We start from the raw sequence: 60,486 nt of genomic DNA on the forward strand, positions 1-60,486 counted from the left end.
TCTAATGATGTGACTTTGTTCTCCAGTTTAGAATGTCATCTCCTTTATTTTAATGCTTAATTCAAAAAAGTTAAATTTTGTTTCCATGGAATGCAACAGTCATTTCACGGCACTATTACAGAGGAAAAGAGAGACGATACCAACTACTGCCTCTTGGTTTTTAGACTCTTCATTCACTTGAAACATTAACCAAGAAGCAGCTGCAGCATTTGTCCTCCTACAATTGTTCTCCTCCAACAGTACGCCTCTTTTACGGCGACTGTCTGGTAAAAGACTGAAGCAGCACCTCCCTCCAGCTCCACAGTCAGCAGGTGTGCTTGGATGCTCAGTGACTCTCATTGCGCTCATGGAGCCAAAGCAGAAGTTAACTTTGAAAAATCTGACATTTTTCCTGATATTCCAGCAGAAAAACAATGTTTCGATTGCTGATGACAGAGGGAGAATATTACGTTCAACTCTCAACAAGCGGCGCACCACTTGATTGAGATGGATTATTCATCAGCAGCGATGAAGAAAACAAGTCGCTCCTGTAATCACTCACATTTCCATCAGCTGAGCCCAGCTTGTTTTTCTCTTGGCTGTGATTGGATCAAACCAACCACTTTCATTTCACAAGATGCAGGAACTGAAACATCAATCAGCAGTAATAAAGAGGTTTGTATGCCTAATTATCTGTCATTCACACCTAAATATCTGCTGTTAATTTCACACCAGTTTTACTTATCGGATATCAGATTGTTAGAAATGACAGATTCGGTTAGTTTTATACTGGTGATTAGGGATGCACCGATACCACTTTATGAAGTTACTAACCTTCAGCTACTTGCCGATACCGAGTATCAGTAGAATGCTCAATGGGACCATTTGCATCAATGACCTTTGTCACCAGTTCAACTAATTTTTTCCTCACAAGAAGAGTCATTTTGCAGATGCTTCCACCCAGTTCTACATCCATCACAAACTGTGCAAAATCACCATGCCAAACAATAACATGAGGCACCGTCTGTGGTAACAGTGTGATCTGTGCATGTTTTAACAACATTTCTCAGGAGACATGGCTGCAGCCATGCAATGCAGTATAGAAGCAGGGTGGAAATGGAGCGAAATGAAAGAGAATATGTAACTGATGCAGGAGCATCACTGCACTGTAGAGCATCTGACTGCTGAGAGTCCAGGGAGATTAGAGATTCCCCCAGATGAAAAAGCCCCGTCCTTGAGCAGGAGGTGCCAGATTTCCACAGCGGAGACCCATCTATAATTTAATCATCAATATAGGCTGACACATTTGGACACAGGTCAGTGGCGTGAAGTGAGGAGAGAATAGGTGGAAACTTCCACCTTCACATTTGAACATGCTGCTGTTTCTGGAGTGAAGATACATTTTTAATGAGGTTAACAAGGCTCCAGGTTCAGCGGTGAAGGGTCCAGATTTGAACTCATCAAGCGCACAGTGTGAGGCTGCGTTCATACCATAACTTTCATGTGGTGTTTTGTGGGTCACTTTGCACGGCACTGAAAATGAAACTTTTTGACATCGTGCAACACTGTCTCTGTGGAAACGGGAGAAAACGCAACTTTTCTGAAATGCTGCACTTCCTGTCCATATAAATATCGCTGTAATCTTCATTGTTAATATTTATAGTGTTGTTCTGTCTGGCTCCATTCCAAAACAAACCACAGCTCTCTCTAGTGGCCCAACATGACATATACACCATTTTTAGTGTTTCTGTCTTTCTGTGTTAAATGTTGCAGCATAAATGTGAAACTTTTCAGAAACAAAAATGAAAAAAACGATGAGTTTGACGTTGGAATGTGGTGTGAACGAGGCCTGAGTCGCAGTGACCTTCTGTCGTGACCCCTGTTGAAAGGAAGCAGCCAAATGATCTGAAGGAGAATCATGACGCACCTGCATGAACTCTGACCTGCTGCCACCATTAAAGACCAGAGTTATTATAATAGTGCGTGATAGGTGGAGCAGGGCTAACTGCTCAGCCAATCGCTTGCTGTCTAATGATTTATCTTTTTCTTGCCTTCGGTTCTCACCGCTCACACACTGACGGACTCCGTCCACCAGGGTCTGCACATCATGCTGGACTGCAGTGCAAGCAGTGTTTCTCATGCAACCCCCACTGTGGTCCAGCGCTGCGGCGGTCCGCAGGCCTCAGGACGTCAGTAGTACCTTCAGCGGTGGACTGTTTGTGTCCAGCAGGTTTCTTTATAAAAATAAACACTTTGAACGGTATTGGTTAAACTGAACCCGAGAGGAACCTGAAGGGTTCCAGCACCGGTTCACTCACTACTGGTGAATGTTACGTATTCTTTATGTCAAACATACCAAACACTGACCTGCTCAAGGCGTTTGCTGATGATCTTTGTTTTATGTTGGGTTTTTATATTTGATGTTTTTTAGCAGATTTTCTTCATCATCTCAGAAAAATTCACACTGAAGCAAATTAGTGTTGTCAGTCAAAGTTTAGTGGTAAAATGCTGAACACAAGTGAAAAGCATCACAAGGACAAACACAAAACAAAACCAAAAGGAGCTGCGAACCCGTCCCCCCCAACCCTCCATGCACAGTCACACACACGTCGACACACTCTGAGTTGAGGTTCATTCAGTCTTTTAGTGCCATCAGGAGCGTGGTGGAAAGCCCTGAAGTTGCCCTGCTAATGACTTCATTCATCCTCTCACGCAGGCCCAAACAGACCTGCTCACACACATAAAGCTGCAGCAGCAGCGGCGTCTCCTGAGGAGCATATCCAGCGCCGCCCGGCTCGCTCTCCAAACGCAGACAGCAGAAAACCACCGTGTCCGTCTCCTCGTCGATAAACGCTGCATGCTGAGTGGAAAATACCAGCAGCATGAGGCCAGTCTTTTTCACTCTTTATTAACGACGCTTCTTCTGTCTCTGGAGTCCAGCTATTCCAGAGGTGATTATATTCCAGTGTTAGAAGTTTTCACTGTGAAATGTAGCGCAGCCCTCTGCAGGTGTGTGTGGCCACACAGTGAGTGTGTGAAGCCACTAATCACCTTGACGCCAGGCGGGACATCACGAGAGGGGGCAGTGAGGAGACCAGGACCAGGACCAGGACAGAGACCAGGACCGGGACTGGGGCCGGAACCAGGACAGTGTTCAGTGCCTGCAGACATGCACCAGGCACATGTAGAATACTCCGTACATGCAAAACAAATCCACATATGGTTGATAAATTTCTCTCACGCACACTGATGAGACATGCACGCATGCAGAGACACAGACACCCGCATTTTTTGGATTTCTTCCTGGATTTTTGTGGATATTTTCTGGATTATTTTCTGTATCAGGATTTTTGCAGATTAATATAAGGATTTCAGGACATTATTAACTCGTTTTTTTTTGGATTATTTTACGGTGTTCATGGTTTCTTCAATCGACCACAGAGTTGAGCTGAGCGATTGAGCACTGCACAGTTTATCCAAACACTCCCATGATGAAACTCAAAATCACTGAGTCAAATTCAAAGTGCTATAACAGGATTTACATTTGGCACAGGTTAGCAGGTGTTGTTGGCTCATGTCTCTATAAACATAGATTCACATTGTTCATCCCAGACTGGAAAGATTCTCAGCATGTTTAAACAATAATACTGAAACTGAAATGAAATGATTTACTGTGTTCTGTCTGTCTTGTTACAGAAGGATTGGTCAGAGGAAGGGGGGGGGAGACTCTTTTCCCTCCTGACACTGATTAGGGTCAAATCACACGTTGATTATTTATTATCATGCTTGGATAATTCATTTTCCGATACTCCCCTGTCTGTTACCAACGAATTGCGAATAGATTAAATCAGATGAGAGGTGGTTAGGCATGGCAGTGGCTGGACCGTGAGGTCTGTATCGGACAGAATTAATAACTCACCGCTCCTCATCCATAATTAAAATGACAGAGTCCGTCTGCAGATTGGAGGAGAGCGCGCGCAACCTCTCTTCTTCTTGTGTGTGAGAGAGAGAGAGAGAGAGAGAGAGAGAGAGAGAGAGAGAGAGAGAGAGAGAGAGAGAGAGAGATCTCACATGTGCGCGGCCACTACGAGGGGAAGGTGGGACGCAGACTGGCGCGCGTAAAAGTCGCCTTTCCAGTTTTACGCACAGCTGAGCGGAGTAAAAGATCGACGTGTTTTCCTCTCCAGATTCTCCCTGACAGCCCTTTTTCACGTGCGCACTCCGCAGACTGACCGCTGCGCGCCTTCAGAGGAGCGAGAAGCTGCGGAGCTTCCTGAAACTTGACCATCGTTCGCGCTTCCATTTGGCACCCGGCTCCCGAGCTCCATCCTAAAATTCATTAGGTTTATTTGTTCAATGGTTGCGCGCCTCTGAGAGCGAAATGGAGCCGATCTTCAACACCACCGAGGCGGCAAACGGGACGAGCATCGTCAACGACACCAGTAACGGGACCGATTACTCGAACCAGTTCGTGCAGCCGGTGTGGAGGATCGTCCTCTGGGCCATAGCGTACAGCTGCATCGTTATCGTGTCGGTGGTGGGCAATGTGACGGTGATCTGGATTATCATGGCGCACAAACGCATGAGGACGGTCACAAACTATTTCCTGCTGAACCTGGCGTTTGCAGAGGTCTCCATGTCGGTCTTCAACACCGTCGTCAACTTCACCTACGCGGTGCACAACGAGTGGTACTTCGGTCTGGGCTACTGCCGCTTCCACAACTTCTTCCCCATCGCGGCTGTCTTCGCCAGCATCTACTCCATGACCGCCATCGCCGTGGACAGGTAAAGCTCCGCACGCGCTCTGGAGTCCCTGCGGCCGCTGGCACGGGTCCAACATGAGGCTCCAGAGCCACATGTGGCTCCTCAGGTGTTACACCTCTGGTTCTCCAGAGGCTTCTCTGCAGAGGCTCGAGCTTTCGCATGATGTGATATGGTTTTGTGGTTTGTGATTTTCAAAATTGCAAAAAGCAATAAAATAAGGTGAAACAGCTGAAACAGTGCCGAGGAAAAGACAGCAAAGGAAAAGAAAGGATAGGAAAAGGATAAAAGGAACAGGAAGGAATAAAGGAAAAAGAGAATAGGAAGATTAAAAGAAAAAAAGGGAAAGAAATTAAATATTAAAGAGAGAATAATAAATAAAAAGATAAAAGAAAACAATCTTCTACCTGTGACACTTCATTAATGCAGCCTCATTTTTTATATATAGCAGTTTGTTTCCAAATAAAATTTCAGATAATCTGCATGTTGAGCAGCTCCAGACAAATCTGATTTGGAGGAAAATGTTGAAAACGTCCCTTTTGGTCATAAATGCTGCAGAAGGCTGCATCATGGTGACAGACACCTAATGAAGAACTGAAAACATGCTCATCCCACCAGATCCTTCAGATTAAGCTCAGGGCTGATCTGTAGCGCAGTAAAGCTCAAACTGAAGTGATTCCTCATCCAACCTGAAGCTGCTGCAGTGACTCCCTGGCAGGAAGCCGATGGGCATCGCTTTGCTTCCATCATTAAAGATGATTGAGTGCGAGTGCCTCTTTGAGCAGAACGCCTTTCCCCTCATTTCAAGGGAACGTCTGCTCTAATTTGTCATTGTTCAGTGAGTGAAAGTGCGGCGGCAGCTGCGTGGATCGCTTCTCTTGAGTCCCATGAGCAGAACAAAGGTCGGCGGCATCTTGGTTGACGGTTCTTTCCCTTCATGGTGGAAATAAAACGGATGGAAGCAAGCAGAGCGGTGCTGGAGTGTCCTGTGCTCCAGTTGAACTTTAGAATGGATTTGTCTTTTAGTCAAACAGAGGAGACCTTCAGGACAGTTTGTCTCCTGTTGATTGGCTGCTCGGCATGCTGACTGGAAATGAATTGATAAAAGCACATCTCTGGTTATTTCAGCTGGCCGTGTGCATGCATTGGTTTATTTAAGCTGTGTGAACGTATGTCAATAATCTGTGTGAAGCCCTTTCCTACCTGGATAAAGATTATCACTCTTCCATCAGTGTAATCCTCACATCCGACACAGCAGCTCGTGCTCTCCTTCAGCAGGGAAAACATCGACTTGACCTTTGCCAACGTTACGTTCAAGACTCAGTGTGAGAACGATCAACAGCAAAATGGAAGATTGAGACACAGGCAACACACACACACACACACACACACACACACACACACACACACACACACACACACACACACGCACACACACGCACACACACTTCTCTGGTATTCCAGGAAACTTGTGGTGCAGTCACCTCAACCTCTGCCCTCATAAATCATTTTCTCTCTTGATAAGTGAAGAAGTCAGTCTGATGGTTTCGTTCACGTGAAGCCGTTTCAGAAACGGTGTGTGTTCAGGATGCAGGTAAGAAAACCGCTGCCTCTCCGTGCCTCCGACCATCTGTGGCTGCTTCCCTCCTCCAGTCCAGCTCAGAGTTTTGACATGAAGTGGGTATTGTGGTGAATACGTCCGCTCTGCGGGACCTGATCAGGGCCGTAACGCTGCGCTCTGCCTGTCCAGGCTGTTCTTTCATCCTCGTCGTGCTGCTCTCACTGCCTGGCGCAGCGAGCGAGGCTTTTCTGGCTCCTCGGTGAGTTTGACGTTTGCTGAGGGAGTCAGCCAACATGCTCCTCAACGGAAACAATGAGTCTTCTAGTGTTCAGGTGTTTATCTGCCGTGTGCCGCCAGTTCAGTCGTCTTCCGTCTGACGCTCGGAAGGTTCCACCGGATGGTCGATAAAACTGTTGCTCTCTCAGTAGAAGTGAGGCGTCCAGATTTGATTCCTGTCTCTGCATGTCGGCAGTCTGAGGAGCACATTTCAGCTTCTCCCACTGTGAAAAAGACTTTTTGTTTGTGTGTGTGTGTGTGTGTGTGTGTGTGTGTGTGTGTGTGTGTGTGTGTGTGTGTGTGTGTGCGTGCGTGCGCGCGTGCGTGCGCGCGTGCGTGTGTCAACTGTAAAGCAGCCTGAAACCACTGTGGTGAAAATACACTCTAGTCTGCTCTCTACAGTAGATTTATTGGTTCAGAGTGGAAACACTTGCGGATGAATTAAGCTTTGTGCATAAATAAATACCTGAGAGAGTCAGTGTGACATGTCCCAATATTCAAGGTGGGTGTCTCAGCTGCCGTTGCTGCTTTTTGACGAATACGAGTGCCGAGTGCAGGATCAGACCGGTATCGGTATCGGTGCATCCCTATTTCAGCATCATGTTACGAGACAGCGGGTGAACCTGACAGCTGTATCTGCTTAGTTCAACTGCAGGCAGGATTAATAGTCTGTTAACTCTCAGGCATTCACACTGACTGTTTATTTGAATTCTAAGCAGATGTCACACATCTTTACACATTAATTGTAAATGCTGCTGAACATGTGTTTCATGTGGGTAATTGTTTAATTATATTAAATCCATTTATGTGATTAGATGATTGAGAAGTAGATTTCATTTCCTGTCAGATGGATGTGAATTGATGAGCAGTAAATTAGTCATGTCTAATGTAGAAGAACTTAGAGAATAGTCCTATCTAAATGAGTCCATTCGTTCACTGCTGTAAATATTGTTGCCTCGTAAAGAGTCACAAAGACATAAAGCAGCTCCATGCTCAACGAGCGGCTGACAGGATATTTGTTTCCGCTGTTTATTTGTCTTTTTCATTCTACCTCCAAGCACAGTGCTGCTTGATTTATCTGTTTATTCCAACACTTGCAGGCAGCAGCTCTCAGGTAAAAGGCTAAGCTGCAGGTGTTTGGAGGGAACAGAGAGGAAGGCTGACGATTAAACAAACAGGCCGACCTGTGTCGGCGTTGTGAAAAGAGCCGAGTCGTCCTCTAAGTGTCCCACAAACCATCACGTCCACAGGAAACAACTTACAGTAACCGACACGCTAATGTTTAATGGCTGCTCATAAAAGTGGCCTGATTTATGCTTCAGCGTGTTAGAGGAGGAACTACATCAACAGTGTGCCAGTATTTACCATAATCGACAGCAACAAAAATGAACAAGTGTAGATGAGCAGCTGAAGGGACGAATCGTGATTATTTTTTAAACACAAAAGCTGCTGAGTGTTTGAAAAACTTAATGCTAATTGATGCTAAGTGGTGTAGCGACAAAATATGTGGCAAATGTGCAGTGATGACAGCAGCTGCAGAACTCATTCACTCTCACACACTCACTCTGTCACTCACCCATTCACTCACTCATTTGCTTGCTGTCTCTCTCACTCAGGTCCCGTTTTCAAGTGAAAACACAAACTTTGACGTTATGGCGTTTTGGTAGACAACAGCGCGCGGAGTCACTGAAAATGCAGCTTTTTGAAAATGGCTCCCAAGGTAGAACTGTTTGAAAATGTTCCAAATCTATCACAGTGTAAACTGGGAAAAATTCAGTTTTTTTGAACAAGGTTCAGGCTCCGTCTCCATTTAGATGGTGAACACACTTTTACTGCTCATGTACACCTGGCGCTCCGCTCAATATTCATCCGGATAGTTTTTATGTATACATTTTGTTCACATAATATTTATTCGTGTTCTTTTTTTTGGTATTTGTAATTGTATAAAACTTTAATATATCTATCTATCTAAATTAACTTTTTTTTTCAAAGTGTTAAACTTTTCTGAAATGAAAGTCAAAAGCGATGTTGAGCCTTGACACGCCGCCGTGTACTCGCGCCCTCATGCACTCACTCGCGGTCAGAAACAGGAGTGTGGAGCGTTTTCTGTAATGACGGGCTTCCATCTCGCCTCACGCTGCCGCGTCGGACTTTCTCTTCACTGGTTGATGAACATGCGAGTTCTGAGAAATGAAACCTGTAAATTGCTTGTGTGTGAATGTGATCGACTATAAACAGACAGTATTGACTCCGCCGTCTGAAAACGGCGCCTCTTACGCTCAGAAACAGCGGCGAGTGGTGCAGAGAGTGGGCTGATGGATACGGTTTGATATCGGTGGGCTCAGCACAATGTGGAAGGCGTGACTGAAACTCATTATAGCCTGGCACATCCAAGCCATTTCTCTTCCCCATTTAGATCCGGTCCTCTGTGCGGCCGCTGCCGCCGCCGCCGCCGCCGCCACCGCCGCCGCCGCCGCTCTCCTGTTTGAATTGCTGATGATCTCGTTCCCTTATGTTCTCTCTCAGCAACGCTTGAAGTAATCAATTGATGCTTTACTCTGAGACGGCAGGTTGGAATTCTAAGCAGCGGTCATTGTGAATGCGTCTGGCAGCGCCCATTTTGCAGAACCTCCTGATCACAGTGATTGAACAGGAAGAGTGAGGCGTGTATGTAAATCTGCACCTGTCAGAGCGGTTCAAAGTGAGCTGAGTGAACTGACGGCTAAGTTTTGGCAGCCTGGAACCGGCACGCTTTGTGTCGGCTGTTTAACGTGTTGGCAGTACAGACGGCGCTACTGTTTTGTTTGCAGCTCGTTGAGCTGCCAAAAACTCTGCTAATCCCGCTTTAATAGAATGGAAACGATTGCCAGAGCGACAGAGAGCAATCAGAGCGACAGAAAACTCAACCTCGTCACTCTGAAAGCAATTTCACCTGATTCTGGTTGACAGTTCTGACTGTATGTAATGGTCATAGAGTGGACCGAGTGGTTTTCCAGTCCATATGTCAGGAGTCCCAGCCAGCAGCTCTGCCTGACCACCTCGTCCACAAGCGTCCCTGCGTAACACGCTTCAGTCCCAGCAGCACCTGAGCAGCAGGTTTTAACTCTGGTCTGCACGAGCGATCGAGGAGAGCGAGCAGATGAGACGGTCATGTCAAAGTCATCAAGGCTGCTGAGGCAGGAAAACGCTTGATATGAGATAAAAGAGAGAGAGGATAGAGAGACGGAGAGAGGATAGAGAGAGATGCACTTGGAAATGCTCCATAGTACTGAAAAATATTAAGTGATTAAAAACCAAAGAAAGCATTTTCATTTCAGAAAAGCATCACATTCACATGCTGACGTTTGGAAAATGACTGTCGTGCGTGGTCATTGGCTGGTGGTGCACAACCACACACGCACGCACGCTCGCACGCATGCGCGCGCACACACACACAGTTACATTCCTTTATTAAAATGGGAATGAGATTGATCATCTAATGCACTCTCCAGTTTTTGTTTGTCGTTCAGCAGTTCTTCTGCATCATGTTTTTAGGGTCATTTTGGGCTCGGTAAGGTTTCTGCCTTGTGACTGGCTCGGTAAATATCTGTATTAACGAGCTGTTCAACAGCTGTGATGATCAATCATGCTCATCAATACCATCAGCAGTTCTTTCATAAATTCCGTTCTTTCATTCAAGCTACCCAAGATGCACTTTTTCATTCATTCAGTAAGTTATTTCAGACCCTCTTACACCTAGCAATCCATCAGCTAAAGTTGGAAAAGCCCAGTCAGTGTTCTCATGTGAAGAATCTCATTGATAAATACTAAGGAACCATTGATTTTGTGTTATATAAATGTTAAAGAAAGCTATTAGTAAATGGTCACGGTTCTCCTTTGCTGAATAATTTAACAGCTGATATAAATAATGATGGGCCATGAATAAGAACTGCAGTCACACCTGAAATGGATTTGACTCAGATTCTCAGCACAGTTTTCCTAAAAAAGCCAAAGTTCAAATGCTCCACTGAAGAGTTTGACGGATTGCATTAAAACACGAAACACCGAGACTGATGGGAGAGGCCAGGGGCGGAGCAGGGGTCCCAGCCCAGGGGGGGGGGGGGTGAAGCATTTCTCCATGGGCCCTTGTGGCCAAAACATCCCCATTAAATCATAATCGCTTAAAAAAAAAATGCCACAGATCAGCCACAACCACAGCAAGCAGGTGCACGCGGGCAGAAGGATTCAAATAAGGTTTCAGCACCATGGACAGCACCATGGATTTTGCCAGTCATTATGTCATACCTAATTATAAGCCTATTAATGCAGCCTCCTCCAGCGATCCCCCTCAAAATCTCCCCGGCGCCCCGGGAAGTTTGGTTTGTTCCCTTGCCGGGCTTCCTGGTCGCACACACGGCCGCTGCGCCGACCACGGTGGACTACCGTCTAATCCCCCCCTTCCTCCCACATCTCTCACACCCGTCCGGTGGAGGATATGCAAAAACAGGTATGAAAAACAATAAACTGAAATAAAACAAATGAAATAAAATAAGACACCCCCAAAAAAGTTCTCCCAAGCGTGCAGTCGCTCGACGTTTCGACCAGGTACAGTCTTCCTCAGGCACAAAGCACGCAACATTAAAATAAATGAGTGATCAATTGCTTCCCGGCACAAATCGGCTTCTCACAAACGAGCTTCTTTCTCATCAGAGAACGGAGCAGAAAGTACAGGCTACACGTCCGGCAAAAGTGAACAACAGACAACATGGGCGTACCCGTGCGTGACAGGCAGACAGACAAGAGGAGGAGGGACTTTTTTTTCTTTCATTTTTATCTTTTAAACAACTTCATCCTCTTGAACGCAAGTGTTATAGAGTCCAGTTTTCCTCCCTTACCATTTTCTTCAGCACAATTCCCCCCATCTTCAGGGTGGGCCCCCCCATGCAGCAGTGGGCCCGGGGCAGCGCCCCCCCCCCCCCCCCCCCCCCCCCCCCCCACCTGCTCCGCTATTGTGAGAGGCGGAAGGTTTCTGAAATTTAAATTCCTTCTTCATGGCTGACAGCTGACCTGGAGAGGGAAGTCTTCTAAAATGAAAATGTTCCTCATTGTGTGTAGGCGTGTGTGGCTTCATTATGGACAATGTTTTTAAAATGTTACCAAACATTACCAAACAAAAATAGAAAAACTGTGTGTTTTCACTTGAAATCTCCTGTAAACAGGACCTAAAACCAGAATGATACAAGAACAAAAGAAAGTGAAAAATCATGAAAACAGCGAAGCAAAAAAATCTAAAATCCAGAAGTTACTAAATATGTTGAAGTTGTGGAGAACAGAAGCTTGCGACTCAGTGATCAGTATCCTGCTGCTCTGCTGCTGACGGAGGAGAACACATGGACATACATAAAAGAGTGGCTGGCTGAGGCGGGAAGGTTTCCGGTGCGACGCCGTTCGAAACACACAGCTGACGCTGTCCTCTCAGCGCTTCGCCGCCTCCCTCTCTGCTTCGCTCTGCTTCTCTTCCCCCTCAACAAAAGGATTTAATGCTAAAACTAAAAATATTCCGAGGTGTGAGGAAGAGGGAAATGTGCATGAATTCACCTCGGGTCTCACTGGACATGATTTGCAAACCAAAGCATGAAGAACTTTGTGAGTTGTGAGTTTTTCCTGGTTGCGCTGAAGCCCCTGCAGCTTTATTCAGACTTTAAGTGGATTCAGTGAAGCCAAAACATACTGGGCCAATTATGTTTCTTCCAGCCTCTCCTGAAAGTTCAGAGGTTTGCTTTCAAGTGTCTGTCACATGAAAAGCTTTTGAATTTCCAGACACATATTTCTCTAAATCAGGGGTGTCAAACTTTTCAGTTCAGGAGCCACATTCAGTCCGAGTCAGAGTGGAAAAAAGTGCCAAATAACCTTTGAATTGAAACTTTCTTTGTTCTTTGGTGTCGTGGTGCAGCGTATACGTGATGAAAATGTCAATGTTTCCAACAAGACCAATTACCAGCAAACACGACTACATTCTGGACTTAACGAACCAAAAGGTATTATTGATAAGTTTAATGAAATGAAGACAGGCTCACATTATGTTCAGTTTGCTCTGTATGATTTTTTCACAATTTTGAAATCTCCTCGATTGTAATTACCAAGATGTTCCAAAACTTACTTCCAATTTCATTTCACTGACAGCAAATCTATGAATAAAAATGAAAAAAATAAAGATTTTTACATAGTATGTTGTAATGAAAACACAGGGGAACAATGTTACGGCTCTGAGCAGAAGTTTTTAGGTTTTACAGAAGAAACTGAAATGTCAATTAAAACTTTCCGCGCGAGCGATGTGGCTAACTGGATGAAGTGATTCCAACACAAATGTGATGAAAAAGGGATAATTTTTCAAGTCAAACTGGTTCAAAACTGGTTCACAGCATGTCTTCAGTGAAACGATACACTCCAGACACACTGTTATCACTAATCAGATATTAAGGAATAAAGAACAGCTGCTGGATGATGGAGGCTGAGTCCTCCAGCTGGTTCATCCACCTCGAACTGCAGCACAGTCACCCCAGACAGGCCGGTCATCACCACCTCAGAAATGATGATTAGAAAAATAAAGATGCCGACAGAGTCAACAATCAGGAAGTTCTTGCGTCTGGCAGTGACCTCGGTTCAAGCTTTCTCCACTTTCTTCTGATTCGCTCTCATCATCCAGTTATATATGGCAGCGATATGAAGCTATTTGCCACAGAACTCAGCCGCCGATAAGCCACAACTGTTCTTCTGGTGTAATGGATAACATTAAATCTGGAGCGTGCCCCAGAATCTGTTTGCACGTCAGGCTGAAGTGAAAACGCTTTGTTTTTGCATTTCGTTTTCAGAAAAGTTTCGCATTTGTGGGGCCGTGTTCTGAAAACCAGGTAATGTTCCTGCTGAGCCACTAGTGGGGGCTGCTGTTTCATAATCAAACCACAGACACACGTAAGCCACAAGTGTTTCTTTACTTTGTAACGTTGTCGTGTCAATGCAGAATTCTCGCTATCAAATGTTTGTAGGTTTAACAGTTGTTATTCTTCTTTTTATCAGGCGCTCGTTGATAGTTCTCACACTGTGCGAAAACCGTTTTAGACTCTTTATGTTGTCAACGAGGTTTTTCCTAAGAAGCAGCTATTAAACTATTTTCTTTGGTTCCCATTGAACTCATGACAGCAGGCTCTCACAGAAGTTCACACCTCCTCCTTTTATTTTTAGTGGTTTTCACGCTCCGACCAGCTGGATTCAAATGAGCGGGTTCTGCACAGATCTGAAAATAACTCATTCATTTCAGTCGGAGACCTCGAACACACCAGCAACTTATGACGACACAGCACACGTTCAAACACCAACACATGGCTTTCCTTTAACCCTGCAGTGGGGATAATGGTTTCGCTCAAAGTTAACAAAGGACAGATGCCAGTACGGGAATTTTACCTGCTTTTACGCTGATTGTTGAATGCTGATATGCCAGCTTGTTACCATGGTTATACATCTGAGGGCTCAGACCCAAAGCACCTCATGTGGGAAAACTCAAAAGCATTATTAGAGCTAATTTCAGAAATGTGATATACAATATATGCTCTGAAAACAGGGTTCTATAGGATGAAAATGTCATGTCGGGAACAGAGGCTGATGGCAGCTGCTAATCTCTGGCTCTGGTTTTGGAAGGACAGCTCTGCTCTATCAGTCCTCATCCATCAGTGTCACACGTTGAGGTAATTTTGCCCAGGAGTCATGTCACCTCTGAGTGACTGCACAACACTCCTGTCAACACTCGTCATTTCCTGTCACTGAAAAAAACAATCCAGTCCGATTAGAGAAAATTGGCGCCAGCCTGGATGCGTCTAATTGAGGGCTCTTAGCTGACTGGTGGCTGCTGTCATTATGAATGTGGTGACATTATCGCTCATTAGCTCTTCTTGTTGAAGAAAACACTATAATGTTATTCTCGCAGACACATCCATCCTGGCAAGGTGCTGGAAGTAAATATAGCAGACCTGAACATGAAGAGAAGCCACTGTTTGCTCGTCACCTACGCTTATTTTAAAGGAGCTCTATCTTTTCCAAGCCTGACAAAGTGATCTGCAATCAATAATCAGCTGTTTTATCACCTCCCTCTGGCACTACAGACCACTTTTATATTACCATCTACTGTGTTTTCCACACGGAAGTCCAAACTACTGGAATTCTACTCCGGAACCTGGCCCGGGGGGCGGGTAGAGGTCAGACTGAATATTCATATAGATTGCTGAAATTTACATACGTGAAGAGAAACACCGACCGAACTTAAGTTTTTTTGAGGTAATCACACAGTAACAATGTTCAAAACTCGAAGTCCATTTCCATGATGGGGTCCTTTAAGCTCTGAGGTCAAGACAGAGAGCAACAACCATTGCAACAATATTAATGATATTTAGATATGTACGATATATCAGTATCGATCGATTTCGGTCATTTTATGAACATATTGGTATCGGTCCAATAAGTAAAATTGGTCTGATACTAACAGTAATATTTATTTCTGTCTAGTTGTCGTTAGTGTGGAGTAGAATTGGCTTAAAGTGGCCAGTGTGCAAAAGTTCTAGTTCACTTTTTGATTTAGCAGTTTCACAGATGGGAGTTCACGACTTGTACTGGTTTGAACTTTGCAAAAAAAACCCCAAAAAACTAGCATATGAGTGTTTTTATAGTTTCTTCCTCACAGCATTGTTTCAGTGTTTGAACATTTACTTTAACATTACATTGTAAGTTGGCATGGTTCCACTGGCTGTCTGATATTAATAAGTTTGATCAGTCAGACTGTCGTCAGGACATGTTTTGAAATTTCCATTTAAACCTATTTCACTGATTTGACTTGAAACTGTTTGAAGTTATCAAACCTTGACAAGGTATTTTGATTTGTGATTTAACTGAACTTTTATGGAGGAACTAGATACAAGTTTAAAAGTTAACCTACAACTAACACTGGGTCTCATCTTATGACTGTGTTATGGATGTGCAATACTCAGAGCAGCATGTTGGATCCTCTGCAGTAAATATCTTGATTTAAAAGAGAGGGTCAAACAAGCTTGGAGTAGTTTGAAGCGCCGTGGCGATGCAGGTGATAATCAGGGCTGTGTTTCAGGTGGATATTGGTTTGGATCGCGGCTCAGGAGTATGTGTCTGGGCCGCTCAAACACTCATATATATGCATGCGGACAATAACGGAAACACTGGCGGCAATCCTTCAAATTACCTTCTGCGGGACGCACATATAACCGGATCTGAAACACGTGCGGCTGTGCGCACGGATCTCAGACCTCAGGCTCCGTCACCTTCGTCAACGTTGTCTCTCTGCAAATGTTGACTGAAATTTCACGTAAGCGTCTGCACAGCAACAGCAGCAGCAGCAGCAGCACCCTGGGAGGCCAGTCTATACCAGAGGCTCCTGATTCATGATCAAATTATCGCGCCGACTCCCGAATGCAATCGCCAACATAAAAAAGAAAGAGAGAGGGGAGGGGGAATAAAAAAAATCACTGGCAACCTTGAAAAAAGGCCAATTTCGTCCGTAGCTTTCCGCGGCGTCTTTCTTAATGACTTCCGTCTGAGGTAAGCAATGCGCGGCGGCCTCATGGTGTTTGTATCGAACCGTTGCCTTGCTGAAGCATTTCAGGTGCTATTTGTGGATAATTGGACGTGTATGTCACCCAAGAAAGCTGGTCACCTCCTGAGAAGGTTTCCTATTGGGAATCAGACGATTGTGCCCACAGACGGGTATTTGAAGGGCAGAGTCTCGAAGGGGAGCTTTCCAAGATGTGATGTGAAAACACTGGGGAGCAGAACTCGACCTGCAAAATCTATAAAAACCAAATGTCCCCCAGCTGCACCGGGTTCCTGGAGTTTACAGTGAAGGTGGAGCTCAGGCTTTAGAGCACACACACCATATTCTACTTACAGGCAACGAAACAGAAACACAGCAGAAAAGGCAACAGGTTCTAGAAAACATGGTGGAATTAGAAGACAAAATGTCTGAAGCCAGAAAAAAAAAAGTGAAGAAGAAAGAAGAGTGAAGAATCAAGAAAACAGTTCAAATCCTGGCATTTTATAATGTGTACAGAAAGAAACGACATATGTAATATATGTAGCTCCTTCACATTTCTGCTCATTGTTGACGGGTTATTTGATTAATTTCAACGTTTTAGAACTTTTAGAATATTTTAGAGCTTTCTGTAGAAAAACCCGCCTGGTTCATCATTTGCTTTTCGTAGAATAAACTCAACTCAACTCTCATCACAGAAGAGTTAGATTTAGTGATGTCAGGCAGTCAAATGTAATTAATTCTATCCTGTAATCTAATTAGATCCTGTAATCTAATTAATTCCAGGATTTGTAATTAATTAATCTAATTAATCACATTTTCATCTCATATCTGTTGTAGTTCCCCGAATGAAGAATTTGAATTGTTGGACGTTACAGAATCGTAGAGCATGATTCATGAAATGAAGGCACTGAGAAGAGAAGATCTGAAATCCACAATTTTATTGCTCTTGAATGAAACCTAAGTCAGTGCATCTCGTCCAAATTAAATTCCAAACCCAGTCAGGCAACTCAAATCACACTTTCAGTGTGTTTCATTAATGAAATTCAAAAGCAGAAAAAGGTCAAGCACATCCCAGCAAACCAATTAGGCCTGGTGCATTATTCAGAAGTGCAGTACAAATATAGATAAAAAATTCAGAAATAAAATAAGGCTGAATCTCAAATAGGCACTTAAGCAAACTCTATATTACAAAATGAATACTGCAAGTGTAACATGCTTCTAAATAAGGCAACATCAAGAAACAGAAGCCTTGAGGTGTTTCATTTAGACCGATCACTTTGGCCACTTTTCCTGTTGACACGGCAGGTCAAGCCAGGAGAACACGACTTTGTTTAAGCAACAGTATCTGAGACTCAACAACTCAAAACCTAAAAGCCCACGACAGGATCTGGGGCTACAATACCAACTGCTCAAATCAAAAACCCACCACTAGCTCACACTACAGAATCTGAAAGCTCTGTCTCCTTGAGCCAGTTGCTCAGACAAGCCAGCCTGTTTAAGGCTGCCCTCTTCTGTTGCATGATGTTACCTGCCACAGAAAAGAGTCTCTCGCTTGGCACAGAGGTCACAGAAGTAGCCACATATTGTCAAGCAAGAGAGGACAGCTGTCCAGAGGCTCCTGGTGAACTGGCCACCACTCCAGTGGAGACTCAGCCATCCAGCTCCGAGGAAAACCAAGTTCTTTTTTAACAAATGCTACAAATGATCGTGTTCTTGTTGCCTGTCTTGTCTGTTTTTTTGTTTTGTTTTGTTTTTAATAAACTTTCCGTTCAAAGGCCCTAGCAAAGAATAGCTGGCCTCACTCACTGTTTTTATGAACAACGCATGTGTGAAGCAATGAGCCACTTCCGTGTACGGGTCCCTCAATGGGCCAATTTTAAGGCACTCGCATCTGGGTAAAATTCACATTGAATTGCCACTCAAATGTGCTCTAATTAATCTTACATTCATTTTTATGGCACGTTGATTTGTGGTGTAATTAATTAATGTAATTAACGCGTTCAAGTGACAGGCCTGCTCAGATTACATGAAGCCGTTATAAAGTGTTTGTTCGAGCCGAGGTTTCAGATCAGCGTGCAGAGTTTCTCCCACTTCTCACTTCTCCTCAGGGACGTTTTCAGCTTTGTCTTCTTTCACACCTGTTTGCTGTGGACAGAATTGAAAATGATCCACACTAGTTTGATCCAGCTGACTCTCGGTGTAGAATATTGGGCGTGTGTGTGTTCCAGACACAGAATCAGTTCATGCTAAGAGTGTAGATGTGAATAGATGTTTTTCAAGCGTATAGCAGAGAGAAACTGCTGTTTGTGATGATTTCAGGCAATTTCTCACCACTTCTCTTACTTGCCTTTATCGTATTTCCTTTTTCTTGTGACACCCACAGACACACAGAAGTCAGATGTGATTGAAACTGTAGTGTGACACCACAGTTCCAATAAAAGAAGCGCTAATCAATACATTGGGTGCAACTTTGGCAACTTTGGTTGGTGATAACACATTGCATTGTGGGTAATGTGGGATGGCCGCACTGACCAGCATACGGGACGAGTCAAATAGGCTTTTCACATTAATCCAGAGAGAAAAATTTGTCTGATTTCTTTTGAAGTCCTGTCTCATTTGATTGTGTCTAGTTTTCAGATTAATTTATTAAAGGAATTTATGCAGCTTTATAATGATGGCATCTTTTTTTTGTTTTTTTTCAATACAATGTGAAAAAACCCTTTGTAACCTTTACATATCTCCTAAATGGTGAAGCCTTGCTGGGGATTGAACTATTGACCGTGATACTATTGGTCCCTTGTTCTGACCGTCTCAGCTACTGGTCCAAGTTCTCATGCTCTGCATGTTCTTATCTATCACAAGCCTCATTAAGGATTTCAACTACTGGCACAGCAGTTGCTTTTCTGTGGGATGAAACCGAACGGCCCAGCATGCATCAGGGTGCTCTGCCAGTTTGTGGACCGATCCTCAGCTTCAGTTGTTCTCTGACAGCTGCTATCATCATAAAATGATCTGCTGGTGTGGTTGATGGATGCTGGACTGGAATAGAGGTTTTGCCCTGTAGCTCTACAGAAAATAAGAAAAAAAGCTGCATTTTTTTTTTTTTTTTTACCTTGAGGTGGAATAAGCAGCCATAAGAGGTGCGTTAGTGCGGACTGAGCCTCAGTGACTGACATGGACCCCAGCTGTGCTCCTGTTTCTGACCACAGACCTCACAGGAGCTTGACGTCATGGATAATTGGCCAGTGGGCCTCGTGTGTCCAGTAATCCGGCTAAATATGGAAGATCTCTCTAGAAATGTACACAGCATTTTAAACAGTGAATCTAATTGGAAGAGTGCCCTGTCAGGAAGATTGTAATGATGACTGAAGCACAAGGTACAATCGAATCACGTCAGATAGTGTCTGAAATGAATTACCTTGCAAGTCAGGGCTGTACTTGTACTGAAACGCTGACTCCTGCAGTGAAATGTTTTCGTTTCAGGGCGTTTAGAAAGAATCTCCACACTGGTGGCTCACTTACCAAACATTACCAAATGACTTTAGATTCCACAACCTCGTTAAATATTCCGAAATGACAGTGTGAAACGTTAACGACTCAGCCTGTCTCTTCTGGGGGTCAAATGTCGATCGGAGTTCAGTTCCTGGTGGAAGTAACAAAAGCCTTTGTTCCATTGCTCCATTTTTTTATTTTTCCCCAGTAAAAGTAAAATCCATATTTACAACTATTTAGAAATTTTAGAACTTTTCTTTTAAAATCCTGAAGGTTCAGGTGGTTGTTAATGACGGGCGATCGCGGAAACAGCCATGTGTTGACCTCAAAATCACATCTACATTTGATCCCAGTTTCAATGGCAGTGTTGGAGCCAATCGGGAAAAACACTGACTTCTGTGAACAGTCACATGGAAAGACAGCTGAGAATCAGCAATTAACCAGTCTGATTAGAAAATCCATCCATGAAGCAGGTGGAACATTTACACTGAAGCTGGCGTGATTGACAACTGTTAAAAAGCACAAATCAACGATCAGAGAGCACAGTGTGTCTCTTGATCCGTAGCCAGTTGAAAATAACTTGATTTTTATCACACATTTCTGAACATATGGTTTTCCACAAAGTGCAAAAATGAATGTAAAGTGATAAAAGGCGTCATTTGTGAGGGAAGCAGGACATTAGAAGGCAGTGTTTTTCCCAGAATGCATTATTTCTCGTCATTTTTTCAGGAAAATAGGTGTCAGTGGACTTAAAGATTGTTTACTACTGCAGATTCTGTCTCGGTAATGAAGACAAAGAACCGAGAAAATGCTTTCTGTTGTCTATGAAATAAGGAAATCCGACCAGTTTTCATTAGGAAATTCAACATTTAGCTGTAATTATGAGACAAACTGCAGAGTGGAAGTTGAGGGGCTGAAAAGGAATTTCTTTTGTGTACTTCAGCACCATGACAGACATGCAAGCAGTCTGAAGGTTTTTTTTTTTTTTCTATTTAAAGTTAATTCAGCACGCAGAGTGGAAATCTGGAGCCCTTTCAGCACAATGCCTTCAACTACAGAAGCTCCTTGTGTTTTTCTACCAGTAAAAGCAGCACTGTGGAGCCACTGCACATATTACAGTTAGGTTATTAGGATAATGAGACACGTTTGCAGCAACAGTTTCTAATTGTTATCGGTGGAAGCGTATTAACTCGAATGACGTTATTGCTAAAATGACCCTCTTTGGTGTTATTAGAAGGCTTGTTTGCTCGATGTGATGTTTACTTAAATGAAAAGATGGCTGACTCGAAATGAACAAAATTTACCAAGTCAGTGTTAGAAAATAAAAATCCTAATGGAAACTTTAAATGTCACAATGGGAGAAAAACAACCTGTGATGCGTGACAGAGTCAGAATGTTTCTGCTGCTTGTTTAAAATAAATAATCCCAATGTCTCAAGCAGCTCGTAATCTAAATGTCACCAACATCTGCAGAAAAGGTTACACAACTGTGTCTAAAAAAAAAACAGCACCATTGGAATCAATCGCTCTTCATATCAAACAGTGAAACAAACAGAAACTTCCTCTGTTTACTTTATGTTTTTGCTTCTGATAAAACACATGCTTTCCCACTCATTATAAATACTTATCACGTCTTCCAGAAATCTCTGCTGGCTCCAGAACTTATGTTCCCAAAGCATTTCCTCATTCTTCTAAAACTTTTTGAGTTAAAGCTCTTCTGTCGTCTCATTGTTCTGAAAACGCCGTCCGTTTACACGGACACGACAAACACTGAAAAAGATGTAGTTTTCACGCTGGGCCTCTAGTGGGAGCTGTAGGTTGATCTGGTAACAAAACCACAGAGAACAATACTATTTATATTAAAGAGACTTTACAAATGTTAAAAACTGAAGGGAACTGGAGTCGGTTTGGGATTTGAAAGGATTTGACTGCAATAAGCTGACTGGGATTAAATGTTTGATAAACTGCTGTAAAGCTCCAGTCTGTGTTTTGATTGGTAATCAGCTTATTCAGTTAAATCCTGGAAAAAGCTCCTATTGTAATAATTATCTATTTTAATGCTCAGTAACTCCACGTGTGCTGGTGTGAGTTGTTGCTCCAGCAGGTCTAAGGTCCGCTGTCCTCTGCAGGTGTGCGTTTGATTCTGATGCCTCCAGGTCGACTGCGACTCACCTACACAGGAAAAAACAAAAGAAGAAGAAGAAGAAAGCGTCCCACCTGGCTGCCTGTGGCGTTTGAAGCCAAAGTGAAGCCGAAGCTGTGATCTACAGACTGATTTCAAAGGCCTTCTGCTGTTCCTAATATAATTACAGAGGGGAAAAAAGCGCCCATTTAGTGGAATCATTTGTGTTATTAGTGAGATTAAGCCGTTCATTAGTGGCTCAGGATGGCGTTTGACTGGAAAGCTTTTTGCTTAAAAGTGGGACAAAAAATAAATAAATCACCACGGTGGTGCTAAAGCTGTGCAGGAAAGAAGTTTGTTTATTTCTATGAAACTATTTGAGATTAATTACCGACAAATTGGAAGCGAACTTGTGTTTGGAGGTTCAAAGGTTCAAATCCCGGTCCTGTAGCCTGAATGGGGCCTTTAACCCTCATCAATAACGTTTTATCATTTTATTTCTGAAGTCATCAAAGAAAAACAACTCGATATTTCACAAGATATTTTTATTTGTTTTTTCTGGTTATAATTTTACGAGAATGAGAACCTTATGAGAATCTGTGGCTTCGTCGAAATTCCCAAGTGTGGGATCAGTTTGTGTTTGGAGTTTCCGTATGATTACTCAAATACTCCAACACGGAGTGTTGAAGGTAGGGAATCATTTCAGCCTCACAGGCACTCAAAAATCAATAGAAGAGTAAAATGATTTCTCACCATTTAAAGAGAAAACGAAAAGCAAAACTCTTTCCACGCACATGAATATTCACGTCCCGCAGGCCTGCGTTTCGTTGCAGCTGGAGTTCTCCTTCAGGACCTCTGTTTGGAGCTCATGACTCCCTCGCCGATGAGAAAATGTTCTGCACTTTGCCAACGTCAAGGAGCTGAATAGCTTGTGATTGCACGCTGATCAATCAACTCTGTGTGCGTGCATCTCTTTCTGCTCTCCTGCAGCCTTGCTTTCAGTGAACCATCAAACACACATACAGATGTAATTTATTGTGTTAGGGATGATTTACAATGCGCTGCTGTCTGGTCCGCTGTTTCTACTCTTTCAGTTTAGCTGACATTGGAGCAATATCAGTGCAATATAGGGTTTCAAATTTCTATAAAAAAGCGAGGGTTTGATTTCGTATCCATTGTTTGTGATGCTTTAGTATGCAGTAGCCCTCCATCCAGCCATCATTAATCCATCCATTCAATCATCCTTAAATTCATCCATCCGTCCGTCCGTCCATTCATCAACTGACAGGTTGCCAGGAGTAACTGAGTTGAAATAAATGGCGCTAATAACAACATTAGTGTTATTAGTGACGAGTAATCAAATTATTTTTTTTGGCATTTCAATGCCTCTGCTCTTACTGACAATGAAACGCTCTGCGGTTCCAATGCTGTAAAGCTGCTTTTAAACAGCTTTCAGCTTGGCTTTTCCTCCACTGGGCTGAGTCGGTGGAGCATGAAGTTTGTGTTCTGAAGAAGAAACCTTATTGGTGCAAAGTACGTGACGTGACATGACAGGGATACAGATAGAGATAGAGAGCCCTTATCGTTAGAGCAGATAGAGATACAGCCATAGAGAGCCCTGATCATCAAACGCACATTTTAAATGGAAGTAGAGACATCTATTGACATAAATGTCTTGTCATTTATTATTCTTTTACAAATGTAGAAATGGTATCTACAGCTACAAATTAAATTTGATTGGTGTCTTGTCTCATATTATCACACAGCAACATGTGAATAATTTAGATTAATGTAGTGTTTCCTGTTTGGAATTTATTCTGTGTCTGTTATGCATTGGGTAGCGATGTTGAGTCGCTCTACTGCCTCTGTTGTCCATCGGGTGGTGGTGTTGAGTCACTACTGCCTCTGTTGTCCATCGGGTGGTGGTGTTGAGTCACTACTGCCTCTGTTGTCCATCGGGTGGTGGTGTTGAGTCACTACTGCCTCTGTTGTCCATCGGGTGGTGGCGTTGAGTCATTTTACTATCACTCTGTCCTCAAGGATTTCAGAGTTTTCACTCATTGGCTCCTCTTTTAGTTGGCGGTTGCAGCAATCTAACAGTGACTAAATAAAGTAAACCTGACTGACTGAACTCAGTACACCCTCTGGTGGTGCAAACCTGCGTTGTAACACTTAACAGACTTAAACAAGTAGGTCCTTGGCATTCCAACTTTGACTCAGAACTGTTATTTTTTTCTCATTTGCCTGAAATTTTGTTTGATGTGGTTCAGTTGTCAGTGTGGTCATCTCATAATCAGGAGGTTGTTGGTTCAGCTCCCATATTCTGCTGTCCACATGTTGAGGTGTCCTTGGGCAAGACACTGAACCTCTTACTGCTCCCAGTGGATGGATTGAGCGCCTTGCATGGCAGATACCTCCTCTGTGTAAATGAATGTGATCTGTGATGTAAAATGCTTGGGGCTCCGGTGTAGCTTTGTGAAAAGTGCTATAAGTATTTACCACCATCCATCTTTCATTGAAGAAATGCGACATCCTCCTTTCATCTGCTTCACCAGTTTACAAGTGACCAGTGAATACACACAGGGTCTTATAAATGCTGTTTCTTTGCATCCAACAGATTATGTAAAAAATTATTTGAACCAAATACATGAATGACAGTGCATTTGAAAAATATGAATGAAGCTGTTTCTTTGTGAATGAAGGCCCGATGAACCCTCGACCTCTTGGTAAATTTTCCATGCGGTTACATGTTTTTAAGGACTAACTTATATATAACCTCAATATGTGTGTATACAGGAGACGTTTAGAAAGTACTGACTGAAACGCTCTCCATTGAAGAATGGAGCGTGGCCTCTTGAATTCCTTTCTTCTGTGTATGTGACGGACGCTCCAGGATCTATTTTGAGTGCTCAGAGGGGCATTCAGTGAGCATTTGAGTGGTAGCGGGATCGGTGCCCACACTCCCCAAATTACTTGTTGTAATGCATTTCCATTACGAAGCAGAGTCTGCACAACTGTCCACGTGACACAAAAGTACAACAAAATTTTTCTTAGTAAGTTTTTGGGCTTCAAAGCTTAGATATCTTGTGAAACTTAGATTAATGCTTTATCAATATTTTTCGAGTTTGAAACGGCTAAGTGAGGGAGACTTTTACAAACTGATGTCTGCAGTGTTGCGCATGAGTGACCTCGTTCAGATAAGTCTCAGTGTGGCTCAGTTTGGCAGATCAATTGTCCCTGAATGTTCACAGTCCCTAAAAAAACTTTCAGTTAAGGATTAAGCGATTTTTTGACACAGATTTTACCGGACTGTCCACAGAGAAATTCCTTGAATGGATTTCTGTTCTTGACTTATTGACCATTGTTCACTTACATATGGCAGAAATTCAGGAAGTTTTCAGTGTAGACCTCTTGAGACTGTAAACCGAGCTGTACAGGCTTTGCTGTCAGTGCTCAGTGGGGAATTAGCTCAAATGGTAGAGCGCTCGCTTAGCATGCGAGAGGTAGCGGGATCGATGCCCGCATTCTCCACAGACATTTGGTTTCTTCAAAAAGTGAAAGTTGATTCTCATGCTGAGTTTACAGACTGTCTAAGTGATGAATCAGAGAGCCAAGAAAGTGGAGGTTTGGAAAAAACACTCCATCACCCTAGTCCAGTTTTAACAGTTAGGTAAGGATCATAATACGCTTGTACTTGAAGAAGCTCATTTTCTCAGGATAATACAGGTTAGAGGACCTTGTTACTTCTCACATGCAAAACAGGTACTCTAAAAAGCCAGCCTTTGTCTGAACAGAGAGCAGTTCTTCCAAACCTCCATTTTCTTGGCTCTCTGTTTGATTATTTGGACAGGTTGCAAAGTCAGTATGAGAATTCTCCTCACATGCAAAACAGACATTCTATAACTCCAACCTTTGTCTGAGTGCATGAAGTGTTTCTTCCAAGCCTCTGTTTTCTTGGCTCTCTGATTCATCAATTTGGACAGTCTGAAAAGTGAATATAAGGATCAATTTTCAGTTCATGTCGAAACCAAATGTTTCTGGAGAATGCGGGCATCGATCCCGCTGCCTCTCGCATGCTAAGCGAGCGCTCTACCACTTGAGCTAATTCCCCTCCCTAGTCCAGAAACTGATCCTGCAAAGATCATAATAAACTTTATGTACTTGAAGACGCTGAACTCGTCATGACCATAGATCGTAAATACAATGGACCAACGGATCTTTCATGACGTCACCCATAGCGTTCCGAAATCCCGTTCTGAAGACTTCGGCGAGTTCAGCAGGACGTCTCCACACTGAACATTTGAAACCGGACGTTAATGTGATTGGTCCAGCCTGTCACATGACCGCATCACGTGGACAGAGGAAGCACTGTGATAGAGCGATTTATGCAAAACTTTAACGTGTAATATAAAATCAACAGATGATTTACGTGAAAATCAGAGTCTGGCAAAGCCAGCATGGTTGTAGAAACTAGTGATAGAGACCAAAACATGTTCTTCAACCAGGAGCTTTATATGTTTATTTGCACTCTGAAAAACGCATTTTTGAATGGGTTCCAATGAGACCGGGGCTCTTTTTGAAACTAGCATCATCGCCCCCTGCTGGAATTTCCCTGGAATTACAGCTTTTTTGCACTTCCGCATTATTTTCATGTTTTAAGACTGGGGGTTGGCGCTTGGTCATGACAATACAAGTTGGAGGTCTTCGGTATTTCTCACATTGGAAACAAGCACTCAATTACCCTAACCCTAGAGTATGGTAGAAATTAGACTAGAAACAAGCACTTGATAACCCTAACCCTGACCCTAGACCAGGGTTAGGGTTAGGGTTATAGAGTGCATGTTTTTTTCATTTGTGAAGTAACAAGCACTTTTTGGAAATGATCCAAAATGTATTTTCAGATGATTTTCTACTCAGTTTTAACAGTTCGGTAGATAAGAGTCATAAAACACTTGTTGTACTTGAAGAAGCTCAGTTCCTCAGAATAAAACAGGTTAGAAGACCTTTTTACTTCTCACATTCAAAACAGCTACTCTATAACCCTAACCCTTGTCTGAGAGCTGAGTGTTTCTTCCAAGCCTCTGTTTTCTTGGCTCTCTGGTTCATCAATTTGAACAGTCTGCAAACTCAGTATGAGAATTGACTTTCAGTTCTTGTAGAAGCCAAATGTTTGTGGAGAATGCGGGCATCGATCCCGCTACCTCTCGCATGCTAAGCGAGCGCTCTACTATTTGAGCTAATTCCCCACTGAGTACTGACAGCAAAGCCTGTACAGCTCGGTTTACAGTCTCACATTCATTGGAGAAGGTCATTCGAGAGGCTGAGTGGAGTATTTGACACTGAAATCTTCCTAAAGCTTCTGCCATATGTAAGGGGACAATGGCCAATAAGTCAACAACATAAATCCAATCAAGGAGTTTCTGTGTGTCAAAGGGGACAGTTGGGTAAAATCTGCCTTAAAACAACTCTTTCTACACCAAACATATGTAAGCATAAGCGTGCCAGACCATCTCGGAAAGTGGTTTGATTGAAAAACACACATTGTTGCCTGTTCCCACTTGTCTTTAGGACCGAACACTTGTGGCCGAATCACCTGAGACGCCTTTTAATGCCAGGTGGAAACAGGGCCAAAGAGATCTTTTGAGGCAGATGAGACAGAAGCCTATTTTCTTCACATTGTTGTAGTTTCATTCAGAGGTGAAGGACTGTGAGGGGCTAAGCATTCAAAACAGCACAGAAAAGACTGATAAATGGGCTTCAGCACCAACTTGTCGACAGTTGAATTTTCTGGATTGAAAACTGAGTTCATTTTTCCGAGGGGAATTAGCTTAAAGGGTACATATTAAGCTATTTTTCAGTCATGTCATATTGGTCTCAGAAGCCCAAAAACATAGTATTTGAGTTTGTTTGCCCCAAATTCATCCTTTGTTCAGAGTTTCAGCGGTCTAAAAAGTGGCTCTGTTGAGCCCTCCCTAGAGATTTTTTGACACAGATTTTACCAGACTGTCCACAGAGAAAGTTTTTGAATGGATTTCTGTTCTTGACTTATTGACCATTGTTAACTTACATATGGCAGAAGCTTCAGGAAGTTTTCATTGTCAAACACCAGACTCTCAAACTCTTGAGACTGTAAACTGAGCTGTGCAGGGTCTTTTTCAAAGGCGCAGTGGGGAATTAGCTCAAATGGTAGAGCGCTCGCTTAGCATGTGAGAGGTAGCGGGATCGATGCCCGCATTCTCCACAGACATTTGGTTTCTTCAAGAACTGAAAGTTGATTCTCATACTGAGTTTACAGACTGTCTAAATTGATGAATCAGAGAGCCAAGAAAGTGGAGGTTTGGAAAAAACACTCCATCACCCTAGTCCAGTTTTAACAGTTAAGGATCATAAAACATTTGTACTTGAAGAAGCTCATTTTTCAGGATAATACAGGTTAGAGGACCTTGTTACTTCTCACATGCAAAACAGGTACTCTAAAAAGCCAGCCTTTGTCTGAACAGAGAGCAGTTCTTCCAAACCTCCATTTTCTTGGCTCTCTGTTTGATTATTTGGACAGGTTGCAAAGTCAGTATGAGAATTGATTTTCAATTCTTGTAGAAACCAAATGTTTCTGGAGAATGTGGGCATCGATCCCACTGCCTCTCACATGCTAAGCGAGCGCTCTACCACTTGAGCTAATTCCCCACTTCTGCCTTACAGCAGACCCTGTGCAACTCACTTTACAGTCTGTCACATTCAGTGAAGAAGGTCATTGGTCATTCAGGTCATTCAAGAGGCTGAGTTGAGAGTGGTTCACAATGAAAACTCCTGAAACTCCTGCCATATGTAAGTGGACAATGGCCAATTCATGAGATTCATGAGATTCAGGTGTGTTGAAGCAGGGAGACTTGGACAACATGCATGCAGGGCTGCAGCCCTTCAGGAATGTAGTTTGACACCCCTGCTCAAATGGTAGAGCGCTCACTTCTCATGTGAGTGGTAGCGGGAGGCGATGCCTGCATTCTCCAGATGCTTTTAGTTTCTATAGCAATTGAAAGTTGATTCTCATGTGGACTTTGCATAGCTGACCAAATTGTTTCAAGAGCTAAGAAAATGCCAGATTTAGACAGTTTTGATGAAACACCCTGCACTCAGACCAGCGTTAGGGTTATGGAGTGCTTGTTTTGCATTTGTGATGTTGCAAGCACCTTTTGGAAATGATCCAAAATTCATGTTCTGATGATATTCTATGCAGTTTTACCAGTTAGGTGAGGATTATAACACACTTGTTCTTGAAGAAGCTTAATTCCTCAGAATAATACAGGTTAGAAGACCTTTTTACTTCTCACATGCAAAACAGCTACTCTATAACCCTAACCCTTGTCTGAGAGCTGAGTGTTTCTTCCAAGCCTCCGTTTTCTTGGCTCTCTGGTTCATCAATCTGAACAGTCTGCAAACTCAGTATAAGACTAAATTTTCAGTTCTTGTAGAAACCAAATGTTTGTGGAGAATGCGGGCATCGATCCCGCTACCTCTCGCATGCTAAGCGAGCGCTCTACCATTTGAGCTAATTCCCCACTGAGTACTGACAGCAAAGCCTGTACAGCTCGGTTTACAGTCTCACATTCATTGGAGAAGGTCATTCAAGAGGCTGAGTGGAGTATTTGACACTGAAAGCTTCCTAAAGCTTCTGCCATATGTAAGGGGACAATGACCAATAAGTCAACAACATAAATCCATTCAAGGAGTTTCTGTGTGTCAAAGGGGACAGTTGGGTAAAATCTGCCTTAAAACAACTCTTTCTTTTTTGATTGAAAAACACGTGAAGCCACACTGCTGCCTGTTCCCACTTGTCTTTAGGACTCGACACTTGTGGCCGAGACGCCTTTTAATGCCAGGTGGAAACGGGGCCAAAGAGATCTTTTGAGGCAGATGAGACAGAAGCCTATTTTCTCCACATTGTTGTTGTTTTCATTCAGAGGTGAAGGACTGTGAGGGGCTAAGCATTTAAAACAGCACAGAAAAGACTGCTAAATGGGTTTTAGCACCAACTTGTCGACAGTTGAATTTTCTGGATTGAAAACTGAGTTCATTTTTCCAAGAGGAATTAGCTTAAAGGTGCATTAAGGAGTTTTCACGTTTTATATGAAACAACGACCTCTGCAGGCCTTGGGCGTAACTGCAGCTTAGTGAAACGCTTGTGTCTGTGGCTTGGGTGCCGTACGTGCACGGAAGAGGGGAACTCCTTCCTCGTTGTTTTAGTAGCGCTTGAGTAAAATTTAAGTTTCTTTTGCCTGATGTCGTCTGTGCTGGAGTTGTGGCAGTGCTACAAGCCGGTCTTTTCTTACTTTCTGGAAGATCCATCCTCAATACTGCTCAGTTGCGGCTCGCTAAGCATCTGGATAATGGCGGACAAAATGAAACCTAAGGATATCAGGTCAGCGGACGCGCGCATTACATCACATCATCTCAAATTCTCCACCAAAAAATTCTGGTGCCGGACCGGCACTGCAACTTTCAAGTGATAATTTAAGGCTGTTAGCGGTACTTACAATGAATATATCAGGGCACACCATTGAATATTTGTAACATATTTATGATGGAAAATAAGTAATTTTAAAGTTGAAAAACTCCTTAATGCACCTTTAAAGTGGACATATGCTATTTTTCAGTCATGTCATATAGGTCTCAGAAGCCCAAAAACATAGTATTTAAGTTGGTTTGCCCCAAATTCATCCTTTGTTCGGAGTTTCAGCGGTCTAAAAAGTGCTCTGATGAGCCCTCCTCAGAACAGGCTGTTTCTGAGCCTGCTTCCCAGTATACACATGAATACGTCTGTCCACGCCCACTCACACACACACACACACACACACACACACACACACACACACACACACACACACACACACACACACACACACACACACACACACACACACACACACACACACACACACACACAGGGTGGGGGCACAGTCAAGGAGAGGAGTTAAATCCGCTTATTTCAGGATAAGTGGACCCAACTCTAACTCGACTGTTTCAGCAGGCATTTTCACAAAATGTGGTGTAGCAAGACAGGGAGAAAACAGACAGTATTCAAATTTGAAGGTCAGAATCAGGCTACAGCAACACATACTACTATAAGAAACTCTTCACAAAGACAAAAAAAAGCATAATATGTCCCCTTTAAATGGTAGAGCACTCGTTTTGCATGTGGGAGTGATGCGTGCATTCTCTGGGTGTGTCTAGTTACAAGAAATGGAAGTTTATTCTGATACAGACTTTGCCTTGTGATATAAACAAGTTTAAAGACTGTGTGCAGCCTGCTGATTTTGTCTCTGTGATGAATGTGAATGTCTATCAATTGAAGTCTGTTGTATTTACAGTCAGTGTTGAAAAAGTCGAGTTCTTGTGAGAGCTGGTGGGACTGATGGTACCAAGACCATGACCCAGTTGTGGCCTTATCTTTGTTCTTGTGCAGAGAATTCATACTCCATCTGCAAATGATACATGAAGTGTTTGCATTGGGGGGACTCTTTATCCGAGCAGGAGCAGGCTGTGCAGCATCAGACCCCATTCCTGACACCGGTATCGGTGCATTTCCACACCAACGTGATCTGTGCATGACGCCGACCGTCTTTCTGTTTGGCTGCAGGTACATGGCCATCATCCACCCTCTGCAGCAGCGCATGTCGGCCACAGAGACCAAGGTGACGGTGGGTGTGATCTGGATCCTGGCGCTGCTCCTGGCCTTCCCCCAGTACTACTACTCCACCACTTTCGAGCTCCCCGGCCGGGTGGTGTGCGACATCAGCTGGCCTGAATACCGCGTGTGCGACTTCAAAATTATGTAAGTCTGAGTGTGCCGCTCAACACACCAACACACACGTTAATTACTCTCCTGCTGGCGGAGAACGTGACGCGGTGCTGTTTGAATCCACTGGAAATGAGTGTGAAGTGTAAAAGCAGGGAAGCTTTTTGTGCTTTGAGGTGGCTTTACTGAAGGCACAGCAGAGTGGATTTGTATTCTTTTGCTCCTGGAAAAAAAAAGGAAATGAATTGAATCGGACTGCAGGAAATCAACATTAGATGTGATTGAGGCCTCAGTGCAACGTTTATTTTCTTCCAGCTGTAATTCTGCCTCAGCAGCTACAAAATAAGAAACTCTGCAGAACCATTTTCAAAGTACTTCAGAGACGAAATCAACGAAATGCCACAGCTTCACACAATTGTGAAGAAATCAATCATTAGATAGGTTAGAAAAACATTTTTTACTCTTTATCAGGATTTTTAAAACCTGGTTCATCCTGTTCCACCTGATTCCTCAGTAATTCATATAAAAAATAAATAAATTTAAGTCCCTCAGAGAATGATGAGTCCCTCTCAGATTAGCTTCCCACATTCTTGTTTTCTTTCTAACGTGACTTCTACTATCATTGAGAAAGCAGTTTGGACAAAAAAAGACCTTGCATGTAGCAACCAAATAGAATAAGATTGGTATGAAGAGGAAACACAACCTGTGTGGCCCACTTCAGCTATTTATCAACCCGCAGCAGATGAGGCACGTGTGTAGCCTTTTGCTTCAAAACACACTTTTGGAGAATGACCCCGAGTTTATCTGATGGCAAACTCTGGAAAGAAAGGCTGTTTGCAGCCTTGCCTGTATTCTATAAATAAATTCAATCAAATTCCTAAGTAGCCAAATACAGATCTGATTTCAACCTTTGGTCTTTGAACTGTGGCAGATTTACTATGATCATCCGAAGGACACAAATATTCAGGGATTTTTCTCTCCTTTAATAACCAATTTTCTGCTTTATTTGCTGTCCAGATTTTATATTCCATGTGTGTGCGTGCATGCGTGCGTGCATGAAATACATTTGCATTTATTGAGAGGACTGATATCCGTGTAAACAGACTCATTGTGCTTGTGTGCGTTTTCTTCAGAATCCTTCATAAGTCCAAAAACATGCACGCGACATTAATTGGTGACTGAAAACTGTGTGTGCATGCCTGTGTGAAGAGGTGGGGCATCTTGAAGCAACGTCTGGGTCTCTGCATCCATAGACTGTACTTGTTGTGAACCACGCATCACATTATTTACACACATTTGACGGAGTTTTATATGTTTGTACACGCTGAACATTTTAATTGTGAGCCAAAACATGCAGATGCCTCCCATTAGCACTGGGTTCTTTAACCTTTATGATCAAAAGAGCCTTTTTCTCCTTTTTTCCACAAACTTAAAATTGAAGCAACAAAACATGCAAATGATGTGACATGAGGAGAAAAGTGAAATTTATTTAAATACTAAAAACTGACATTGTTTCATTTTTTGTTTGTTTTTGTTGCCAGTTTTAGCTTTTTTCCATGGTTTTTCCCCACTTTGTATTTATTGCTGCCTTTCTTAATATTAAAAAGAGTTTTTGCTAGCAATCTTCGCTTTTTTTATTTATTTATTTATTTTTTTTTACCATTTTCTTCTGTGATATTTGTTTGGAGTAGTTTTAGCTAATTTTTCCATTTTAATGATCCCAGCTGTTCTAGGTTCACATGACTGTGATAAAAAAAAAAAGTATTATTTCAGGGATTTGTGCCTTTCATGTTTAAAAAAACAGACAGAAATGCAGGGGTGCGATAATAACGCTGAAATGTGCTGCTGGCAGGATTAAAAAAAACTTTCATTTCAGTGAGTTAAACAATGTGCTCTTGTGCACAATTTGGAGTAGCTGCAAAACCAAATATGAGAGCCAGACATGGTTTGGGCTTCTGTGAGGTTAAACAAGTTCAAACAACATGCACTTGCTGTAACTCAAACGCTCTATGTCTGTGGCAGCTTTTCTCCAATATCATCTTTCCTCGGGTTGCTAAAACAGAGCCAGCGGACTCTCATGTCTTTCTAGATCGCAGTGACTAAACAGTGGGGTGAATCATTCAACACTCTATATTTATGCTTTGCTTGTGCAAAGGAAGCAGCAAAAGCTGCAAGCGGTGCCAGAGCGAGCCGCCTCCCTCCAATGAGCGGCGATCAGGGAGGAGGGATGAGGAAGTGTATTGTTGTGCAAATGCAGGTGTTAATCTTCCCACAGCGTGCGCTGAAACGTCAGGGCGTGAGACACACTCCTGTTTTAGGTCTTAATTGCTACATCAGTGGAATTCCAATTCTGATCGTTTTTGCTGATCGAATGCGAAGCATGGAGGATATCCGACAAGAGAAAAAAAACCTTCAGAAGATGCAGTCATGACCGTTTTCCTCCTTCTCTGCCTTAAAATTGGAACCATCCAGAAGGAACCTGAAACTTAGTCAGCGCCACAAGTGTTTCTGACGTTATGGAAAAGTCTGTGAATCAGATATTGGTCATTTCATAAAACATGTGTGACGCACAGTAAAAAAAAAAGAGAAGATTTAAGCAGAATGTCTTGACGTTGGGCCTGCAGGCGATGTATTCAGACTTTGCACCACCTCAGTAACCTCCAATTTTCTTCCATTTGTCTTTTTGTAATTCCACTGGCTAAGTTGTCCAACACGCACACACACACGCACACACCTCAGAAAGCGTACCGGTTCAGCAGACGCAGAAGAACTCCCCCACAGTGACGCACACATGCAGCCGCTCAGACACATCACAGGTCTGATCACAGCTCTGCTGAACTCCTCATCTCATGGGCAGGAGTGTTAACGCCGCTCTGCTGCTAGCCTTCCCGCCTTCCCCCCTTCTTTCTGTCACATTTCTCTCAGGAAATACATTCAATTGGGATCCGACTGGAGCAGTTTCACTCTGAGCACATACTCGCAAAAAAAGAAAGATCATCATCCGATTTTTTTTTAAAGTAAAAATGAGTGTATGTGAAAGGTGGTGTTTCTTAAAAGGGACTGTTAGAGTGAGAGAGAGCACAGATTACACATTACAGATTACAGGAGGGAGATGAATGTTAGTGAATTGTAATAATAATGAAATACTGTATGTAGGTCCTCCAGTGGTTTTAACCAAGAGCAGCACCACGAAGAAAACGGTCCAGCAAAGCCTGAAGCAGCCCTAACTGTAAGATTTACTAAATGGAAAGGTCTTGAAGCAGAGACTGTCAGCTTCCCTAACAGAAAATAGGAGCTGGTTCCACATGACAGGGGCCTGATAGCTGAAAGCTCTGCCTCCTGTTCTACTTTTAGAGAACCAAGGAACCTCCAGCAGACCAGCACTCTGAGAGCGAAGCGTTCTCCTGGGGCAGTATGATTCTAACAGCGCTTTAAGATATGCTGGCGCCTGGTTGTCAGAAGACGTATTTTATGTTAATCCTACTCTACAGCGATGTGATCTCTCCTGCCAGTAGAGGTGTGAATGTGTGTGACGAAATTATTTTTTTGGCTGACTCTCATGATGAATTTTCATCCTGTACAGGCTGCTTCAGCCGCCTGCGACCTGGTGCTGAATAAGAACAGAATCCGTTATTTGTCACCTATGCAATGAGCGTATTGGGGAATGTGTTCTCTGCAGTGAGCCTGTTCCCTGAGGAGCAGCATGCGGCCAATGTGCAGCACTCAGGGAACAGATGGGGGTCAAGGGTCCTGTTCAATGACCTTTCAGCAGTGGGATTCAAATCTGCAAACCCCTAAACACAAACTCGCTTCTCCAACCTCTGGGTGACCACTGCCCCGCTGTGGGAATGGATATACAGAGGGATCATTGTGTCCAGTCATTTTAAGGTGATGATTGATTTGTAATTTGACTAAATGGCATTTAATGTTTTAATAGATCAGCAGCTCAAGTTTCTCCCAAACGTGACTGGGCTGGTGGAATTTGTGAAGGTTTGTGTGACTGATGCGTCACCTCAACATGTTTGAACGATGGCGGCTTGATCACCGAGGACAGTCCAGCTCCGCACTGATTAAAACCACAACATGCACATTCATCCATGTGAAGTCCGGTAACTTCATGACGCAGGCGCTGATGCATTTTGAGGTGATTGGATCAAGTTCTCTGGCGTACTTTGAGCTGTTTGGTTCTCACTTGGGCATTAATCGTAAAAGTGTGGGTGACCATCTCACTATTTGTTTTGCTTTAATTTAACAGCATAAGAATTGTGGAAATAAAGTACTGCAGTTTAGAACAGGCGCCATGCATACAGATATGAACAGCGTGCAGAGGAGGGGTGTGATTCTCCTTCTCACTGCGTGTTGAGGGGGTGTAGTTTCTGTGATGGCGTTCAGCAGTTATTTTTGTAAGCATGTGTTCACGAACATTGTCAGCTATTAATGCCCTCCTATGAGGTGTGGCTTGTTAATTCCAACGGGCTGCGGGAGCAGCAGGCGGTCGGTCGGGGAGCGCAGGCTGTGACGCCTGCACATAAAGACATGTGGGGTCTGACCCGAGGTCAGCTTTGATCACGTGTCGTTTACAGTTTCAGCAGCTGATCCGAATCACTGCTGTGCTGTCACTCAGCTCCAGTGTGTCTCTACTGGCAGGTTCAGCGAACAAAGTGGCAGCAGGCCTCACAAACTGAGTACACTGTGGACTGTGTGAAGACAGTGGAAGACTCAGGCATGTTTATGCAGTTTGTTGTTTGATATCATGCAGCCCACACCAGTAGACGTGGAGCAGACCGATCAGGTTGGTTCCAGCAGTGTTCCATTGGCGTTCCAGTGGTGTTCCAGTGGTGTTCTAGTAGTGTTTCATTGGTGTTCCACTTGTGTTGTCATGGTGTTCCAGTGGTGTTCCATTGGTGTTGCAGTGGTGTCCAGCTGTGTGTCAGCAACAGCCAGGAAAACCCAGTGCAAGGAGCTCCACTACAGCTTAGATCAATACGATGCTAAAGACAGCTGAGTTTCTCCACCCATCCCTACCATGTTGATATGCGTGAGAGAAAGCCCGGATATCCTGACTGACAGGGCACAGTTTGATGGCTCCACCCAAGTTTTGCTTTTATCTTGTTTTTCTTCTTTTTGTATTTTTTTCTGGCTAAACGGCTGAATTTCCTTTTGAGTGAAAACAGTGTCTCTTGTTGATGCACCAAGGACAGTGTGTGTTTGGAAGCCAATCCAGTGTGATTTTAGAACAAATTGAAGCCTCCTATCTTTAATCTGGACTCTCTGGTGACTCTTGTGATGTTTGTGTGTTTGAATGTGTCGCTGTGTTTTCTCTGTAATAGACTTCAGTTTTCCCCAGCAGTCAGCAGGGATCGACTTGAGTGCCCTGCAGTCCTAAGTGGGTTAAAGAGATATACAAGTAAGATGGCTGGATAGAATAAGTGTGTGTATGTCTCTATGTGATGGACTAAGGACCTCTTCAGGGAGTTCCCTGCCCTTTGCTCATTGTTTGCTGTGAAGGAGAAGGATGGCATTAAAGCCAATATATCTCATGTATTTGTGACAAAGTCAATTCAGCAAGTTCATGATTTGTGTTTCCACTTCTTGCCTACATGCAGACCTTACAAACACCATTCAAACCTGCAGTGGCCAAACCAAATGAATGCTTTACGCTGCATGTTGGCGAGACTGAAGGAAAATTTTACAACACAGTCTTTGTTATATATTTAATTTTTTAAAGTAGCCCCCTCACCTGAGTCCAGCAGAGGGAAACTGACAGATTTCTTCTGCGCACCACACCACACACACACACACACACACACACACACACACACACACACACACACACACACACACACACACACGATTACGTTACTTTAAAATGGGAATGTGATTGATCGTCTAATGCACTCTCTTCAGTTTTTGTTGTTTGTTTGAGGCAAAAATCAAGGCAGCGCGGAAGGAAGTTAGCCTCCGAACTGAACAGAGCTATGAAGATTAAGAAGAAACTGTCCAAAAAATACAGCAAGCTGTCCACAGTCGAGACACTGGAGACTGCTAAGCAAAGAACTCACAGCCCTAGCTACCTGACTAAAGAGATATACAAGAGAAGTGGAAGCCAGCAGAATAAACACAACATTCCCCAACCAACCCAGCAAAGGTATACTCTGAATGGCAGGGCAGTAAGACCACAGCAGACCTACCCAGGGCGCAGACTGAGCAATACTGGAAGACTATCTGGGAGAAATTGGTGCCACACAACACTAACGCACAGTAGCTAGCAGACCTGCAAGCAAAACACTGCACCCTCCTAGAACAAGAAACCAGTAGTCATCACAACAGCAGACATCCAGAGAAGAGTGGCATAATGAAGAACTGGACAGCTCCAGGTCCTGACAGGATTCACACCTACTGCTGAAGAAGCTAACTGCACTCCATGAACGCCTGACAGCCCAAATGACCCAACTGCTAAGAGAAGGCAACCACCCACAGTGGCTGACACAAGGTCGAACAGTCGTAATCATGAAGGACCCCCAGAAGGAAACAATACCATCCAACTGCCGGCCTTTAACCTGCCTCAGCACGACATGGAAGCTCCTATCTGGCATCATAGCGGCTAAGCAGAGCCCAGAAAGGAATTGCCAATAACAGAAGAGGAGCAAGCACTAGTTACTGGTCAACAAGCTAATTGCGCAAGACTGTCAGCCTGGAGGTTAACCACAGCAAATAAATACACAGGGTGTGACAGGCCCTGAACAGCCAGCTAAATGGCAAGAATAAAATCCAAGCCATTAACGTGTATCCTGTAATCTGTAATCTGTAATCAGATACCCAGGTGGTATAATATCCTGGCCACTGGAAGAGATGCAAGCCATCGACATCAAGACAAGGAACCTCTTCACATGCAGAGGGTTCCACTCGAAGTCCAGTGTCCTGAGGCTGTACATGAAGCGCAATGAGAAAGGCAGAGGAGGAGGAAACATCATCCTTCTAAGAATACATCCAGAAAATGGCCCCCAATGACAACCTGCTCAGTGTATGCCTCATACAAGTGAAACCCTGTGAGAAAGAGGAGCCAGAGATGGATCATGGAAAGATTAACCCCTACATGGCATGCACAACCAGCAAAGTGAAGGAGTGACTGACATAGAGAGAACATACCAGTGGCTGAACAGGCGGGACTGAAAGACAGCACAGAGGCTCTGATCATGGCTGCACAAGAACAGGCCCTAAACACAGGATCATTAGAGGCAGGGTGGATCACACTAGACAAGACCCCAGGTGCGACTGTGCAAGGAAGCCCTGAAACAGTACCAGCACATCACAGCAGTGGTGCTAGATTGCTGGCAGGAAAGGCAGACATGGAACACCAGAACCAGGTTGAGGCATAGTATACAGAAACATCTGTACGGGCTGGAGACCCCAAAGTCCAGATGGAGCACACCCCTGAAAGTGGTGGCGAACAACCAAGCCAACTGGGACTTTAAGATTCAGACTGACAAACTGGTGATGGCCAATCAGCCTGACATTGTGGTGGTGGAGAAAGAGAGCAGTAGTGATCGATGGAGCAATCCCCAGTGACAGCAACATCAGAAAGAAGGAACAGAAAAAGCTGGAGAAATACCAAGGACTGAAATAGCACATAGAAACTTTGTGGGCTGTGAAGGCAACGGTGGTGCCAGTAGTGATGGGGGCACTGAAGCATGGCTCCAGGAAATACGAGGAACAACATCTGAGATCTCTGTCCAGAAGAGCACAGTGCTTAGGAATCCTGCAGAGCCCTCAAGCTCCCAGGCCTCTGGTAGAGGACTCGAGCTTGAAGGACAAACAATATATAGACTGAGGAAACACATATTCTGTGGAAATTTAGGACTACATTTCTAATTTTTTTCACTTCCAATCTGATCCTGATACCTGTATTTTAATATCTGCCAAGACCAATATTCACCGATATTATTCCGATATCTGTGCTCCATTTATTATTATTAAAACCATTATTGTTGATTTTCTGAGGCTGTATTAAACTCGTCTCGACAGGCATGAAATGTATGAATGTATGTTCCTTAAGGCAACTCGAAGTATCAGGTCAGAAAAGAAATCCAGATAAGCAGGAAATCCTGTTAACAGGAGAAATCCCATACTGAATACAAACATGCAGCTGTAAGGCTTTCAAATTTACTGTTTATTAAAATCACTATAGACATACACTTCAGCCTCTGTAATCTCACTGAATTGGGTTTTGTCCGAGCGTCTGCCTCTGATGTCTACCCACAGGTCCTGTTCCAGTAGTGCAGACAGGCAGAGACAAAGCAACAGCTGCCCTTCCCCCAAAAGCCATACACACTCATTAATTATTCATACTGCTACAAACAGCCACATGTTTAAATAAGCAGGTGCACGCACACTTTAATTATGACCATAAACCTGCATTACCTTCACATAACTACCACTTTTATATGGCGCTGAACAAACTGATCAATTCGCTTTAAATATTTACACACACATATACACACCTCCAGCCAAGAAGACGTTTTAAAGCACGTCCGTCGGGTCGGGGAAGAGAAAAGGCAGCAGCCCCTGAAATTAAAACAACGTGAGTTACGGCGTATAATAGGCTGAAGTGTCTGTGGCTTCTGCTGAGTGATACGTTATTGATTCTACATGTATGACAGCGAGGCAACAGCGCAGCGCTCAGTCCCTGAAGCGCCATTCATCTGAGGAGGCCAGGGTCGCTCTGTTTGGGAGACCCTCGGCTGTGACGACATGAGGTCTCAGATGTAAAGAAGACTTTGAAGAAGTGGATTTTAGAGGGTGGTCCGGTTTCTCTGGTCATCCACAGAATGGAGCTACTCATAGCACACACAGGAAATTCATCTGGAAAATAAGCACAAAAAAAAAACAGATAATACTAAGTAGGGATGTACTACTTATTAAGTTCCATAAAGTTCATACTTCATATACAAATAATATGTGAAGGTTAGCATCTATCTAATAAACAAACAAGCAGATCTTAGTGTTAGCTTGTTCAATAAATCAGTGGAAGTATACTTCTTTTGAAAGTTCATATAAGTTATTAATTGTATGTATAATTAAAGATAAATTATATATATGCATGTCATATATGTGTTTACTTACATACATGACACATTCTTGCACACGGGTATAATTGTAATGTAAATCCATGATTTCCTTTAATTCTACTTGTATTTCACAGCATCGCTACAGATTAACCCACTTACTTTTCCATCTGCTTCCTCAAGAAATGTTCTTGTGCATCCTTTTCAAATGTTTTGTTGATATTCATGTGGACACTCCACAAATCCACCCCACATTTCTTTCATTGTATAATTGAAGTTCTCCTTCTCTTCTAAGAAACATGTTTGTGTGTTTCAGTTATTTCCGGATTTGTACAAGAAGGCCCTGATCATGTTTATGCAGGCAGCTGGGTGGGCGTGGGAGTGGAGGTCCCTGGGTTTGGGTTTTTCTACTGCCCTTTGTCTGTCCTCTTCATGATGGGTGGAGGTTTGTTGGGTCAGTGGTCCTTTGGTTGCAGTCACTGTCCGCCATGATCTTGGCTACTGGCTCAACCTGCGCCATGGGGCTCCTGGGAGACGGGGGTGCTGTTGGCGACTCGCCCTCTGGGGGGACATCCACTTCTGAGTATTTCTGCATTCAACAATCCGACCAGAAAAAGAACAATCACAAAGCATAGGTTTTGTTACATCACAAGCCCATTGGGCGGGCCATGACCTCGAGCCCCCCCTCTTCGACAGAGGCTTGAGGCTTCGCTCACTAACGAAGCCTAATGCGTAGCATCACGGCTCTTTTCAGAGATTCGCAGGCGACAGGCATTACTATTGCAACAACACATCATCAGTAGGGTAAAACTAACCTGTCTCACGACGGTCTAACCCCAGCTCACGTTCCCTATTAGTGGGTAAACAATCCAACGCTTCACAATGATAGGAACAGCCGACATCAAAGGATCAAAAAGCGACGTCCCTATGAACGCTTGGCCGCCACAAGCCAATTATCCCTGTGGGAACTTTTCTCACAGGGTCCCCTCAGGCAGGTGTGCAGCCTGGGGCTCTTGGGGCTGTGAGCCCTCTGCTCTGCCCACCCCGGGTGTCCGGTCCCTGGCGTGGTCGGCGCCTGCCAGTCTTGGTCCGAGCCCCCTGGCTGCTGGGGATCCCGGCCGACCTTACTCTGCCCCGTTCTGCTCTTGGGGCCCTCTCTGGCCTGCTTCTGATCACCTCAGAGGTCAGAGGTCATATTTGTACGATCACAGTCACCTTTGGATGATCACATTCATCTTTAAATGCTCTGCACTTAACCTACTGTCTGCATGTCAAAATGTCGTTGGGCAAGACACTGAACCCTAAACTGCCCCCAGTGGATGGATTGAGTGTCTTGCATGGCAGCCGCCTCCACTGGTGTGTGTGAATGGGTGAATGTGATCATGCAGGGTGAAAAGCGCTATATAAGCGTAGTCCATTTACCATTTACCATTTGCACTCTTTGTATTCTGCATGTGGACTCAGTCACCTTGTTGTCTTGTGGGCTGTTAGACCAATGGTTGTCTGTATTTGGTGTCTCCTGATGCTCTGGTTTGTAATCTGGATAATTTAGGATCCTCAGCTTGCACGTCCCAGATATTTCTAACAAAATTCCATTGTACAGTATCTGTTGTGTCTCTGTTCAGGGTGTAGTAGTTGGTCGTCCAGTGTGTCCGTTCCGATTGAAGGATTGTTGTATCTTTGCACTTCTTTGTTCTCTCCTCTCTTTTATTCTCTCTCTCTCTCTCTCTCTCTCTCTCTCTCTCTCTCTCTCTCTCTCTCTCTCTCTCTCCCTCCCTCCTCCTGTCTCTGTCCCCCTGTCAGGTCCAGCAATATCATGTGTAGCAGTATTAAAAAAAATTAAATAAATAAAATAAAGTAAATGATATTATCAAGAGGAGTTTTATAGTTATTAGCTTCCTTTGGAAGAACAAATCTGTCTGGAACATTACAGCAGCCAGAACGCTTCATTCTGCTGACAGGATAGAATAAACACACACAATGCAATCAATAGAACTGAAAGACTTGCAAATTTAAACCGTGTTAACAACTTTAAATTATTAATAAAAATGTTTACAATTTGGATTCCCCCCCCCCCCCAAAAAAAAAAAAAAAAAAAAAACATTTAGGATCAGAACAACTTATTGCCATGGTCAGTAAAATACCTTCATTGACCAGGAATTCCTTTGGGTGCTGGTCCACAAAAAACACAGTAGTAATGAATATAAATTCAAGTAATAAGTGTAAAATCAGTAGATTTGAACTTGAAAATATAACTCAGAAAATCAGAAAAAGATAAATATAAGTGATATTTATCAGGTTATTTCATATGTATAAAAGTGGGTGTAAGGAAACACTACACAGGAGTTCAGTCCACAAGAGCTTCCAGACCATAAAAGGCTAATCCAGCACTCGCTGGAGCACAGACTGAGGTCAAAAGTTTTAAATGAAACAGCGTCTCTGGCCTGAAATCTGTTCAACAGTCTGCTGGTTTATGTTTCAGCTGTTAAAACTAGTTGATATGAAGCAAACTTCCAAGAAGTGAACACACAGAGGCACAGAAACCATGCCGACACATCATAATGTGAAAGTAGCATCGACACCCTTTAATATTTCAGATTGGGAAACATATGCAGTATCGCGTTATGTGCACATGCGGTTCAGTCCTCGGAGCTCCCTGCAGTTAGTTTCTCCACAGCACTGACGCATTAGTGCTGCCAAAATACTAAATCAATAGCAGAGGAGGCAATATGTAAATAGCAGCTGCAAAAAATGTGTTCTGCTGTCAGGGACTGGAGCCGGTGGTGTTTGTTTGTGAGCAGCCGCGGCAACAAATGTCTGTACAGCTCCGGCAATGTGTGTGTGTGTGTGTCCAGAAATACCAGAGACACGTCCATCGTTCGTCCGCCTGTCAGAAATGAGCAGTTCAGGCCAAATTATTCCGTCCAAGGATCAAACTGTCTCAAGACACAAAGTAGGTCTGTCTTTTTTCAGCATTAACAAACACACACAAACACACACACACACACCGAAAAAAAAGTCCAGCACTATCCAACAGAGGAAGGTGTGTATAAACAGGTCCAGCACTGACTGGCCGACAGGGTGCATCATGGGAAGGTTGTTAGTCCATCACTGGAGAAACACAAATAAACAAACACACACACACACACACACACACACACTACCTACGCATAATTTATACAACCAATTAACTTTGGCTTGTCTGAGGAAGCATCTGGAGAGGACAGCTTGCACTGATGGAGACTGATACTGCACAGCCGTACTCGCAACCGCACCAAACCCTGATACAACCCAGCAAGTATTTAAAGCATCCAAACAACAAATTAACGGAATAGTGAATAAATGTATAGGTGCTAAAACCTCTGGTTGTCATGGTAACTGTATCTGAGTTGGAGGTTCAGAGCAGAATAAGTCGCACTCTGAAACTTTTCAGATTGATGTTCTGCGTTGAGCAGAGGTTTCCTGATGAGCTGTTTCCGCCTTACGATCGCCTTCCTGGAAACTGCATCAGTCGTATCCAGAGCACGATCGGCCGTAAGGCGAATCACCAGCAAGATCAATACTTCAGGCTTTGTTCACTGATAGAAAAGCAACTTCATTACAGATACAGAATCTGCCAAACAGAGACAAGACGACTGCGATCGGTCCTGACAGAGGCAAAGGAAGAGGACAAGGAGCATGTCTCAGCTGAAGCGTAGCGAAATACTCAAGACAGAACGGCGTTTTCACGGTGAACGAACTGGAAAAAGATCCAATCTGCTGATGAGTCTGAAAGATTCATGGCTGTGGCTGAAAGGCGACAGTTTGGAGGTGGACCGGAAGGAAAAAGCTTTGAGGAGCGATATCAGTGAAAATCCAGACTTTTACAGAGTAAATGCAACCAACAGTGGCTCAGACGCCCCTACCATCCTGAACGTTACTATCCGACAGTGTGCAGAGCCCACCTCTGCCAGAACAGCCCTCACCTGACAATTCATTCACTTTTTCTGTTAGGGCCTGGATTACCTCCTGCACCATGATGTCTCTGACTCTGATCTTTTTAAATCAGGATTTTATGGTATGAAAAAAGACGAAAACAGAGAAAACATAATTTGGAATCCACCTAACCTCAGTAGTATTGGAGCTCACGATTCAGAGGAAGTAAGGAGGCATATGGGAAAGCTCCTGTTGTAACAGTTGATCCAATATGAAGAACTTATAAAATTCAAACGCTTCCTACCTCTTCATCGGTGAAGTGGCCATGGTTGATAACTTCTACAATATTTTCCCTGTAACTGTAAAACTAAAGTTGGGTTATTTAACCGCACGGAACACTTAGGCCTCGTTTCCACAACGCTTTGAGTGACTAATAAGAAAATGTCTGTTTCACATCTGATGATTCACACCAAGTGCAGGATAAGGTATGTTATATTTCAAATATTCACCAGGTGTGCTAAAAAAAGCCATGTTTGTTCCTGGTTTTCTGTGAATAACACATTATATTGTCAGGATGGACTTATGGATGCCTGGATAGACAAAAGCACTCAATGGTGTATCGAATGTGAAAACCAACAACAACATCTCTTTACAATGCTTCAGTGAGGATTTTTTTTTTTCCCATTTAGGCATTTTTTAAAAATAAGACATTATATGCAATTTCTGCCACTGTTCATCAATTATAAATCAGTTTTTTCTGATTTTAAATGAGTCATGTAGAAAATGTCTGAAATATGCCATAAAGGATTAAGGAGTGTAATTAAAGGGTTAAATCTCACTAATTAATTGAAATTATCTTTCTGTACATATTACATTTTGTATACACACTCTAATTACCTTTTTTTTTTTTTTTTTTTTTACATAAGTAGCTACATATCAGAATAGAATAAAATAAGACACATGGAATAAAAAAAATAGAATTTAAAGTGTCAATATGGCAGGATTATATTAGATATTAAAAAGACAAGGCTAAATGGTGTCTACTTCAAGCACCTTTCAAATTAAGAGAAAAACACAACAAACGCTATTTACAATGAGTAAAATTCACATAAAATGCCTCATGAGGAAGAAAACAACAAACTCTATGTGAGTCGTACTTATTTTTCCGTGCACAGACACAAACGCAGCATTAATCATCTTGGTCCAGCTGCTGCTGTTTCAGAACCTTCTGTGAATTTGTTCTGTCATTCGTTTAGCCCACGATTCGCCTTCTTTGTTTCCTTCATCACTCCACCAGTCCCTCACAGGTTTCTCACTCTGAGCCGTCTCTGCTTTTTGATGCACCTTCTATAATTTTACTTTAAATTATGCTGTGCAGATTCTTCTTGTTCCTTCAGTCAAAAAAAAAAAAAAAAAGAGTAGGTTTTTTGTCTGTGGCGATAGCACTATTCTGTCGTCATACAGTGACACCTAGTGGCCGCAGAGGGTATGTCTACGTATATTTTGATTCAGTCACAGGATAACATTCTGCTTTACAGGATCAGACTTTTTTTTTCCTCCCTGGAGATTCTGAATCAAACCCTCCACAAAGCCACTTCAATCATGTAAATCTGCGGCATCGCTAAATGAATCCGTCCACTCTCCGGGCTTGATTTACACTTGCGCGCCATGATTCAGTGTCTGGAGGAGTTGGGAGGAAGGAGCACTTCAGACTGAGTGCATTAGTCCATTTAGCGGGAAGCCGGGGACCGGAGTGCGTCGTTCTCAACATTGCAGTAATGTGTGGAGTCTTGGCTTGAAGAGGCGGAGCAGCTGTGTTGAAACACAGCGGAGAGGATGGCAGACCTTCCGGAACGGATCCCGATGACACTCTCACCCTCATTCTGGGCCCGGAAATTCACGCGGATCTCCATTCTTCAAGGTTGCAATGATAAATGTGGAGCAACATTAATATCTGTGTTGTCACTTTCCTTCAAGCCCTCCTTCTTCAACAATCCCATCAACGGCCCGAAGAGACTCAGTATGTGACGTAGGAAGAAATAAACCTGGTTTAGCAGTTTTGAATTAGCTTCAATAATAAAAAGTACTAAAAGTAACAGCTTTAAAAATCAACACAGGACAGCAGGAGAGGTTAAAACTAAATAGTTTTCATTGATTTCATGCAAAATTAATGTTATCAAAGGTTAATTATTGTTGCCTCGTAAACCAGCCCCGCCCACTCCTCATCCGCGTTTGGATTTTGGAGTCGGGCTCAGTCTGGATAGGAGTTCATGGAAGGGGATTTCACTTGGTCTGAAACGACCGAGCCAATCAGTGTTGCCGCTTTTTGTTTTCAAATTTTTTTGGCGAATTCCGGTAGCTAAACCGGAAGTGACGCTATCGCTGCGCCTAGCCGAGATGACAGACTTTAACTTTAACCATCGTCTGAAAGCTGCAGTAAGTGAAGTTATAGCCAAAATACCAAGAACTACAACAATCAAGCGAGAGCAAGAGTCTGCGCTTGGTGAGTTTCTACCACGAAAAGACATTTTCGTGTCTTTTCGTGTAAGGAAGCTAGAACTAATGAGCTAATGCTAACCCTTAGAGAAGCGAACGCATTTTGATGACATATTTGTTTTGAAGCGCTGATTGGCTGAAGTGCGCTGTCAGTCAAAGGAGGAACCGACACCCCCTGCAAGAAGTTTCAATGGAGCTTAACTCCAAATCCAAATGTGGATGAGCAGTGGGCGGGTCTGGTTTACCAGGCCATAATTATTGAGCATATGGCTCAAAAATGGGAAAGTCTAAATCAGGAAGTGCAAAAACAAGAAAGGTTTAATGACATTAGAGACACAATGTTTAGAAACTGTGGTCTCATTCTGACACAGATCTGATTTATTTCCACATATGAATAAAGTCTGTGTCTCACCTCAGAACATCTGGATGAATTTCCAACAGCAGATCCGATCTGTGACAGGCAATGATAATTCTGTCACACCTGTTTACTGACTTATGTTATTTCTTGCTTTTTCCCCCTTAATTTGCTGAATTATTGACTTCAATCTTTAGTTTTGTAATTAAATAAATTATTTTCTGTACATGAAGCCAAATTGAGAGGCACTTTTACTGCTGTGTCCTTCAATTTCTAACCTAAATGCTGTTGTTTTTACCTCCTCTTGCTGCGTTTTATGTTTTTCTTTCTCATTTGCAAACCTCCCCTCTGGAAACCGAAGCCTTTTGTCCCACCCAACCCTCCCTCAGATGGACTACAGCGCCGACAGAGTGGCACAAACTACAAAACAGTCCTCGTTTCTTCCTTTTTATGGCTCTACAAGCCTAAATATTTACCCGAGGCGTGAACGTGAAGGAAGGATTACGCAGAAGAAAACCCAGCATGTTTCTGCTCTTTAAAGAAAACAGGGGAATCAGTACATTAGAACTTACAGCCAATACACAGCTCGACAGAGGGAAATGAAGTAAAGACTGCCAGTGAGGCTTAATTCACTGTAAATAAAGCAAGACATGACACATTTTACCAACACACACACACACACACACTTGCTTAAGAGTTTCCCCCGAGCTCATTTCTCCTATAGACATTTGTGTGTCTACAAACACTATTTGTTTGTGAGCATCTTGCCACAGCGGCTCCCGGTTCCTCCGGTACTCCAAACACTCTCAGTTCACGCCGACTCCAGTTAACACGTTTTTTTTTTTTTTAAATTGCATGACGCTCGACTTCCCGCTTTAATTACAGATTAGATTAGAACGGCACCTCTCCTCCCTCTCTCCTGTGAAGAGGGGAACATGTGTCACTGATAACATCGATACCAACTCCTTTATATTCAGTGGAACAAATGAGTGGAGCTGCGACCCAGTTACACACTGATATGAGGCAATTTCTGAGTCATAAAAATGTGATTCACTGTACTGTACAGCCTGAAGGAGGTGAAAAAATTAAACAGTCAGTTCAGGTTCCACAGCTTGAATTCATATGAGTGACGTCTGCTAATGGAGCTTGGTGAAACTGAGGTGCAACTATGAGAACATGAGGTTGAACTGAATTAAAGTGAGGAAGTGTTCGCCTGATACCGACACTGGGAAGGATGAAGCCTTGAAACTACTTAAAAGCTGCTTTTGTTTTCCATGAAAGCCCGGTTGAGTTTATTCAAGACATTTTGAGTCCAGTGAAAATGCAGCTAACATCGAATAATACGGGATTATTATTATGGTTATGGAATGACGCCGTTTGTTGGTTGGTTGGTTGGTTGTTAGCAACATTACGGAAAAAGTAATGGACGGATTGCAATGAAACTTTGTGGAAAGGTGGGTCTTGGGCTACTTAAATCCATTAAATTTGGTGATCCGGATCACTGTCTGGATCCAAGAATTTTTTAAAGGATTCTTTATCATTGAGAGATAGGGAGTCTTACACATAGTGGGCAGGCCCACCGACAGGGGTGCGGCATGCGGCGCGGCTTGGTGACTGATTTGACCTGTGGCGGAGGTCTGCGCTCTCTGAGTGCCAAATTAGTTTGTTTAATGTATTCGCTCATGAACCGTGAGGAAAATCCTGGAGGCAGGAGAGCCGGAGAGTTTTCCCTGCTGCGGCGAGGAGGAGGCTGATCTAGTCTGGAGACAGCCAGCAGCTCATCCAACCACAAAACCTGCACCGCTGGAGATAACGCACACACACACACACACACACACACACACACACACACAGAATACAAATGGAAAGTAGTGGTGAATTGGCTCAGAAAACAAACAGAACGATTTAAAAGTAGAAGATACCTTCCTTTCTGTGTGAATTTAGTCTGTTTCTCCGGCTCTGGAGCCACGTGTGGCTCTTTAGTCCCTCTGTAGCGGCTCCATGAAGCCTTACCAACATGATATGTGAATAAACCCTTAACTTATTTTTAAATTGTTATATGATTCGTCACTCTGGGTTCAAAAGGGATTCAGAAAAGGTACAATTAAAATATGGAAAAATCGCAAAAAACACAAGAAAAGGGGAAAAAATGATACAACAGCTTAAAAAACTTGAAATGTCTACAATTTCTAACATAAGAAAATGAAATATGGCAGGAAAAAAGCACAGAAAACACAGAAAAAGAGGTAAAATGGCTAAAACTGCTAACATTTCAAAATTGTCGACGAAAAAACTTGAAAAGAACAAAACTGTTAAATCAGGTACAAAAATAGGTTCAATGTAATAAAAGTTCACTATTCTGAACTGTAGTTAAAATTTCATGAATGCATATATAGTTTTTTTTTTTTGTGTGTATCAAAACCAAGTATGAACTTCTTGAGCTGCATACACCTCATTTTATTCCAGGGCTACTTGACTTGACGAAAGTCGCTAAAATGACTCTTTTGGTCATAAAGGCTACAGAAATCCTGTTCTAAGATCATGATTCATGCTTGTAAAGATTATATTAATAGGTTCAACTGATGGTGAATCTTTTTCTCATTGTTACCTGCCTTCACTTTGTGGGTCGTGCTATGAAACACTGGGTGAGACGATGGCTGAATGAAAACTGGCCAGATATTCAGAATCGCGACCGGTGGCTAATTTCACTTCCTCGTTTAGTCCTCTGAAGTCATTATAGAGCAGTAATTTGAGATTTAACCCCCAAATCAATTATGGAGAGAGAAAGGAAGACAACATTCTCATAGTAATCCTTCAGATCTCATGTTGAAATGTGTGATGGTAATTAGAAGCCTCTTCTTTTTTCTAATCCCTTCTCATTGTCATTTAAGCCAATGTGTTTAATTCTACTTATCTAATAATCTTGGTACGACTTCAGGTCGGGAGGAGCTGGAATCAGAGTGGGGACAGACTGGCAGCATTCAGCAGTTTCATTAAACCTTACAGGGAGCAGGACTTTTACAGCATGTTCAGTTAATATACCTCATTTTGTGTTTTCCTAGCGTTTACATAGAAACAGTGTAGTTTTCATGCTGGACTACCAGTTGGTGTTAAATCCTGGGAAAAAAGATTGAGACAAACCAAGCAGAGGTTCTGCTCTATAAATGAATTCAGCCGGGGTTTTTTTTGCAGTCCTCTCCTTTCGCTGTCACTGATTTAATGACCCACTCAGCATTTTAAAGTCTTCAAACTTTCACACAGCTCCGTCTTTGATTCAAAGTAAATAGTCCTGTTTTGGATTTTTTTTTTCTTAAACCCCATTTTCACATGATGAGAAATTACTGGTGTGTGTTTGATTCCAAATGCAATAGGAGGCCTCATTTTCCTCACGCTGCTTTAATGATTCTTATATAGTCTGTAACTGATGCACTTATGATTCTGCATTAAAGCTCCTTATATAACTGTAACTGTATAAAACTCCACTGCATTTGCAATATATCCAGTTCTCAAACGGTTTCACCCTTTACTTATTGCTTTTCATTGATTTTCTCAGAAGGGGAAGCAGAATGAGTGAAGGTTTGTCCCTCTGCTGCGCTCGCTTGAGTCCTGATTTCAAAACCAGCCGGTTGACGTTTCGTCCCGAAACGTTCCCTGCACACGATGTTTTCCACCATCTTCTCCTGTCTCCTATCTTCCTGCAGACTCCGGCTCCCTGGAGGAATGTGTGGACTTTGAAGCGGCGAGGGTTCTTCTCTCGCACCCGAGGCTAATTTTTTAAAATATTTTCACTCCTAAACAAACTCAATGAGTTGGAGCCGCATGACTCTCAGGATGAGACGAAGAGCCTCGGGCTCCAAGGAGAAAGTTGGATTAAAATAAACCCCCGTCTGTGTTGCAACAATAAAGTGTGATTTGAAAAACACCAAACATCAAAAGTGAAATTTTAACTGATTCTGGGGTAAAAAAAGCGTCTGGCGACAGCGAGGCCGTCCTCGTCCAGTCTTTCTCAACTCGCCGACAGTAGAAACGAGCCGTTTAAGAGCTCCATGCATTTTAATGAATCCGACGACACCAGGCCACTCAGACACACTGCCTGATTTTTAAGTAGAAACTTCAGAATATCTAAACATATTAATGCAAATGAACCACTTCTGTGTAATCAGGACATTTAACAAAATGTCTGAAAGTCCTTAAGCTGCTCCTACGACACAACTCCTTTTAACGTTGTACCGATGGTCATTCATTTACGGAACTAAACTAAAAATACTCACCTGACAGTGATACCACCCTCTTTTATCATTAGGACCAGTATTCAGCTTCAGACATCCAAGAGGTGTCCTCTTCAATGCCTGAAGCTGCTCGACTAGTTTTCACTGGAAAAAGAAACTTTTCTTTCTGTTGAAGTCTGCAGTACGCTATGGAACGAAGACGGAGCGATTTCCTGCCTGAGACTGTCCTCCTCTGGAAAAGGACCACTTTGCACCAAATTATAAATAGGGGCATCTTAAAATCACTGACGTTGCTCTTAAAAGTAGTTAAATTTAACCATCGATAGGATTCTCTGCATTGATTAATGACTTCAGCTTCAATTACAGAACATAACAAAAATTTAAAGGTTTAATAAGTAAGAGATTTACTATAAAATTATTATTCAAGGTACCGGTTGGAATAACTTCAGTGGGCGGGGCTAGACCGTCACTACTTCCTGAGCCAATTATATGTCAGTTCCCCATGTTACCAAACAAGCAGCACAGCAGTCCTTATTTTCTGACCGCACCACCGGCCGCATGCAGCTTGTGCAACATCACATAGTGTTTTTTTTTTTTTTTAAACAGACCAAGTTGTTCCTCTTAAACTACCGTAATTACAGTTGCCCAGAAATATGCTTCTGTGCATTAAATAACCTACATTTGATTTTCAAAATAACAATCATTTATGATTTTTTTTTGAGATGTGTGTTTTGATACTGCTGGAACAGTTTTCCTCCTCTTCTGGTTCAAACTAATCTATTGATCAACCTATCTGTTTGCAGGTACGTATCACATTAAAATATTTTTAAATGTTTTAACTGTATTTCTGAAAATTATGAACAAGCTCCCAAACGTGTGACTCCTTGTCAGCATCCACACGTCAATAAATGGGTGATAAATCACCTAAACAGCAGCCCTCCCTCACAAATATGTTTACAATTTATAAAATGTGGGTTGAATAACAAATTTGTGTGTGTCTATGTGTGTGTACCATATATTAACCTTCTGCTTTATGGTCTTTATAAAATGTTCCGTAATACAAGGACTCGTTTTTCCTCTTCTTGCTGTCTGTCTTGGAACAAAATTATTGTCAGTCTCTCCTTTAGAGGAGTTCAAAAACCGACTTCACTGAAATGTTGAGGCCTCGCTGAGATCTCTCACCTTAATTGCTCTTTTGCTCTCATTTGGCCTCTACAGCAGACACAGACCTGGAACTGTGAAACTCTATAAACTATAAAATCATAAATTGGTGGATTCATTTCTTGAGCTCCTCCCAAACAGGAAGTAGCTTCAGGAAGGAGGCGGGGCTTCCAAATTCTAAGCATGGGTTTGTGTCAGAGGTGTGAACACGTCCCACAAATCTCAGCTTATTTGGAGCAAATTTGACCAAATAATGCCGTTTAATTGACTGTCTTACCTGGACATAGCTGCACTCTGTACCGGCAGCAGAAAGGACTTGATGTGATCCCAAGCATGGTTCGGATTGTCAAACTGCTGAGCATGTGCACAACTAGTCACTACAAAGATAGTAATAGTGCTTCTATTGCAGGTTCCCATAAAACTTTCATTTGACGACATTTTCATAGAGTTGGAGTTCAGAGCGTTTTCAAAAAGTTGCATTTTCAGTGGCTCTGAGCATCGTCAGTTTATCCTCAGGCTGTAAGATCTTAAGACAACAAACAACTGTACTGAGAAATACCTAATAAACTTAGGAGCAATTCAATTGACTGAACTTGCTTTGCTTAAATTGCTTCCACTCAGTGTTTAAGCGGTTTAATTGTAGTACAGTAACCAGACATGGAGGAGTTCAATAGAGAGGACACTTTAACATCCTTTGAAAGATAATCCACTTGGAGATATTTGGCTGCCAGGGAGGAAAAATTCTCTAAATGAAACCAATTCTTTCAGTTTAGCACTGCGTGTTTATTGCCACTATCTCCAGGCAGTAACTGTGAAACACTGCACACACACTTCTCTTATAGGATCTCTTCTGTTACTTTCTGTTTGAGTTTGGTTGCTGGGAAAGATTAATTAAAGAGATGAACGGTGGATGCTGCCTGTGCGGCTGGTCGAGGAGTTCTCACAACACAGTCAGTACGGTTGTTTGTGGCTGTCAGCAATCCTGATAGTGTGAGAAATCAGTGTCAGCATGACGGCTGTTATGATTGACAGCCAACAATTAGCAGTCGGTACAAAATGCAGCGTTTAATCTCACATTCGTTGACACGCAAACGATGGCTTGCAGTGGTTTACCAGGAAGTGAAATTCCAAACCACGTCCTCCTTTGACTTTTCCTCTTCATTTGAGCTGTTTTCTGGCTGCTGATCCAAGAAACCCTTCTGGGTGTGTGTTTATACACAGTGGTGCTCGGAGTCCATGAAAACATCCTAACATTTCTTTGAAATCCTGCATCTCAGAGTCTTAAAGGAAGTTCTTAGCTCGAAGGAAACTTGCAGCGTGAAGAAAAAGCAGAGCGTACTGAAGAATTTACACTGATCCGATGGTGCATAGACGAGTGGAAAACACAAACAATGCTAAAACCACAAATACCAAAATATCAACAAGTTAAGAGTAATTCAGTAAAACCCAGACATGGAATACCTAAAATCATCCAAACCCAGTGTCTTCATGAAAACTGCGACAGGTGGTCTTATAATCCAGAACAGGAAGGTAAATAGACCTGCCTTTGTTTGAGCAGCACTTGTCTTTTGCATTTTCTCAGTGATCGGTCATCTCTGCTTTCATGAACGCCGTTCTCTCGGGTGTTGAGCCGGATTAACACAATCGTGGTTAATTGTCACAGAAGCAGTCGGTGGGGCTCATTTACATGATCAGCTGGGGCGGCTTTATCTAAGTCTTAATACAATTCAACACATTTGTTCCCGAAAACTCCATTGATAGATCCATTGGAGAGATCCAACATAGTATCCACATCTCCAGGAGTAGGAACGCACACACACACTAATGCTTGTGTGTGTGTGTGTGAATCCAGGCCTAGTGAGATGTTCGCTCTTTACAGTGACGTAACTGGATTAAACACCGTGTCCGTGATGGATCGGCACATCATTAGTTCAATACTGGGAGTGTCACATTTAATTATCCGTTAAAGGCTTTAAATTTGTCGGACAGTTCGCGAAGCAGAACGGTCTAAATGACGCGCTCGCATCTGAAAATGAATTACAGGGAGAAACTATTTTCTCAATTTGTCCAGGAAACACACTAATGAAGATGGATTCAGCACTTAACTTTAATGAGTAACTTTTTTTTTTTTTTTTGCTTCATCAGCGCTTCGGGCTGCAAGACGTTTCATGTTTAGCATATAGCATCGCTAGTGTGTTATAAACAAGACTCTGTAGCATGTAGCTCAGATTTACATACTGAGGAACATTTAGCTTACTCTGCTGGTCCAAATGTCTCTGCTGACGGGAAGACTTTCTGTAGAACAAGACCGAGAGTTAAAGAAACATGCAGAGTTAAACTTAACATGCTGAACCACGGTCGAGTTGAGACTTTCGACTGTTCCGGTTGGTGTTGATGGATAGAATGAGAGAAAAGCACAGGTGGACAGGTTGTGGGGAGGAATTCAAACTCTGGTGAGGGTCACAGGGTCAGGATTCTATACTCAGTTCAACAAATGAAAATCTACTCGCTGCACCACAAGTCAACATGTGTTGATTTATGGATAATTTCAGTGAATTTGTGACTTTTTGAAGAATGAATTGTTATCGAACACTAAAACACTAATTTTATATCACTTTCACAACAGACAAACCATGAAAACCTGAAAGTCAGTGCTGTTCACGCTGTCTGCAGGTTTATTGTCTTTAACAGACAGATGAGGCTTCACACACCTCATATTCCTGTATAAGGACAAGGAACTTCAAGTTTAGATTTATGAACACTGATCTAGATATGTAAACAGCAAGAAGTATTGAGCTTGTGATCACAGTAAAATAGGGAACAAATCAGATTTCAATCTCAACTCTTGTAGCGTGAGTGTAAAACATCGTCCGCCTTGTTGCCTCTTCTCATTATTATGTAAACTGCTGGTTTATAATTACATTACGTCTCTAGGACATGATTAACATTCGGGGAGCAGATTCAGAAAATCAATTTAATTGATTGAAGGAGGAGTTTTCTTCTGCAATGACGTGTTCTCTGTGTATTTCCTGTGTGCCTCACAGTGTAAGTTGGTCAAGGAACAGTGTAGCAGTCATTGATGGGCTGGATGTATAAATCATATTGTCATCAGCATATAGATATACATGAGTCACCTGCAACAAAGGTGCTGGGATGCCTTTAAAACTTTTTTTTTTAAAGACGAGATTAATGACAGCAAGACAATAGTCACCAAACTGAACTCATCTGAAGTCAGACTGATACTGGATGTGTCCTGTATGTCTTGTTGCAGGTACTATGTGTGTGTGGCCATCCTGATCTACTTCCTCCCACTGCTGGTGATGGCCTGTGCTTATCTGGTGGTGGGATTGACCCTGTGGGCCAGTGAGATCCCTGGAGACTCCTCGGACCGCTACAAGGAGCAGCTGATTGCCAAACGCAAGGTAACCGGGACTGGACGTAACACCTCATCGGTGGAGCCAGTAGCTTTAAGTATCATATAGTCCAATAAAAGTTTCTTTCCTCTTCATGAAGCAATGAGTGTCATGTTTTCAGTCCTCCCACCTGGAGAACTTTCAGCCGAACTTCGTCTCCTTGTTTTCTGTTTTTCCGCCACGTCCCACATTTCTCTCTTTTTCACCCTCATTTCTCACCCTCTGTCCTCCAGGTGTGTTCACAGACTCGGTGTTATAGTTTCTTGGGAGAATGATGTAGACATTTGCACAGACATGTTTCTGCAGCAAGAACCGGAATGACTGACTTTTTTTTTTCAAAAACTGTCAAAATAATCTTTGAATCTTATGCTGCTGATCAGTGTAGAGACATTCAGCCTCAGATAATTAGAGTCTTTGGGACAATTCCTAGACCTCATCACACAGTGTTTCAAGTAAAAATATTCACAAATGTATCACATTTAGAAAATGTCTGTTTTCACCAAAATGGCCAAATTGCTTAAAAGTAGCAGTTTGCTTGCCTTCCCAGTCAAATACTGTGGTAATGGAGGTTCTTCTCTGGAACCCTAATTCTGTTTTCATATCGAAAGCTAGCTAACTAGCATTAGCCTCAAAGTCATGCTGTGAGGGTGAGATTGCAAACACATGTAAAATGAAACAGCTCGATATTTCCCTCTATTTTGCAGCTAAAAGTTTAATCAGAATTGGCATCTTGTTGAGCTAACAGTCATTTTGTGTAGTAATTGTTTGGTTTTGAGAAAGATGGTGTATTTTCCACATATACTCAAAAACAAAGACAAACTAGAGTTGAAATATAAAAATTATTATGACTCGATTTTACTGCTCCAGCCAACTCAAACTGACATCAAGTAAGATGAGTTTCAGATCAGTTTTACGATGAGGCATGTGAGCAGTCAAGTAACTAAAAAAAAAACAAGCGTGACATATTGCCGAACATAGTCATTTAGAATCGCTCATCTTTGATCCATTCAGTTTGAACAGCAGTTTAACTTAGTGAAATAACAAATCAATCACAGTTAGACTTAAAAAGTGCAAATGGATCATTTCTGGGAAGCTCCAGTGGACATTAATTAAAAACAAATGTAACACACTTGGAAGACTTCCCCTTGAGTGCTATTTAATGTCTTTATCCTCGATTGCAGTAGTTACCAGCATGCAGGATGCAGAGCTCACTGTTCGTCTCCTTTAATGAGGCCGTCTGATGCACATCCACGCCACACCGGCCCGTAATATATTCGCTACATGTCAGTGAGCGGTGTCTGTTATTGACAGTGCTAATGACGCGTCAGTGTGCGCTACGCCTTCGGTTCGTCAGGCAGAAAGTTCAGAGCAGCCGAGCTTTACAGGAAGGACTTGTAGCCACTAGTTTAGCCACTTATTAAAGGAAAGGAAAGGAGAGAGCAGCGTCTAAAGGGGAAGCAATCAGAGCTGAGCACAGAATACTCAACACACTCATAACAGCAAATGTGATTGGACACATTGTATAAGGGTGAGATTTTTCTGACAAAACCAGGAGTCTGGAGCCTTCATGACTAAAAGAGCAGTTTTTGCCACTACGTTCAAGCTAATCCGTTAGAACCAGGTCAGACACAAGAGTCAAATGTACAAAATCCACACAACTAAAGGAAAGGTCAAACAAAGATCACAAAACCAAGAAACTACAACAGAAAATGCTAGATTTAAGTCAATAACAGCATGAACTCAAAATGAAAACATCAGCAAACATGTTTTCGGTCGTCTTTATTTCTGAATCTGTTTTTTGCACAGTGCCATTGTACTCAGATTCCTGGTGTTTTCGCAGCTCAAACCACCAGAAGGGTTATTTGCATCACTGAAGAGCTCCCAGTTTGTAATTTTCCAGGCTTTCAGTTTTTTGTGTTTCAGCCTGAAAAGGCACAGAGACACTGATGGCATCCACAATGCAGCCAAACTACAGAAAACAAAGGCATAATTCAAGGCTTCTCCCTGGTTCCAACAGACAGCACATCACCCCTATTCCTTACATCTTCAGAAAAGACGATGAAAGGCGATCGGGATGCTGTGTGTCACTCTGCAACCAAAGATGTAATGTTGCTGATGAATGCCTGGCGTCCAACAGGTGGTGAAGATGATGATCGTGGTGGTGTGTACGTTTGCCATCTGCTGGTTTCCCTACCACGTCTACTTCCTGGTGTTCCAGTTCTTCCCTGAGCTGTTCGAGGAGACGTTCATCCAGCAAGTCTACCTGGCCATGATGTGGTTGGCCATGAGCTCCACCATGTACAACCCCATCATCTACTGCTGCCTCAATGACAGGTACACACACACACACACACACACACACACACAGTCTCGTATTTCTATCCTTGTGGGGACCTTCCATTGACTCCCATTCATGTCTAGCCCCTAACCCTGACCCTTACCCTAACCCTAACCCACACCACAACAAAGCCTAACCCTAAAGAAATGTTTTTGCACTTTTACTTTTTTCAGTAACAACAACATGGTCAAGAAAACACTGTTTCTCCTACTTAGGACCGGAAAAAGGTCCCCACAAGGCACGTCGTTTCACGTTTTGCTATCCTTGTGGGGACATTTGGCCCCAACAAGGATAGAAATACGAGAACACACACACACACACACACACACACACACACACACACACACACACACACACTGACCAATAATCTACCCAACACTGTTTTTTATAAATAGTGTAAATGGCAAGGCCGTCCTGTGATTTCAGCCCACGAGCCATTTCTCTGAGGCTAAATCTCTATTTTCTGATGCAAGGCGTTTTTTTCATTTCTCTTTCCAAACACCTGTAGCACAGTCGCATCGAACTCACACCTTCTCTCACCTGTGTAGCGCTGACAGCACCAAAGGAAAGGCGGGAAGGCCAGACAGTGGATCGGACAGGGTGTACTCGATAAGAGCCATGCAACAGGATTTTAATCAGGAACTGAGCGACCGCTTCCTGAGTGTGTTTATTCATGTGGTCCCCATTGATGGTGTACGAGTGTCCAATATTGTGCAGAAAGAATGATTCTGTTATCACTTCACTCTTTCCTCCCCTGGTGAAGTGTTTGTTCACACTATTCTTAACCTCGTGGATTTTATGGTCTTTCTTCTGCAGTGCCCTGCAGACCTCTGACTCTCTAACAGAATGACAGGTTGTGGGGAGGAATTCAAACTAACAATCTAATTTTGTGTGCTTCCATTATTATTGTTTATTGTTTGATGTTCTCTGAGCACGGGTGAAGTTTCAGAACAAAAAGAACCAACAGCACCTACTAGTGGCCCCACAGGAAACTCAATCATTTCGAGTGTTTCTGCCATTTTCATGTAATCAGACATCGCTTTCAAAATGTTTCCGTGTAAATGCAAAACTTTTCTAACAATGAAAATGAAAAACGATGTGTTTTGAAATGTTGTGGTGGGAGCAAGGCCTTGTAGTGAGGTCAGAATGACCACATGCCCCAGAAGATTCAGGAAAACAGGCAACAGACTTGATTAAATGTGACGATTCTCAAAATGAACTTCTCTCTTTTTTCTGCTCTGGTCCCGTTTGTTTTGCTGTTTAAATGAGTTTAACGCTCCTGCTGTGAGGAAAATCAATAATTTTTCAGTCATGTTCCTGGTCAATGCATTTTCTGCCTTTGAAAAAACTACATAATGGAAAAATGCCATTCCTTCTTTTTGTGTGTGTGTTTTTACAAATTTCACTGCCTTGCAGAGAGAAAGCTGCCTTTTCCTGCTTGGCAGAAACCATTTTGTCCTTCAGAAGTTCAGAGTAACTCAAGCGCACTCAAGTACGCACTGAATGTGAGATGAACTTCAACTTTGAAGTCCGAGCCTGAAACAGGCTGGAAACATCTAGAGTTTCAGAGTTATTGTATTCAAGTGAAAAGCCAATTAATCTACGGATCGTTACTCAGTGAAATAAGGACAGATGGTCAGCTCTGCTTGATTCGCCTAATCAAGAATCTCCCATTGTCCCCCCCGTTGCCGCCACCTGTTATATTCTGGCTGTTTCCACTTTGGTGAATTTGGACTGCAGCGATCGGAGGTTTGGTCTTTTATTCTGAGCAGGATATTGATACATCGACGTCCTTTAGTCTCACTGGTTTTCAGCTCTGGTAAATAAAGATCTTTGCTTTTCTTTCTTGAATAGTTTTCAATCTAATAACAGCTTGCAGGAATTAGATTTTTTTCTTTATAATCTGTGTGGTGTGTGTGTGTGTGGTGGTGTGTGTGTGGTT

General features: G+C 42.9%; 1 protein-coding gene and 5 non-coding genes across 6 annotated transcripts; 3 read left to right on the forward strand and 3 right to left on the reverse strand.

Annotated features, from left to right (window-relative positions):
* Positions 1-4,360: 4,360 nt before the first annotated feature.
* tacr1a (tachykinin receptor 1a) lies at positions 4,361-59,394 on the forward strand. Its single transcript, XM_030104311.1, has 5 exons — positions 4,361-4,764; positions 31,414-31,608; positions 56,065-56,215; positions 58,344-58,540; positions 59,361-59,394. Exons 1-5 carry the CDS (start codon positions 4,361-4,363, stop codon positions 59,392-59,394), a joined length of 981 nt encoding a protein of 326 aa, XP_029960171.1.
* Positions 25,238-25,310, forward strand: trnaa-agc (transfer RNA alanine (anticodon AGC)). Its single transcript has one exon. It is a non-coding gene; the product is annotated as a tRNA-Ala (tRNA).
* trnaa-agc (transfer RNA alanine (anticodon AGC)) lies at positions 25,818-25,890 on the reverse strand. The gene has a single exon. It is a non-coding gene; the product is annotated as a tRNA-Ala (tRNA).
* On the reverse strand, positions 26,953-27,025 carry trnaa-agc (transfer RNA alanine (anticodon AGC)). The gene has a single exon. It is a non-coding gene; the product is annotated as a tRNA-Ala (tRNA).
* Positions 27,948-28,020, forward strand: trnaa-agc (transfer RNA alanine (anticodon AGC)). The gene has a single exon. It is a non-coding gene; the product is annotated as a tRNA-Ala (tRNA).
* Positions 29,263-29,335, reverse strand: trnaa-agc (transfer RNA alanine (anticodon AGC)). Its single transcript has one exon. It is a non-coding gene; the product is annotated as a tRNA-Ala (tRNA).
* Positions 59,395-60,486: the final 1,092 nt, after the last annotated feature.

Source organism: Salarias fasciatus, chromosome 12 (assembly GCF_902148845.1).
Source record: "Salarias fasciatus chromosome 12, fSalaFa1.1, whole genome shotgun sequence".
NCBI lineage: Eukaryota > Metazoa > Chordata > Actinopteri > Blenniiformes > Blenniidae > Salarias > Salarias fasciatus.

Excerpts from the sequence above, each read along its gene's own strand:
- tacr1a (XM_030104311.1), top strand. The coding sequence starts at position 4,361 with ATGGAGCCGATCTTCAACACCACCGAGGCGGCAAACGGGACGAGCATC. Across the intron at positions 31,609-56,064 it reads GTGTGCGACTTCAAAATTAT|GTACTATGTGTGTGTGGCCA; the intron begins GTAAGTCTGAGT and ends GTCTTGTTGCAG. Across the intron at positions 56,216-58,343 it reads AGCTGATTGCCAAACGCAAG|GTGGTGAAGATGATGATCGT; the intron begins GTAACCGGGACT and ends GGCGTCCAACAG.